The 72,089-nt window shown below is 41.1% G+C and overlaps 1 protein-coding gene across 2 annotated transcripts; it reads right to left on the bottom strand.

The window, feature by feature from the left end:
• Window positions 1-25,583: 25,583 nt before the first annotated feature.
• Window positions 25,584-61,210, bottom strand: PRRG1 (proline rich and Gla domain 1). 2 transcript variants are annotated; one of them, XM_063343689.1, is made up of 5 exons: window positions 61,052-61,191; window positions 42,809-42,949; window positions 42,147-42,196; window positions 37,744-37,904; window positions 25,584-29,733 (listed from the first exon to the last, which is right to left on the bottom strand). In XM_063343689.1, the coding sequence occupies exons 3-5, from the start codon at window positions 42,154-42,156 to the stop codon at window positions 29,209-29,211; spliced, it is 696 nt and encodes a 231-aa protein (XP_063199759.1). In that variant the 5' UTR covers window positions 42,157-42,196; window positions 42,809-42,949; window positions 61,052-61,191; the 3' UTR covers window positions 25,584-29,208. The 2 variants fall into 2 exon arrangements, with proteins under 2 accessions (XP_063199759.1, XP_063199748.1); XM_063343678.1 differs by lacking the exon at window positions 42,809-42,949 and having other exon boundaries at window positions 61,052-61,210.
• Between the last annotated feature and the right edge of the window lie 10,879 nt (window positions 61,211-72,089).

Genomic DNA, 72,089 nt, shown 5'->3' with positions numbered 1-72,089 from the left:
AGATGCATATTGTATTTTGTTTAAAGAGTGCTCATCAAGTCCTCTTGATTCTACATTTAGATGCCAGTTGTCAGCTGTGTTTAATGGGGACAGAAATGAAAATGCATTTCATTTATTATACCCTTATGCTTTTTTACTGTAAATAAATGCTCATGGAACGAGGTAAAACACCCACATGACTGGGCCAGGCTAATACATGACTGAGAAGAGCCAGGAACATAGACTGCCTCTCAGGGCTGTCTTTTGGTGCACCCTGCTTTTGGAAAGAGTGGTCATGCTGGTGAAATCACTGAATGTGACTCCAAAGAGTCTTGGTCCCGCTCCCAGCCCTTCTTTTCATTTACAGAATGAACAGAGAGATGAATTGATTGTCTGTGGAAGAGCAGCTTTACCTGTTCGATAAAGCACAGGGAACTGGTGTGCCTGTTTTCAGAGCTGACATCCGTGAAGATGTCCATGAGACCATACTCAGGTCTCTTGGTACATGAGACTATAAAAGTGTAAAACTTTAATAAAGATATGAAAAGCCAATAATACTTGATTACCATGGCAGTTTAATCTTAGAAGCATTGCTTTTGAAGTGACATTTTTACTATTGTTAAACTCCGCCTGTTTTAACACATATTTTTGAATGCACGTCTTTGGTGGTATGCCTCTATAATGAAAAATTAAAGCTAACCCTAAGTTTACTCTCACATTTGTGTGAGAGACTTAGATAACTGTTTTCCCTTTGTGACATCTTCTGCTTTTGAATTGCTGGAAACATTTTTGGTAACCACACATAAGAAATAGCAGGCACTATATTTTTTTTGCACCCACAGTTAGAGGTTGAGCAACTGAATCGCAATCCATTGGAACAACTTATCCTGGTGCTGTGGACATATCTGTTGTGAGATCCGATGTCACCAGTATCCTGGCTTGGATCAGAAATAGTGTGGCCAGCAGGACTAGGGAAGTGATTGTCCCCCTGTACTCAGCACTGGTGAGGCCCCACCTCAAATACTGTGTTCAATTTTGGGCCCCTCGCTACAAGAAAGACACTGAGGTTCTGAAGTGTGTCCGCAGAACGGCAAAAAACTGGTGAGGGGTCTGCAGCACAAGTCTTATGAGGAGCGACTGAGGAAACTGTTTAGCCTGGAGAAAAGGAGGCTGAGGGGAGACCTTATCACTCTCTACAACTACCTGAAAGGAGGTTGTAGCGAGGTGGGGGTCAGTCTGTTCTCCCAAGTGACAAGTGATAGGACAAGAAGAAACAGCCTCAAGTTGCACCAGGGGAGATTTAGATTGGATATTAGGAAAAATTTCTTCACTGAAAGGGTTATCAAGCATTGGAACAGGCTGCCCAGGGAAGTAGTTGAGTCACAATCCCTGGAGGTTTTTAAAAGATACGTAAACGTAGTGCTGAGGGACATGGTTTAGTGGTGGACTTGGCAGTGTTAGGTTTATAGTTAGACTTGAGGATCTTAAAGGTCTTTTCCAACATAAATTATTCTATGATTCTATGATTCTGTTGCAGCAGTCTAATGTAATGATTAGGCTCAAGGCGAATCCTCACTTGAGGCTCATTTGGCAAGTCCATTTCTTCCTATGTATAAATCTCAAGTCAGAAAAAAATATTTTAGATGACCCTTATGGTGTCTATTTATAGTGCTGTCAGGCTCTGGCTGGGGTCATGCTCAGTTCAGTTGTCCTTCTGCCCACAAGATTTCAGTTCTCCCAGGCACCTGAAATGCCACCCAGCCTTCACTTTCCTGTCCTTGAAGCCACACAGCTTGAACTGCTGCTTCACCTGATGCTTCTGCTCTTCAGAGATGTGACCATTCATAAAGTGTAGGGACAGGCACTGCCAAAGGTCCCTGCAGTGCTTATCATGTCAAACACCAAGAATAACTTAAATTTAGTTTCCACAATGAAAGGTGCTGCTCCTGGCAGATAAGGCTGGCCATGACATTAGTTGTCTGTTATCTATCATAGACACAACAAAAACTTGCAAAAAATTATCAGGCCTGCGTGCACTTTTTTCATTTTATCTGGTAGCCCCTGCTGAACAGAGCCCTCAGAGGCTGCTAGTTAATATTTCCTGAGTCGCATAAGTGATGTTTGAGACCATTCTCTTTGTATGTGACATCAGAAAAAGACCTTAGCTTCATACTATAATTGAATGATGTTTATCTTTCCAGTCATTACTGATTTTGTTTAGACAAGGGGGCAGTGGGCACTTTTGGCTCTGCTTCATATTGGGTACTGAATGGCAACTTCTGCATTGATGCCATTTACTTCAGAAATCATATTTCATCATCAGTTGTCCAAAGAATGGAAAGAAGACTGTAAGGCTGTCAAATTCATCTCAAAGCTGTACTATTGGCCAGGATATGCAGAAAAACAAGGGAAAATGCCCTTAGAAAAAAATATGCTGCTGTGCGTTGCTCTTTCATCTACCATTTTTCCCTGCTCTCCTGTATTTTTGATTTGTTTTCCGAGTGCCTAAACAGTAGGTTTCAGGCCCCTGCTTGCAGCTTCCTAGATTGTGCTGCAGTGCACATAATAAAGATTGAACATTTGCGACTGGAATAAAAGTTACCTAATCAGGTGGCTAGGATACAGATTCACAAATCAGAGAAACTCATCTCTGTTCTTGCCTTAGCTAATGTTCTACCGTGTGCCTTCGGTGGCTGTGGCAATTTCTCAGATATAGAGTAGGGAGAGAAGAATGTATTTTTCACCCTAAGGAGAAGAGCTGTTCAGGTGAAAAATAATCTGAAATCTTACTGTGATTTAATTATATATTAATTTCCCATGATAAAGAAAAATGTTATCTCTAAATTAAAAGTGAAATATTATTGAGACATATAAAAGTGAAATTTTATTTTTACAATTCAAACTAGAACTTATTTGAATGCCTCTGGACTTTGGTACTGAGCTTTTTCAAATAAGATAAATAAATCTACCTCTTTCAGTTGCATATTTAACCTTTGTAACTGCATTGAGTGATGACTGAAGCAACGAAAGAGTGATTTGTCACACTTATTTGCAAACTCTCTTTTTATTTGTTTATTGCAAGGAATGCAAAGATTGAGAATTAGAACTATAAATAAAATTTTATTTGTCATGTTTGTCACACACACACATATGCACACTGGCCTGTTTTAATTTCTGGTGTTCTGAATAACCACAAGCAACAAACAGTTTGGAAAATCAGAAAAAGGTAAACATAAGAACCAAGATAAAATCATATAAGCATCTTTATAATTATTTAACCACTATAGAATAATTCCTTTAGACATTGTTTCTTCACATCCTCAGAGAGTGCAACACAGTTTTTCTGCTCACAGGCATAAGCCTAACCATCGTCATTCTTTTTATTCTGTATAAGGGAGATGAGTTAATATTTCTTCCAGATGGAGAATTCTGCATCATATGCAGAAAGTTGTCGAGAACGATCAAATCAAACAGCAGTATAAAATATATAGCATAACCCACCTGAAAAATTGAAGAGAAAATTTCTGCTACATTCCTATTCTCTTTTAATTGAAACCTAGTTGAGATTTTCTAACCACTCATGTTTTTCAAATGATTGATTTTTCACTGCAGTGGCCGAACAATGAAAATATTGCAAATCAACCCAACCTCCATAGTATTTTATGCCACTGAAAAATGACATGTGATTTGCTTTCAGACACTTTTCATAACTTGACTAAGAGAGCTGAGTCAGATTTGGATCAATAGCTGCTCTCAAAGGACTGTTTACTCCCCACCTTTGATTGTACGACCTTATGAAGCAAGGGCAAGCATCATCATTGCTGCCTGTTCCTGGTGAAGTTTATTATTTGCTAGAATTAGGGACAAAACATACCTAGAGCATGGTCACTGCAGCACTGACCTGCTGACAGAACCAGTTTGAGTCATTGTGTCTCTTAATTTTTAAGTATTTAACATAAAATTGTCAGCTTCAGAGAGAGTTTTCAAGGCCAAGTATTGCAGCATACAGGGAAGCGCACACATCTACCTCCTTCAGTTCCTTTCTCACTCGCCGCTAACCGTACAGCTCAAATTAAGGCCAGCTCCAAATTATCTGCCATGTGAATTGTGCCAAGTGAACTCAAAATGCCTTTTCAGTTCATAAAACATTCATTCAGTCCCAGCTGGGACTGTAAAATATGAATGTTTGTTTATAATGTTGATAACATACGCTTACATACATATTAAGGTAATAGTAGAGCTATAAGATAAAGTATAGCTCTGCTGGAGGCCGATTTGACACTACAATCATCTGTCTAATCCAAATGATCACCGTTATGAAAATGATGTGAATATTCACCCTGCCATAAAGTCCTGCCCTCTCCCTTCGTATCCATCTCCCATGTGGGAAATGTAAGTTCCTCAGCATTACCTTCTCCTGGCGTTCGATTTGCCATATTGGACAAGTGTTTGTGGTAGGATCAATGCAATGCAATTCAGAGCGAAAATGCTAATGGAACGAAGAGCTTTGGAGTCTCCCAGAATATATATCTGGTATACTAGTTTAGAGAACTGGAGACAGCTGAGACATACAACTTTAAACAGAGAAGCTTAATGTGTAGTAGAGTATTTTAGGACGTATTTGAGAAATTTTGTCTGTATTACTCCTGGGTTTTCTCTATCCTTTTGATTTACAGATAAGGATTAATGCAAATCTTTACCCTTACAGAGATTAAGATATTCACCTCCCAAAACACTGTTAACGTATTCTGAAAAATATTTAAAATATAACTTTTCAGTAGAAAATAATATACACACATATCTACCTGTACTAGGTGTGTTTAAATTAGTGTAATGACATAATGCATAGGTTTATTTGCAAAATTTGGGATGAACGTGTCATCTTTACAGAGTCCAAATGACTGCTAATAAAATGCTCAGAATGCCTCGTGCTAAGAAGCCTTAAGAGAGAAGAGCTGGGATGAGTTTGCCTTGTAGCCCTAGTGGTGTGACATGAACAACAATGACACAAAACCACAATTTGAGTTGGAGCTGTACCCATCACTTTTAAAGAGAAAGAATGCAGTGTGCTTTGTGAGGTGCTAAACTTTACTATTTGGTCTTCATTGGCATCTGATTTATGCAGTTCAACAACCTGCTGTTTGTCTTTAAATCAGAAAAAGTCCCACTCCGGATGAACCCAGCACTCACCACATGAGTGATAACAGGGATACCTACCTGCTGCTTTAAAAATTGTGTTATATATTCTACTGGTGTTACATTTGGATCATCTCAAATACAAGCTGCTTTCTACTGTAGTTATCTCTCTGTATTGAAGATAAAGAACTGAGGAAGGGCTCTATCCTATTTGAATCAAATAAAAAAAAAAGCGTTTAACAACTAGTCTGTCTTGTGTTGCCTCTGTTGCTGATAAAGGCTATTTTAGTCACAACCAGAGAAGGATGGGTTTTTTTTTTCATTAACTAGGAATACGAACTGGTTTGATTAAGAACTTTGGATATATCTGAAATGAAATGTCATGCCATAGAAAAGTTCGCACAAGGAGTAACAGTCACATAGTAGTCATGAGAGTCTGAATATTTCCACCTTTTCTTTCTAAAGAGACGAGAGAGAAAGTTAAGGGCAGATACTGGACATGCTGAGTTCAAATGTATGGCCCACTGTCATTGCGAGAACCAAATTTAGGTCCCAGTCAGGGAGCAGATGCCTGCCTGGCAGAGAAACTCTGAAGAGGTTGGAAAAATAAAGCATTTTTCTATGGGAAAGGGCAAGGTGGCTACAGCTGTCAGATGCACTTTCAATGAACTGATGAAGCGCTCTATGTTCTTAAGTTTCAGTAAGTACTGCAGGATCATGCTTAAAGCATCCCCCTATGTGTCACAGGCATATATATGTCACAATTTATATATAGTGTCAAGACCCCAGTCCGCTGGCCTTCATTCAGATCTAGTAGACTCCTTTGTGTTTCATCCTAGGCAAGATCAGTCATGCTCTCACCCCAAGAGTTTTCCAGCCACAGTGCTGTGAGATGCAGGGACTTGGGGTTTAGATGAAGCCACTCTTCCCAAAATCCCTTTACTGGAAGTCTGGGACTTTCTATCTTTCCAAGTTGTAAGAAAATTGTGCATGGGACATCCCTGATCATAGAAAATTTCGTGAAGATACTGTCTTGAACTGTTTGTACAGACTTGAACTGTCTGTAAGAGTGGTAACATGACCCCTAATTTGAGTGGTAGAGGGGTAGGCTGCAGAAAACTGGTCTGAGACATCACGCCCCAGATACACAGGTTTGCTGCTTCTCAACAAAGGGAAAATTTCTGGTACTTCCCTTGTTGCTTGTAGAATTAGCATTGGCCGTCATTGCCTAGATATGAAAGGAAAGGCCGGCACACTTTCCAGACAGTCCACGTCTCTAAAGCACTGATGCATAAACAAGAACTTCCGTGGACAGGAAACCCAATTTTATAAGAGTGAACAAATCCACGCACTGTATTCAAGCCTTGAGGCATCTATTACGCATCGCCTCAGTCAAAGTTTTGTTTTGAAAGCGTACTTCCTCCAGCCATTTAAAAGTTCACGCTGCTACAAGTGGGAATACAGTCAGACAGGGGACTATCAAAGTGGATGACACTGAGAGTCTACGGGTAGGTAATACAAAGGGAATGATTTTTCTGAGGCAAAAGAGTCAATTTCCTTCTTTCTGAGATGAGGAGGGCTGGTTGTCTAGCCCCTAAGCTAGAAGAGAAGCCAGTTGCTGCAGAAGTTGAAACTGGTGAGAAGAGTGTCCAGGAAAATGATGAGGAAGGTGAGTAAGTAGCACCAAAGACACCAGACTGCTGTCTGTCTCCATGAATTGCATGGTCCAACATTTCAGCCTCTGAAATGGTTGCTTTCAATGTAGAAAGACACCTGGCTGATTAGTTGTTGAAAGGAATTGATAATGAAGACTGATAGTGTGGGAAGAGAGTAAGGCTGCACCCTTCAGTATGCCTCCAAAGCTATTCTGTAGAATATGAAGGTACGAGAGGATGGTAGGTATAAACAAGTGGCCTCCAGCAGCAGTGATGTCCAGCTGAATGTTGGTATCTCAAGATTGGACTGATAGGCCGTCATGGAGGATGACTGGATTCTGGACTGACCATACTAAAAAAACATAGTGAGCATTGTTGCTTATGCTTAGTGTTTCTAGATATTCTTAGAGATCAAATGTTAGCCTTTGACTTCTTGAACGACTCAGAGTCCCACCTTTTGGGGGACCGAAGATCTCCAGGCTCTCAAGAAGATCCAGATCCTCTGCTGCCTGCTGCTTTTCCCTTGGCAGTCCCTATGCATACATTTTACCAAGACTGAAGAGAGAAAGCATTGACTGGCAGTGACCACGGCACCAAGTTTCACTCGTAAAGCACTCATGAAGGCAACAGCTTGAATAAGGAAAAGATTAACAGCTTTACCTTGAGACAGATCACCAACAACTGCTGTCATTTAGAGAAAGAAGATATGTGTATAAGGGGTGAAAAGAACTCTGTACTTGATGATTATAAATAAAAATATTTGCTATGTACAACCTTTTACTTACTGTATCATCTCTGTCCAGACTTCTCATATAAGCATTATTGGACAGCTGAGTCTTTTGCAAGTCTCCTGCTGTCACTACAAGTCCAGGGTAAGGTGAATTTAAAAGAAAACAAATTTCACACGCAGGGTGCTGCAATCACTGGCTCACATTTTGACTTAGGTGCTGCACAAGGTCCTCCGGATCAAGAAGACTATCTCCACCATGTTTGGATTGACTGATTGATCTACTTGAAATAGTGAACATGGATATAAAATGAATGTTGCATCAAGCTTAAGTCCTAGCATAGGGCAATTTGATGGGACCTACTATTTCATCACATAAGAGCCAAGGAACCCCTATAACTGCGTACCTTGGATGAATCTTCAAGGAAACCCATTCCCACCAAGGCAGGGCAGTAATAAGAAGGTCTGTTGCAGGAAGATGGCCCTACGTGAGAGTGTGCACTTTCAGGCTCCGGGTGCTGAGAAAATGTGACCTGAACAGCCTGCCTACACTATCTACCAAACAGGCTGCAAAAGGAGCTACTGCTAGAAGGATGAGTGTGAAGAAGAGGAAGGTATATATCATACAGCCACCATTCCCTAAGCCATCTCAAAGGAACCTGAGGCTTATGCCAGTGCATTTAGTTAGGGTGTTTTTTGGTCATTGGTGCAAGATTTGGAGAGAACTGGAGGGAGATAGCCTGGATGTGAGGAGCAATTTGTACGGTGTCTCAGGGAGTGGAAAGTCTCTGGGAAAAAGCCTGGTCTAAGGCAAGGGCCCAAGTTTGCCTACCTGACTGTGCCTCAGAGCCACATGTGGGACTATAAGAGAGTCCTTTTGTTCAGCTGTCTGGCAGCCAGATCTTGTTCTGTCAGGCATAAGTAGTTGAGAATAAAACTGGTGGCTTTGAAAAAAAAAACTTTAAAAAAGAATAATCTAGATTCTCTTGAGAGATATAAAATCCTCATTCGGTGCTTGCTGATAAGACTCAGGGCTGAGGAAGTGCCTGAGAAGTGCCCTGAAATCCAGAGAAGGAGATGCTTTGGTGTGTGAAAGAGAAGCCATGTATTTTCTCTCCTCTTTCATTTTCATCACATGATATAGACCAGCCATGCCAGTTTGGAGGCACTGATAAGAAAAAGGAGCTCACTCAAACCTCTTCATATGCTCCAAAGATAAGGAGAGATCTCACATCTTGAAGGTGTCAATAGTGGTAGAGAAGCCACTTTCCTGATCTGCTTTGCAAGTGATTGATGCCTTCTTTCTACCCCTGGAGTTATGGTTGGTAGAAATGCTGCAGTGTTGGGTCCCTCGTGTTTCTCTGTAAGCCAGTGCTGAAGTTCCAGGAAATCATACGCTTCCCAGGAACATACTTTTCTCAGAGGCAATATAGTCGTATATAGCATATCTGCCGGAAAGGGAAATCTCTCTCCTGTCATCTGACCTCTACTGTATGTTTCTGAGGAGTCCACAGACAAAGAAAAAAGTCCAATTGTTAAATGAAAGAAAGTAAGGATGAAAACAAGCTCAAGAAAGAGTAAGGTCTGTGTGACAGCAGTATGCAAAAAAAGCAAAAAAAGAAAAAGAAAAGAAACCTCATTCGGCTGGTAGATAGGCAGTGATGAGTGTGCTCATCTCATAATTATTATGCGACTAAGCAGGAGGTACATCATTATGGATGTTGTTACAGCTAAAAATCTTGTCTTGCATGTTTGGATATATGCACACCGCAGTTTGCATGCTCATATGGACAATCCCTTGAAGGGAAAACACAATCTGCTATAATGCCTATCTGCTAGACAAAATGTGCATGATTAGTTCCATATGGCTTTTCTTTCTGAAACAGTAGAGCTCCAAAGTGAGGAAAGATTTCAAACAGAGGTGATGATGTATTTCAAAATCTCAGTTCAATAATGCATATAGGGGGGAAATTGGCCTTCAGTGGGATTTAAACACACATTTGTGTGCTTTGCTGAATAGCGGTGTCCTTAAACATCTGCTTAAACACATGTACATAGTAAGACGTGATCTTCTTTTGGTGGGCTTTGAATCAACTCCCAAGTGATTTGCTGAATGAGGATTCAAGAGAAGGTATCTGCAATCTACAGACAACGAGGATCTGTTTTCTAGTGTAACATTTTCCTTTATTGCCGAGCTGCATTCTTAAGTAGAAATGTGATAATGCTATTCCTCCTCACACAGTCACATTCCGGAGATATGCCACATAATGGAAGGAGGTGTCTGGTCTTATGTGCTTCGTCCTACAGTTACAGGGGAGAGAGTCTTTTGGAGGACAAATCACAAAATCCAGAGGTTGCACTGCATTTTAACATAACTCACTGCTGATGGCAGTCCCTGACCTTTACTTTCAGCTTCTAAAAGATTCCAGTGAACTTTCTTTCTCCATACACCGTACAAGGGAAATGAGGCAGGCTAGCCTCCTAGAATTTAGATGCCTAAGTTTCTTGCCTAAATATAAGTGCCGTTGGTAAGCAACATAAATAACCCTTTTCACACAGAATATTTTAGGGGAGATGGGCTCTAAAATCACTCTTTGTCATAAATGCAAGAAAGAAAACAAAGCAGTCTGTCCAGTGTGGCTGTTTGCTTCCAACAGCCAAGAGCACTTCAGTGGGTGGTCAGCAATGGGCTGTAGGAGGTGGCATCTCTGTCGTACCCCTCCTGCCACTGCCATCCGCAAGGGTGACACAGTGGGGTGACAGCCACACTCCATCGAAGACAGAGAAATCAGGCATGCATGTGGGAAGGCCCAAAAGCCAAATCACTGAGCACAGGGGAGTTTTAAACTAGTCAATCAGAAACACCAAGATAGCTGTGAGTCTGAAACCTTGTCGCTGATGTTTCCCCAGAGAAACAGGGATTCAGAGCCCTGAAACCACTCTCTGCAGCGTCTTGTCTGCTACCTTCCGTAGCCAGGGATGAGGAAACGTGCCCAGGAGGCGAGAGCTAAATCCCAGACCAGCATCACCCTTGCAGATGTTTGAACCAATGGCTCTGCATTACAGGAAAACATGTTATCTGCCAGCTTATGGGCCATTTTGTACACGGGTGATCCTCACCTCTCTTACTGAGCTCAGACCGCTCTGCAGTCAAAAGTGCTGGATTTGTGAGAGCAGACAGCAAGGGTGCCCATGGGGGACTGGGTCAGTGCCCTTGGGTATATGCCCGTAGCTTGGGGAGGGGTGCTCTGTAGTTCCTCAGGCTACTAAGAAAATTGCGACATAGTGCTCATAAAAATTTAGAGAAAATGCTCTAGAGTAGGAGCCAGAGTCCTGCCCTCAGGAAACACACAGCCCACTGAGCTCCAGGTGATGGCTGCTCTCTGCTGGTGCCGTGATCCTTCCCTTCTCAGATATACAATAGCCCAAGTGTAATAGGGACCATTCTCACCCCAAATTTGCAGTGCCTGACATTTAAGGCAATTTTTCTCAGCTCAGGGAGGTGGAGGCTCAAACTTTCGTGGGATTAGAAGTGCGTAGGACGCAGGTTTTCTGTTTCCTGCAGCAGTGCTCTAGGTTATTGGGCAGAAGTAGGGTATCATGTTTTGTGATAAAGTCATCTTAACTGAACTCAGGGATAGTTCAGGCTTGTGAAATGAGTTCTGAACAGCAGGTCAGGTGCCAAACAGTCTCATAAATATAGCTGCTCAGCTCAGCCAAGCCAAGGCCATGTATAGCGTGCCCGTAGGCTCTCAGGGAAGGTGTTCTCTGGGGATGTAGGTGTCCCATGTGCATAAACCAAGGGAGGCAGCGTTTCCCTCAGCTAGTCACAGCAGGGTAGGACAAGATCTTATCTTGATTCCTTCCCCTCTGGGAGCTTTCAGGCTGTGCCTCCTCCTCCACCCTCAACGTGATTGCTGGTAGCGCAGGCTGCATGTGAAGTCCTCGCTGAATGCAGTTTTATTTAGGAACTTCTATTTCACACACAGAAATAAATGGCTCGTAACAAGAAGTTGAACCGCTGACATTTTTCCTCTCCCTCAGGCAGAGAAAGGAACTCCCTGTCAGCTTCCTGCGTGCCAGCAGACACCTCTGAACAGGGCTTTTTGCAATGTGCATTTTTTTGCTTATAGACTCTTAAATTCTGCCTAAGCACCACTTTGCATACATAAATCTCTTTTTGGAGCTGCGAATTAATCCGCGTGCCTCACTTTGTCATCTGCAAAACGGAGAATTTCCTTACCTGACAAGAAAAGTGAGAGGATAAATATTTCAGAGACCATGAAGCACTCAGACAACTCTCTCAGTGCCGGTGACAAAAGTACCTTGGCTAGACAGGAAAACGCTGCTTTAAAATTCCCAGAAGAAGAGCACAGAATAGAGATGAGATATAACAATGTGGGAGGCAATTGCAGCAATCTTTGTGATAGATGGCATCGCTCACAGTAAAGCAAAAGGGACGTGTGTGTAGACTTCCATCTCTGCTACGCTGTCTTCGTTTCTGATGTGCGCTTCATCTGCGCCCTGTGCCACGAAGTAACGTTGTTCATCCTCCTGCTTTTTAATTACCGTTTGCTACATCAAGTCCTGCGGAAAGAGAATCGGGAAGAGGAGCTGAACCGGAGTCAGACTGCTTATTGTTTGCACGTTCGTCTTCGCGATTCCAGTAGGGACCTAACCTCGGAGCTGTTTTTGACAGAAATGCAGAAACAGAAGATTTAGGGGGAAATTGGCTTATCTGACTAAATATTTGCCACGTGGAAGTCTCCGACTGCTTTCTCTCGGGCGGATGAAAACCCGTGAGGCTGAGGGAGAGGAGTTGGCAGCTCCGGCCCCTTCGGCTGCCGCTTCCAGACTGGCCCCGCGAGAGGGCAATAGAGCAACATCCATTGCACTTCCCTGCCGTAATGAAAAAAAAATTCAAAAAAGGCTCAGGCTCGCGAACGAAGGATTTCATTCTACAATATATGTATGGTCTTTACAGAAAGAGCATTTACTCTTGCAAAGTGTTTCTATTTTGCTTATAGCAGTGACAGATAATCAGTATGCATTAAATTTCTTTCATCTCACAGAAGCTAATATGACCCTCTGCTGCTATCCAATCTAGGACAACAAAATATCAGAAGAAAACTCTGTTTTCATATCTCAGACCTCTATAAGACAACTAAACTGGAGGCTCAGTGCTACAAGTCATCCACAGGGGGTAGGCCCTTTATCAGTCGTTTTAATTGGACTAACAGTATGAATAAAATTCTGTAGGTTCATGTCCTTACTTTCATTGACCCTTATGCAATTAAATACCTTATTTTGTGCCTTGCCCTCAGGTCTGTAACCTCCCTTGTTTAGCTGACAAATTTCTGTATCACCTCCTAACCTGGTTGATGCGAATAAGCTTTTCAAAAGTGCCACTGGCAGCAAATCACTGCTCCTACTGCAGTCTATAAAAGGTTTATCTCCCACTCGACTGGAAACTGCTAATCATATGCTAAACATTTTTTGATAATGCCATCCAGAAATGTTGGGGTTTTTTCCACATATTTCATATTCTGTCTTATATTCCAAAAGGCCATGCGTATTTTGCAGCTGTCTTATCAGATGCAGCTGAAATATTTTCCTTCTGAGTGATTCAGTTCTAGGTGCGTGATTTGTCTTCACTTCGCGTTACACAGAAGTTACATGCCAGCTCCAGGCTCTGGCAGTGATTTGGAGTGTCACCAGCTATTAGGAAGGAGAACACAGAGTTGTTAACCAGATGTTGAGAGGTAAATGAGAGAGGAACCACATCAGAAATTCGATGACTAATGTGGTTGGAAGAAGGGCACACATTCTTACAAGAAACCACTTAAAATGAATAAATAAGTAAGGTGAGATAAAAGACCGTACAGGCTATGACTGCATCATTTGCAGCAGGATGAGTGGCTGATGATGAGGACAGGAAGGCAGGGAGACCTAGCAGGACCAACTCCTCCAGAGCAAACCGGCCGGTCAGCCGGCAGCCCAGCACGCCGCCGTGGGCAGGTGGCAACAGGGACCAGGGAGCGGGTTGTGTCAGGCCCACGGCCACAAAAGGGTCAACATTTTTAGCATGGCATAGGCATTACTATGCATGCTTCTCCCATGTATCATGCTATTTAATTGCTGTAAACCACCGGGCAGCTCTGTGGAATGGAGGAAGTAACTAGTTTGGTGAGTTGGTGACATGGTTGCTCACATAGGTGGTCCCCTGCACATGCCGTGTTAGACGCTTGCACTAAGCCATCATTATTTGTCAGGGTGTGCCGCCGCTGCCCTCCCAGGGCAGGAGTGAAGGTGGTGGAGAGCAGAGAGTCACTTATGCCACAGAGACTGTGGCAGCGCTGAGGGGGCTGGTCTCAGCAGGTTGGAGAGAAACCCTGCTCTCGGGGAATTGCCTGGAGGACGCAAGTACTTCTGTATCAACGAGGACAGGTCAATCTCTACTGATCCTGTGCCCTGCTGTGAGAAGTGGCTATGCTGTCATAATGAAAAAATAAAAATTAATTTACTCTCATTTTTGTTTTGTCTTTTCTTTCACGGATGGGCGGGGAGCACCGCTACCTCTGCACTTCTCTTGCCCACGGCTTTTCTGCTGGCCAGAGAGGCACCGTACACTCTCAGAGAAGCCTGATGTGGTATCTTTCCCCACAAGGTGTATTGGAAGGGTTCTTTAACAAGCCTGTAGTTTCCCAATTTACTTCAGGACAGACACCAGGAAGTTCTGCTTGGAAAAAGGTGGGGTGGGAGCAGTGCAGCATAAAGCTGGAGACACCCAAGGGCAGGGGGCACCCAGCAGCTGCTGCTGGCCCCACACGCTGAGGACACACGATGCTGCCAGGGCAAAGAAAGAGGAAATATTTCTGATCAGAATACTCAGCAAATTAAAACATGAGTAAAAATAGCGGTGCATCAGGACTGCACCCAGGCATGCCAAAGCAGCAAAGGGCACACAGGGGCCAGGCTGGGAGGCTGCCGTCCTTCTGTCTGCCCTGTCACACCTGTGTGGAGGAGGCAGAAGGCAACAGGTGGCACCAAAAGGAGGATCCTGCTGGTTACAGGGATAAAACCATTGCCCAGGCCTGGGCCGGGGCGCTTGGGGCCCTGCAGCCCCTCTGGTGGGGAAAGCCGGTGAGGAAGAGCATCGGGGTCCTCTGCCCTGGGCTGGGAGCAGGCCCTGCTGCCCCAGCTTCACCTGCTGGGCCCCCGTATCCCCGGCTGTGTCTGGTGGTCCTCGGGTCTGCGGTGGTCCCCGCTCCCCACCTCCTTCCCGGCTCTACCTGACATCTACCCTGTTGCTGGGACAGCCTGAAGACCGGTATGACCCCTTTATAAGTTCATTCTTTTTCATGAAAACAATGGCCTTCTCCAGACTATTTTTCACCAAGTTTTCACTGCAATAGCAAACCGCTGGCTGGAAAATTTCCTTTACATCAACAAGATTTTCTTACTGGAAAAGGACGTTACTATCCAGGAAAGTTGTTTTTCTGGCCCATAGAACAAAATGCCAGCCAGCAACAAAAAAAGAGAAAAGGAGGAAAAAAAAAGATGGAAACTGTAAAAAGCTCTATAACTTTTTAAATGTGGAGCTTTACTCGAGTTATATATTTGACCATAAATTGCAATAGGCTTTTAAGCGGAAATAAACTTGAGTAGACTTTAAAGAAATTATACCTGAGACACATATGTAAATAGAGCTACACCATTTTTATTAAAGCACCATAAAGAAGAAAATACCGATTTAGCGTGACATGCAGTACGTAACCAATTCATAAATCTCCAGTTAAATTTGTACACTGTGAGGGATGTGTACGTGTAGAGGTTGGATTCTGGATGATCCCCACTACTTAACCGGGGAAAAGAAAAAACAACAGAAGAGTGGTGAAGCCTGAAGAGTTTTGTCAGCTCAGCCACTTCCAAAGTCACATCCCACCCACGTACAGTCCCTTTCTCACAAGGACAAGCTGCTGTGCAAAGCCACTCAAACATGCTGGTCACAAAGCATGAACAAAGAGGATCAGCTTCTGATTTAAGAAGCAGATAAGATATAAATGAAGCCAGCTTGAAACTTTAGCCCAAATGAAGAACTTTACAGGCCAGGGCTGGTTCTGCCTTGTGGCAGGGAGCAGGAGCAGACAACACACGGAAGCAGCCTGCGTGAATGGTGGTATCCAAAGTTTGCGGCTTTTCTGCCTTTTTTTTTTTTCCTGCTTTTTTTCCTGTTTGTTGCACCACAGAGGGCACAGATATGCTACTTTAGCTGAATTATTTTAGTCTGTAGCTAAGATACACTTCTTTAAATCAGCTAGCTTTCAAGATGCCTCTTCTCACTACCCGGTTAAATAAATGCGTGTTCTTAGTAGCTAAACATAAGCAAAGAGGTTCATATTTTTATCTCTCATTTGATTACCACCTTTGCTACGAGAGTTCCAATAAATATTCTACAGCATCCAGATGAATGGCTTGTTACAGAACTGGGGTATCAGCCATTACTAATTAACCACAGTTTCATTCTTTATATTTTGCCCTGCTCAAATAATTTAACTGGCTGAATCAGTTTAAGATTAGGGAAATTTGCAGGCCATTTAGAGCTTTTGCAGTCAAGTTCATGACAATTTCCTTTCCCCACAGCCGTAACTGTTTCCCTGAGTACCTGCGTACTTATTTTTTGCTTGGGATGTTTACCTATTACATGGGGAAGGTCAGTAATTTCAGCTGAGACAGATTGGCAGAGTTAAGCTCAACGGGAGCCTGACCCCAGGTTCCATAACCAATAGATTAGATAATAGAAGTTTATTACTTTTCAGAAGAAATGACAAAACTAAACATTAACAGACAGATTGACTTTCCTGTGGGGTCACTGTTCATTAAATTTCCCACTGCTTTTACAATCTGAACCACTACAGTCATTTAGCTTTTAGCTCAAGTCCTTAAAGCGAGAAGATTGTTTCTTTATTATCTTGCGACCATTCTTCATTTTAATGGCATTTTTCAAGCTCTCAACTTAAAACTGGTGAACACTATAAAAAATGAAAACTCTGCCTTCTGCGGCTTAAACACAAACAAACCCAGCTGCTTCCCTTCTTCTCGTTTAAAATCCGTCAGGCACCGGTTTGTGCCAGGCAGATAACTACGTGGCCTAATGGAGACCGCTGGGTAACAATGAAAACCTCCTTCGCAGAAGTTGATGGTAAACTCACAGCAATTATCTATGAAGGTCCCGCTCTGCAGAGCAGCAGGCTGTAGGGCAGGCTGTAGGAAAGTGTGTACTCGCCACGTTTTGGCACTCAGTCCTGAGGAACCAGGACTAGGAACTGGGGACGGGTAGTTGAACAGAGGAGGACATGCCAGAGAAGGGTTTTGCCACTGGGAGCGTGCTCAGGTGCCCCAAGGCAATCATAGTGCTGTAGCTGGAGCAGAAACTAGTGGCTTCAAGAACCCTGACATCTTTTGTCTTCTCCTTTCCTCCTCTAAATGTCAATATACGGACTTTGAACCGATGCCATTACAGAAGGTCATCCAGGTACATTACAGAGGACAGTTGTGGGAAAGGGAACACAGAGAAAACATAAGAAACTGTGGAGAAACTCCTCGCAAGAGGTCCCACTCACCAAAGAAGAAAGATGGTTTTTATTTATTAGGTAGATATGCCATAACATTTATAACCTTGCAAGAAAAATACATTTATTACACATCTTAATCACATACCATATCTACAGAATTTAATAGCTACACGGACAGTATTTTATGGTCTCTTCTTTAAGGTCACGGGATATTTAAAAATACAAAGGCCACAATATCGAATGTTTGAAGAGTGGTCAGAATAAGAGAACCCTCTTATCTTACATCACTGATTTCCCAAGGAAAACACTTTTTCTGCACATACTACATGATTTGCAGTAATCTAGTTCCCTCATTTTCTGATAACACAGGGCTCAGGTCATAGATTTTTCATTGTTTTGACGGAAGATTGAATAAAACTGTTTCATGCTTGCCTCCTGCTAACAGACCGTGACCCTTTAACTTCGTTTCCTACCACTGACTGATCATGGAGCAATGCAACCTGACTGCCTTCCTTCCTGCCCACTCCAAAAATGAAAAGGTGATGAAAGCGATAGACAAGATAGGGAGAGGCGAACATCTGTTGAATCAGTGTTGTAGGACTTAAAGGTGGTTTTTTTGAGCCCTTAACCCAGTAGACCATAGCAGCTAAGGATGCCTAAACCAAGAAACACTTGGGAGAACTTTGCACCTGAGCAACAGTGGGAGAAGGAGGATGTGCAACATCTTAGGCTGTTCCTAACACTGCAAGCTCCAATTGTTTTTCTTTTCTAAATCCAGATTTATTGTTTGGGGCCATCACCAAAACGTTCTTTGTTTTTCCACCATGGAACAGGTGGCATAAATGTGCCTTGCAATGTTATTGCTATGTTATAATTTCATCGGGTCATGCTCAAACCAACAGGTTCAACTCAGCCTACAATAAAACTTCCATTCTGCTGCAGTGCCTATGGATGCATTGAATAAAATAGGTGTTAAAAAAGTTTCAAGTTGCTAAATCAATATTTCATTATTTGTTTCATATTGTTTTATTAGCGACAGAAACAAAGCTCAACAACAGATAAAAGCTTGGAAAGATGTAATGAGAATGGACTTGGGCACAACATTTTTAATCTGTTCATTTCTTAATCCAAGTTTAATACATCTTTTCCAACATGATGAGATTAGACAAAATTGCTCAACTCTGTTCTTTGTAAATTTAGTGAAACTACCAGCAGAAAGAATATTTCTCAAGGTTATACACAAGTGAAAGAAAACTTCTATTATAAATTTTCCTTGGCATAGGCTAGAATGAAAAAGAAAGACTAATCTGTGAAGAGGTATTCTGAAGAGAGTTCAGTTCAAGAGAAACCTGAATAAAGGGGAAGTACCTGAAATACAGCAAGATTTAATTCTGCTCAGTTCTTTATCAGTGCTTTTCAACTGCAGCAAGTCAGCCGTTCAACACATTTAATCATTTAAGGCCAGAAGCAGGTACAGGAACTTGCTACTCTAACCTCAGAGGTATTCCCACGCCCAGGGTAGAGTGGAGTTGATACGTGAATACGTAAACATATTTAGAAATCCAACTTCAACCACTCTGTTGATTTCTTAAGGCCAAACTCTATTGTTGTTACAGACAGAGCCTTAAAAAGGAAATGACAAGGAGACGTGTTGATGACAGAAATTATTTTCTTCTACAAGAAAAAACATTGCAAATCTCTTGGCTTTAGGGGACACTTTATCTACTTGCCCTATAGAGATAGCCTTATACACACCACCAAAGGAGCAAAGAGGTGATTTTAAAAATCCTAAGGAATGAAAGCACCTATCCGGTTAGACAATCCCTACACGTTTGCTGGAATAACCTTAGCATTCCTGCACGCCTCCCTCCCCGCTGCCTCGCTGCACGCCAACCAGCCTCCCATTAGCCCTCTCTCCAGGTTGACTCTGTCACACAGATACCACGAATGCCTGCACTGGCCGATCCAGTTTAGCACACCAGTATCTCTGGTTGAGGGTGGTTTGGTGGTTTGTACTGCGTGACTGCTCCACTATTCCCATTTTGATGATTTCCTCACTGTGGATTCACCGGGTATCTTGATATCAGCCACGGCATGAACGCAGGCCAAGTCAAAGCAGAGAAGACTGTGTCAACTAGATCCAAATATAGACAATAAAGTTAGAAAGGTATCAGAGATACGTGTACATGAACATAACCAAGGGATTTGGAGGACTTCTAGCACGCCTGTACTCTTACTAGTGTAATTGCTTCAATTGACCTGGCTTCTTCCTTTTCTCTCTTCCTTTTTTATTTATTTTTTAAGAAAAATACAAGACCATTATTTAATCACATCGCTTTCCTTAGATTTGACATTAAAAGAGACCTTTTAACATTTCTGAGTGCCCTTCCAATAATTAGACTGGCAAACCCACCCAGTAGCATTCTATTAAAATTAATTAACTCACCTGCCAGCAGTTTAAATAACAAAGTGAAGAAAACAATTTGTATCAGGCACTGGACAGTGAGGGCAGGAACATTTCAAAAGCACACTCACATAATTTCTTTATACTGCCTTCAAAGCCTTGTTAAAAAATGCAGCTTTTACAACATGTCCTCAAGAAATTAAAATTAAAGCCACACGATTTTGAGAGAGAGAGAGGCAACTCCATGGACCTGGAAGGCTTTTGATGGTCATCCAGCTTCCTTTGCAGCACAAATCCAGCCACGATGTTGCTCCCTGTAGTTGCATGTGTTTGGCACAAGGAGAGAAGTGATCTCTCAAGTAGAGAGGTCCATCGCAGCGCAGGGGTTTGTAAAGCAGAACGGCTCCCTCAGGCCAAAGGGCAACCAGCATAGGTCTCACGGCCCTGCAGATATCTCTCTCTCTTGTAGCTTGAGCAATTGTTTCCACATTAGCTTTGGTCATGCGCAGCATGTTGCAAGAGGCTGGAGTTGAAGCAAAAAAGGCCTCTAACCGGTGACAGCATCTGCTTCTTACTTTATGCGTTACTTTATGGTCAAATGCAGCTAGCAGGCCAGGCAGAGCGGCTGCTACCACAGGGCATGCACCACAGCAGCCTGCGCTCCAGGACCACGTCCTGTTGATGAGCTCTCCATCAGTGCTGGATGCTCTTCTTCAGGAGGGGGAAAGGACAGCATCTCTGCCACCTCTCTCACTTAGCGACACCTCCATCACATCTATGCCGAATGTTAGCCAGCCTCAGATCAACATAGATAGTGGTTGTGATGGTGACATTCACTGTCATCGCAGCCTGAGGAGGTGGGACACTGGAACAGGCTGCCCAGAGAAGCTGTGGATGCCCCATCCCTGGAAGTGTTCAAGGCCAGGCTGGATGGGGCTTTGAGCAGCCTGGCCTAGTGGGAGGTGTCCCTGCCCAGGGCAGGGGGGTTGGAACTAGATGATCGTTAAGCTCTCTTCCAACTCCAACCATTCTATGATTCTATGAGTCTATGATTTGAGAAAGCAGAGGGGAATGCCATGAAGAGAAGAGGGATAGCAGGGTATTGTCTTGCAGCATATCATCTGTGAAATCTTGTGGAAGAGGAGCATTTGTTCACAACAATCTCTCTTCAACAACAGCAATCTCTTTAAAAGAAAGGATTATTGAATTGTTGCTGACTATCAGCAAGCCAATCATTTGTCATTGTCACCAGCACAGAGGAGATGCCAGATGAAAGGTCTACAAGCTGCGTCTTACTCTGAAAACCTGTGTCCGACAGCAAAATGAACTCCACAGGTCTCTCTCTCTGTCCTTTGCAAGTCCCGGCACACAAGAGCTGCTGTAAAAGGACATTCCAGAGGGAAGCGAATGTTTTGGTGATAGGGGATAGCGCTACTCAGCTGCCTGGGAAGGAATCTGGCATATGCCCTGCCCCTGAAACAGCAGTCTGAGAATGGGGCTTATACCTTTAATGTCGCTCTTGGAGAAGCCTTTTCAACAGTACAGCACAAAATTTGGTGTAGGGAGTACTGGTGAAGGGAGGTGGTTTTGCCAGCCTCATCACGATAAACATGATAAACATGTTTTTACACAGCAATGTGGAAATCTCTGGACAAATGAGCAATGTGGGATGATCTTTTTTCAGCCAAGTTGCTAGAAGACATCACCGTAGTCAATCATATAACCATCAACTACTGCTGCTCAGGAATTTTTTTTAATAAACTCTGCTATACTGAAGACTTAATACAGTGAAGCTAAAATTGCTCATGGGACCATGCCAGTTTTGACAAAAACAAGCAAGAAAACCAGCACTGGCAAGGACTTTTCAGGTTCCGGATGGAATTTGTGATCCAAAAAGTGTCATGGGAAGGTTGGTGTCACCAGCACACAAAAAACTAAGAGCAGCAGCTCAAACCCACAAATCCTTTAACAGAAAACTACTGGTCTGCTTTCCAGCAACCCATGAGAAGTTAAATAAGTGAATTAAGACTATAGTAAGTAGTTTAAATTCACTCTACGCAGAAATCTGCATATACTGAAGGAAATGTCAAGGCATTTCGAAGTTTGAAAAAGGTGAGGACTGCTAGCCCAGTCTAATGTGCAAAAAAGCCTAATGCCCTGCAATAGAGGAAGCCCAAGTTCAAATCCTCGCTGCAGGGCCGTGGCTGAATGGCAAGGTTGGGGCAAGAACCAGCCTTCCTCGTGGGCTGGGGATGCTTGCCCACAGTCCCGAGACAGGGAGTATTTCGGCACTGGTATCATGATTTTGTGAACAGTCTTCAGGCTGCCAATGTTGTGCTGATGCAGGACAGTAAATGCGGAAATCTGAAAGCATTGCGCGGGACAGAAAACCCTTTTCTTAAACACTTCTCCTGACAACGGAGGAGACGGTAGCGTTTCCACAGAGCCAAGCTGCCTGTGTGGAAAGGCTGAAAGGTAATGAAGGTGCCAGCACAAATAGGTAAGAAAAGGGAAACTGAGCTCCAAATAACACTTTATAAGGCTGAAAAATATTACAGAAGAGAATATAACATTAGAAATTATTTCCAACGCTGCATTTCTTTTAAAGAATCTGCACAATAAAAATACCAACTTTTGCACACTTTGATATAAAAGCATCTGAAAGATTTTAGGAAGGAACGAACAAGGAAGTATTATTATTCTGCAGTGTTATTAAACAAAATGCAAAAATCAGCAAGTTGGTTAAGAGAAAAAAAACGCCAGAAACAGGGAAAAAAAAAAGGCATCTCACTTTTTACCACTACTAGACATATCTGACTAAATGTGCTAGGCATCCTTTCATTTTGCAACAGTTATTAAACTGTTAAAAAAAAATCTGGAGCTCGGACGGAGAGTGAAATAGCTACATAAATGTTAATACCAATTCCTACGGCCAGTAACAACTCCAAGTAGGGCTTGGGTTGCCTTGCCAGCGCAGGCTCCGTAGAGGAGCGCTTCACAGGCTATTCCGAGGGCACAGGGAAGTTATTCCAGGCACAGCTGGCAGAGCCGAGCTGACCTGGAACAGAGCCATTCCCTGGAGACCATTAGGGGCACGTAGATGTTAAAGCAACGTTTTGTTCTCTGCTGCAACCCCCCCTCAAATTTTGGTGAGCACCCACCCACAGGCGGAGAACAGACCCTGACAACATAACAATACGCTTATTGTGGGCAGAACCCACAGAAGGACGAGCATACAATCAACTGGGTTGTGCTAATCGTCAGGCCGCCGGTCCTTCTGGCAGCCCACGAGTCTCAGCTCCTGCCCGCAGACCACACGCAGCCGCGCCACAGACCCTCTGCCAGACCCTCTCGGATGCAGTAGAGTCGGTCTCAGGTTTGGGGGCAGCATCTCCTCTGCGTGGAAGGCAGCTGTTTTCATTTTCAAGTTGGTTATTTACCTTCAACCTTCCCCGCTCATCAGGTGCTTTCCCAGAGGAATTCGCTTACTGCTGCTTACACTACTAGCAAATGAATGTGCAAGTGTGCCCGGCCTTTATTACACTTTTACAAGCACGCTTGAAGTCGCAGGTGAGTTGGAAACGATCCAAAACACTGTTTCACGTGGCTGTTGGATGGAAGAAGTCCATTTATCGACACCAAGCTAATGTTCAGAAACACAGGCCCTTCAGACTGCAGGAGAAAAGGGGATACTGAGGTATGACTATTGGGAGACACAGCAGACATCAGCATGGAACTTTTGGGTTTCATTTAAAACTCTGGCGAGGTGGGTACATGTGAAAAATATACTCTGACCAACTCTCGTGCATGAGGTTTTCTTCCAGAGGGCAGATATATTTCATCTTCGTCCACCTCTAAGGTAAAAACTATGATTACAATAGAACCACAAACAGAAAAGCAAGCAATACAAAAATGAAAGGAAGAAATAAAAACCAACAGCAATTCTAAGAGCAAACGGAAATAAATGACTTGTGATAAGACAGTTTAGGCGTACCAGCTGGGACAAACTTTTGAGCTGGTTCCTTTGTCCTTGCTTTTCCCTGACAGTATCACTTTTCACCGAAAATCCTGGCAGGAAACATTGTCTTCAGTGGTTTTAATCTTGGAAACGATCCACGTGTGGTGGCTGTGTTAAGACTGGGAGTTAAAAGGCCACAGCTGACAACAGCCTGTGCCTCACCGCATGTCCCAGCAGACTGATGCCTGCCTCTGGCAGAGTGGGTGCTGTGCCACTGCCACCGGCGACAGTTGAGTGAGAAAATAAAAAAAAATTAAATTGGGAGCCTCTGACCTACGGAATCTGGTCCAGGGTCTGTTCTGTGGGAAAATACATCCTACACCACGGCCAGGGAGACAGTCTGGTACAGATTACTCCTTAAGCAGAGATTTTAATTGCTGGAAGTATCAAAATAAATTTTCAGAGTACTTGTTTCCTTCTTGCTTTAAGCCCCTCAACTCACGCTGGGAACCACGCCGGTACGTACAAAGTTTCCAACTGGAGAAGGAAAGGGCAGGGCATACTAAAAGGCTCTGTTTTGAGTCTTAGATTTTGTTGTTTCTGAGACAGGGTAAAACAGCACAGCAGTGTGTTTTTATTGCACGATACACTGAGACAGGACAAGGAAAGAAAACGCTGTTCCCAATATTCCAGCAAACACTGTTGCAGAGAGCTAAACCATAAGCAAATGCTGCGTAACATACACAATCAAGAGACAACAGGCCAGGCCTTTCTTGCACCGACTTGTTATTTAGCATTCAATAACTCACTGCCAAATCAAAAACACAATTACTGAGATCCCACTGCAGAAGAAAAGCGTAGTTCAACTTTCTGGCAAAGCTCAAAGTTCAATTACCCTGTAGCAAATCAATCAAATGTGTGTGCAGCAAGCAATGAAATAGTACAGATGTCACCTCACTGCTTTCAGCTGAACATGTTTTTTCTTTTTAAAAATCAGCAAGTAGCACTAGGAAATATTTACAAAGTTCACATTATGCAGAAGATAAAAGGGAATCTATCAGTGTGATTTAGAGTGGCAGAGAACAGCGTTCAGGGCATGCAAAACAATAAATAATGAACATTCACCACTAGTGACCTGGCGGGACGATTTTTTTTATAGACACCGAGATTCACGATACCAGTTTAACGTTGTATCTGCCACGTTCCAATAGCTAGAAGCCAGGCATGCAGAGGCAATCATGCATTGAACCATGTGCAAACACATTTGCCAGCGCTGATGGATGGATGGTCAGGACACCGAGCGTGTACGCGCACAGCAAACACCACTTACCAAACACGGAGCGTTCTGTTTGGATGGCGTTGGTCTCAGCTACACAAATAAAAGCTTACCCAGGGGAGCAAGGTGCCACACCACACACTTGACACCTTAGGAAGTCACACACGCTTTGTTGCTTCAGCTCTTTGGGCGCTTCTGACCAGTACAAAACCGCACTCGCGTTCATGAAACTCTAAGATACGTACCTCCTATGGGGCTTCACTAACAGCTCCAGAGTCCAGCCGTGCAGTAACCCAGCGAAAAATACCAGGCACGCATTGTGCCATTTACGGGCAGCTGAGTGAGAAAGGATGACACGAAGTTTGCCTTGACTGGAACGGAAATCTTTAGTTTCCGGTAGGGATCATTAGGCAAGGGTTTGGGGTTTTTTCCCCGCCTTGTTCGCTATTAATGCGTCATTCACAGAGCTGATGCAAAATCTTGACATCACTTTTTTTTCAAATGGCTGAAGTCGACTTCGAAATTAAGGCCCCTGACTTAAACATTTTTTCTTACAGTGTACTGTTTCATTTTGTTGTAATAATTTCTGCTCTCCCTCTGCCTGTTACTTAGCTGTAGCTACAAGTGCTTTTTTTTAAAAAATGGAAAATAAACAAATTCACAAATCTGATTAAAAATGAGCCCGAATCTTGAAAGAATATCAAGTCTACTTGAAAATAAAATTGTATTTATATTTTAAGTTGTCAAAAGAAAACAACTGATTCACTGCAAATGATCAAGTACATAAAACACTGGAAATTAAAAGAGCATCACTGAACTACACAAATTTAATTCTCACTGCAGTTGTGTAGGATTGATATTTTGAAACATGAGGCATCTTAAAAAAATTTATTTAGCATATCCAAAAACAAATGTTACAAAAAATTTTCTATAAACATAGGCAAAAATGTTTAAATAGGATAATTTAATGTAAACCAAACCCCTTTAAAATATGCAATACTGTAATCAGAGGTTATTTACATCCAAGTGAAGACAGAACAACCTCCACTAATGCTAAATATCATCTAAGCAAATAATTAATTTCCATAATTTCTTAAAACAGCTACACATATTTAAGTTAGTTTTAGTAGATAAATCATCTCAATCCTAATACAAGATGAAATTCAATGTTACATTCAGAAGTGGGAAAGGCAGTATCCTGACTATTCACGTCATCAGTCAAGATAGTACTGCATTCAGATTCGCAAAACCTTTAGAGGTACAACTGTAAATTTGTAGTATTTATTGCACGACAATGCAATTACACAATAGGTAAAACTACTAAGTGATTTGCAAAAAAAAGCTGTATAAAAACCCAGTACAAACAAAATTTTATTTTTCAGATTAGAAAAGCCAGACACAATACTAAGCTATTCCCACATTTCACAAAACAGAATAAAGTATTTTGTAATTCAACATTACTACAACATGGAGAAAGCTATTAATGTCTTAGAGGAAATACATTTGGATAACTGTCGCACGCAAGTTTTGTTTAATTATGAAATTTATTCACCAAGGCATAAGTTTATGGCCCACAATGGCATTCATGCTCACGTACATGGAAAAGGCATAGCCCAATAAATCCAACTCATAGATCATTTTAGATATTTGGTTGTGGCTTTTTTGGAAAGACAAGCATCATTTTTGCATTGCACATAAAAGTATCTACAGGACACAGCAAGAAATTCAACTTAGGAGCCAGAAACATAAAGCTATTAAAAGTGGCAGTGGAATATAGAATAAGAAAAAAAAAAAAAAAAAAGGAAAAGAAAAAAAAAAGAAAAGCCAGCTCATCTCTAAACTAGACTGCCCATGTTCAGTGGATGATGACAGCTGCTGAATGACCTGATGTGAAATGGGTGATCTCCATGCATTTCCTACAGGAAAGTCTTATATCCAAACAAAAGAATTTTCTGCTAAAACTGCCAGCTGTGCAGGCAGGCACGGGAGATGCCAATATGGCACGGACATTGAAATACCAGCTCTTTTTGAGGTGGTTCCTGCATGTTGAGATGAGGCACTTTGTTTTGGTAATGTCTGCCTAAAGCAGTACAAAACTCTTGCTCAGTATAAAAGGAGCTTTATCTTCTACAAGTGGCAACTCAGGACACACAAGAGCTAAAACCACTTCAAAAGAAAAGGTCAGGCGGTCCAAAAACAAGACCCAGGCAATTCTTACTGCAAGTGTCCAAAACACATTGTATTTATCTGCCCAATATCTATTATAAATAATAAATGTAAGGAAGAGTTACATTTTTGACAACAGTTTGGCCTGGAATTCATCCATTAACTCTCAATACAACTTGCTTTAGCAACCGAAGATCCCCGGTAGACAACTTAGGCAACCTACTCTTTGCCAAAAGTAAGAACATAAAATTAATTATAAAATCCTTACTTCATTTGTCAGTACATTATATCAAATTCTTACAGAAGTGTGCATATGCACACCCATGTATGACCATAGATTTCTTTTCAGCAGCTTGGTGTAAAATTCGTTAGGGAAAAGATGGGCCAAGCCCCCACGAGATTGTAGACACCAGCACACACCTCAGACGTCAACAGCAATTTCAAATGGGTGGCATTGGCATTTCATTCGGGGTCTTTGGAACCAGATGCAGTTTGGGTTTCTGTAGTAAGAAAGCCAACATAATACAGTAGTCCTTCAGGGTTAAATACATTTAATTGGTGCTAATTGATTAGTAGAACACAGAACAATACTGACGCTAATGGCACACTGCCTTGGTGTAGGGGGAAAGAAAACTGAGATGAATATTCACAAGCTAAACTGAGCGATGAACTTTTAAATCAAGCTGGGAAAAAAGAATCACCACACTACAGTTTGCACTAGCTTAACTATCATCAGTGTCTAAACCAGTTGGTTGAAATTCTGCACAAGCCTCTATTCTACCTTGTACCAAGTCCGACAGAAATCCAGCCTCAAAAAGTCACTCCAGAGTAATGCTTGGGGGTGCATCTGCTTTGTTTTCTTAGTAATCCAACTCGGTGGGTCTTCACAGTTCTGCCCTACCTCAGCTGGACTCTGCAGCTCACTGCTGGAGCCAGGAGAGCCAGGTTAGCCACACAACTTCTGGAGCCAGCCTGGGCTACCACGCTTCCCAGCATCTCTTACTCTGATGAGCACCTATAACCTAAGAGCTGTGAAAAAAAAGGCTTGTGTACACTGAGAACGGACTGTGCTTTAAAAATTCATGTCACAGATAAAAGCACTAAGAGTGTTCTTCGAAACAATGAAAAATGTAAATAGCTTTATTTGATTATAACATATTGTTAACTTTTGCAACAGAAGCACCTTGTTGGAACAGGTAAGTGATAAAAATAATTGTTGTTGAAAAAAGGTATCTATATTCTCTGCAAAGGATCTCCATCGTCACCAATACAAGGTGCACACACAGTACATTTAAGTACGTAAGAGGCAAAAAAATATCAGGTTTTGAGGAAGAGGTTTTTATTTCATAGTTGGGGGAAAAAAAAAAAGTCACACACGCTGAATGCTTTCCCTTTTTTTCCCCCCTTTTAAAAGGAAAGTAATATCTTTGGGTTTATGCGTTTATGGGTAATATCCTGGTCCCAGTGAAGACTATGGTTGGAAGACTATGATCAGGATTTTATCCACTCTTGAGTATTTCAGTATTTCGTTATTTACCATTGCATGAACTTTTGAGTTCTAAAGTTAACACATGCACACTTCTCACCTCTAGAATACACAAGTAAAAACAGAGAGGAAAATAGAGAGAAAAGGCAGAACATAGACCAAAAAAAAATATACACTATTAAATTCACAAGTTAGTATCTTGAGTTGTTAGGTTCTAAACATTTACAGAATTTTGAGTTGTAATAGCAAAAGTTTTAGAATACACCTCTTCTGCTAGGACTCTGAAATTATTGCTATTAAGCCAGAATACTCTAACGAGGTACTGGTTTGAACACAAAGGCATACTGCTCTCAGCCTTCCAAGGGCCCAGGACAGGGTGCAGACTGTAACAAAAATCCAAGTGAGAGAAAGGAACCAACCAGACAAGAGGCAATACTGCAAAAATCAGTCCCCTTTAGTGTAAATAACTATCTAAAATGTTGCTTAAGGATTCCCTATTTCGGACAATTCTGACGGTCTGCAGTAAGAAAGGGGAGGGGGATTCCACCAGTCTTGTGGGGAATGCGGACAACGTTCAGAATAAAACAAGTGACATCCCTCAAAGCAGAGGTACTTTTGAAAAGTATGACAGAGCACCACATTTGTACCTGCACTACACTCTCAATACAGATTCCTTATGACCTGCTGTAGTGAAAAAAATACCAAACCCAAAGAACAAGTCAATCTAAAACAAAAGTGAAGTTCATTGTACAAGTCCATTTAAATTACAGAAATGCATAATAAGCCAAGATAAAGTGCTACAAAATTATTAGTAATTTTTAAAATGTCCATAGCATTCTTCTGGCTTTACTTAGCACTGGTGACAACAGGAGTTAGTTCAATTGCACTGGCTGAACTGGAATTCACAATGTCTTCATATTGCGGGGGTGGATCTAAATGTTGTTCAGTTTCACTTCTTCTCATACTGCTTTCACCAGTGGCTTCCTCATATGAAGGAGGAGGATCACAGTTTGAGAGCCTTGTGGATATTGAGTCTGACTGTCCATCTGTATAGCTCAGACCTCCTGGAGAAAGCCCACTGACTTCATACATTTCCTCCTGCGGGGAATGAACAATGCTGAGAGGTGGCGGAAGTGGACCTCTGCCGTCAGCCACAGCGCCATCACCCATCGCTTCGTGGGCTCCCCTATGCGCGTACACCGACTGTCTACGCATTTTCTTTTTGAAGAGGCATCTCCATATGACAAAAATGACAATGAGGATAACAAAAAGGCCAATGATTAATGGAAATGCAAGGTAAAATGAATACCAGCTATGTCCTGTGTTACTTTCTCCCTGAAGTCCATTTTTGTAGACTTTCCAGAACTCCTTCTAGAAGAGCAAGACAGGATAAGTCAGAAACTATAAGACAGTTAAAAAAAAAATATATATAAACACTGTCATCAAGTTGTTTTAAATGAATGAGAAAAAAAAAGGCATTTCAAATACTGATGATTAAATTAAGAACTGGTATGGATAAGCACACACAATAAACTTTTCAATTTTTTTCTGATGTGGTTAGTAATACAAAAAGGGTTTTGTTTTTTAAAACCAACTCCTCACTGCTTTTAAGATTCCTGTGACTGCACTCAATGTTTACAAACCTGCAGCACAGACAGGACTAGGTAAATAACAATAGAATGGTTCGGGTTAGAAGGGACCTTGAAGATCATCTAGTTCCAACCCCCCTGCCCTGGGCAGGGACACCTCCCACTAGACCACGCTGCTCAAAGCCCCATCCAGCCTGGCCTTGAACACTTCCAGGGATGGGGCATCCACAGCTTCCCTGGGCAACCTGTTCCAGTGCCTCACCACCCTCACAGGAAAGAATTTCTTCTGAATATCCAATCCAAATCTCCCCTCTTTCAGTTTGGGGCCGTTATCCCTCGTCCTATCATTACACTCCCTGATAAAAGAGTCCCTCTCCCCATCCTTCCTGATCCTTCCTGTAGGCCCCCTTCAGGTACTGGAAGGCTGCTATAAGGTCTCCCCGGAGCCTTCTTTTCTCCAGGCTGAACAACCCCAACTCTCTCAGCCTGTCCTCATAGCAGAGGTGCTCCAGCCCTCTGATTATCGAATAAAAAAATAAAAGTTTAATCAGCATGCACATCAGCCACCTGGTGGATCAAAGCTTTTCAGCACCACTGAAGGTAAAAGTTAGGGTTTTGTTTGTTCGTTTTAAAATTGTAATAATATACTCATACAAATTGACAGGGAAACACTGTTTTGGAATGACAGACAACTTTGGCAAAGCACAACTGTGTTGTACTGTCATCTCATAATTTAGACTTTGCCCACCCTCTGGCTCATAAAGCAATTGTTGTCAGCTTATTTTGAGTTGACTCAGGCGCTCTATTTATAGCTAAAAATAACTTCATCAGTATGAGAATATTCCACAGCTTATTATATTCATGAAATTTTGACAAAACAGCTACAGATAAATGGAACAGAAAGTGAAAAGTGAAAATATGAGCAAGGGAAAACAAAGATGAAGGGGGACACCAGTGCTTGAAAGTAATCTTTGCCATATTAATATGCACAAGCAGGAATACAAAGATCATGTCACCATCCAATTTTCCCTGCAGCGAACGCTAGGAAAAGCTAGTACAAAGAAAAGCATCCCCTGCCTCAAAAAGGTTGTCATCCTCACCTTTAAGGTCTCTCCTACTAAGAAACTCTTCCACTGTGTTTTATAGCCATGTGTAATTTAAGAATAATGAAAAAAAGCCTTGAAATCCATGCCAGAAACTCTAAATTCTTTAGTTTCCTTTAAAAATGCAGATACCCGAGCCACTCATATTCATATCATCATTTATTTTAAATGATAATACATATCTCACATGCAAGTATTTATAAAACTACTCACGAGGTAAACTTGATATGGTCATTGCTTGGTTATTAGTAAATTATGTATTTAGGTTTCAGACTGACTGACTTTGTGCATGCACAAATCAGATATATCAATTTTTTCAGTTCAGAAGTGCTGCCCCATGATCAGCATTAAACAGATAATGCCACCAAACTGGTCTCAGAGGCAGCTTGAGTCCAGAAGCAGCACGGCCCCTCTAATGCGGAGGCTAAGCTTGCCCTGCGCAAAGTCAGGACCAAGACACCATGGACAAAACACATGCTCACAATGCTTCTGGATCAGAATTTACTAAGGTTAAGAGCAATGCCATGCGCATGAAACAACTGTCTATCATGTAGTAGTTTTGTTTTTTAAAAGATAAATTGTTCTATCCCTGTACTCAGTGCAAATTAAAAAAAAAAAAAAGCCTTACTCAATTCTTACAGCAAACCAGGATCAGGTGTTTTTTCTAAATTCCAAGGCTTGACATCGAAGCTGGTCACCACAGTGCCCCTTTTTGCTGTGAGCCCAGGTCCAAATCCTCTAAGCTAAGTCAGGTAGCACTGACTTCAAACAAAGTAAGCAAGTCTTGGAAGATGGACTAACCTCTCTAAATGTTTTTCTACGAGGGCCTTTCTTGATACATTGTTCGACAGAGAATCCCAGATCAACTGTGCTGACTTTAGAAAAAACATTTAAGTGGAAAAACTAACATTAAAAAAATGAAATTAGCTGTACAACTGAGGACTTTTGGGATCTCTGCATGATAAAAATCGACAAAACTAAACACCCCACCTCTCCCCATCGGATCATCAGGCAATTAGGAAGGTCTGTTACCTATTACCTTTCCATCTGGTTTGAATACAACTAACTAAATTCAGTAGTGGAATAAATATTCTCAACTGAAAAAGCAGAAAAAGATTAATTACCATTAATTGCTCTTATTTGTACTAGAACCAAGCTTCCCACTTCACTGTTCTGCTGCCTCAACAGCAGCAAAGGAATAAAATGGTACAATTTATACTTTCAAGGCCAAAGTTGCAAAGATTTACTGAAAGTCATCGAATACACTGTGCAAGGATGTGTCATTTTAAAGACCGTGGAAGAGAAAGGTAGTTTTGATGAAAAAGAAGAAATCGCCCTTTTCCTTTAGCAATATATTTTGTGTTGCAGACTGCAGAGGAAATATACCCTCTCCAATGTAAGGTAGTAGGTTGTGACTGATTTTAGTAATGTTTCTGTGTTACTTCTAATTCAGCTCTATCTGCTGGAGAAAACGTCTCTGTACCTTCTTCAGAAAGCTGAAATACCAGCATCTCTCCTTGTCACTCTACAACGTGGCAAAGCAGCAGAAAAGCTGTTTTCCCAGAGTGGCAGGCAATTAGTTCAGAATAGGGTGTGTGGCTGTGAGGGATGTTCGAGTTGATGGTGTGACTGGACAAGTGGGTATAAAGAGCTTAAGGTTTAAACTGCCTCAGGGACGAAAGTAGTTTAGCATCCACTTTCATTTGCATGCAAAGAAAAGGAAATTCCAAGACAGTTTAGACACATGCTCCACTGTCAAAAGTTACAGTGCTTCACATCTAAGGCTATCTTACAGGCACAGAGGAATAAAGTTCTGCACACAGGTGAAAAATATAAAGAAACACTTGTTTAGTCACGTAAAAAAAAAAAGCTTTCTTTAAATTTTCCTCTTTGGGTGAAAAAAAAAGTAAACAAAAAACCAAAGCCACAAAAAAACACCAACCAAAAAATCGCTAGTGTACTAAACCCAAGGTTTCCAGCTTGCATTTTTGCAAGCCAAATCTCAAAGACTGTTAGCTCCAGACTGAGGGAACTGACAGGAACTGGAGGAAAATAATACTTCAGGTTCGAGTTTTGCAGCTGCCAAGCAGCTCACCCTCTGCCCTGCCATCCTGCAGCTATGCTGCACTGTAAAGTAAAGGCACAAGAGGACAAGCCACCTGGTCAAAGTCAAATGATGCCCAACAAACCCATGGAGAACTTGTATGAATTTGCATGGTGTGAGGATTTGTACAAACTGCTATGAAAAAAACCAAGAGGGGGAAATACTGCAAACCTAGGAAGTAGCTGTAGAAACTGATACAGAAAGTTAAAGAGTAATTTAAAAATTGGAGAACTCACAGCACAAACATCCCTTCCATAGTTGCTGGTCTCTTAAACCAACAACAAAAAGGACTTTCTACTTGAAAAAATTATTAACTTGTGATTTATGAAAACACACTCCAGTAATCATTTACCCTTGAGCACTGTACAGCTGGGAATACCAGGTGTACATGCCTTAAAAGGCTGAAAAACTAAGTTAACGAAACCACAGAATCAGATAACTGCAACGGAAAAGACTTAGAAATACATCTAACATATATTCCTGCCAAGAACTACTTTTCTGAATGTCCCTTACTGCTTTGGCAAATCCAGTTTGAAATAATCAAAAGGAATTCTCAAGGGCATCCTACACAAAGACAGTTACGGTCAATTTGCCAGAATTTTGTTTCCCTTTTATCTCTAATACTTCTCAGAACAGAGTCAGCATCAGTCAACTGGATCTGAATGCTGAATCAAATAAAGGATACACGTGAAAGTTCAGAGAGTCGCACCCTGTTGAGAATATCAGCTGAGGCCTTTACTATATTTGGCAGCATCATCAGCCTCAAAGGACTCTTGGTCAACTGTCTGACTTGTTTTAGAGGTGGACTAATAATATGCCGTTGGTATTCAGTAGGTAGAGGATATGGACAAAGCAGTAATGGGAAGTGATCTGGTCTGCCCTTAATTTCAGGTGGCAGGAAAAGATTCACCTCTTCTCTTCTGGGTATTTATGCATCATCCATAATTAGACACAGACTGATGCTAGAAATCTTATTTGATCACATCATTTTAGATCTGGTGCTGACAAGTTTACAGTTGCTTGCTAAACTTTTAGTGTTTTGTTTGTTTTGCTAGAATAGAGCTATACAGAGAACCTTACAGTTTCTGTAATACTTAATATTTGTGAGAAATTTGTAACACAAATAAAGATCTGTGACTTCTAGCTTTTAAAATCTTCATGGAGTATAATTTAAAAATAAAAAGCGTTAATGGAAATAAAATCAGTGCTTCAATCACACCCAGAGACTTTGCCCAGTAACCTTTGAACAAATCTTTCAGTCTCCCAATCACCTTTGACAACTGACCAGTGGCTACAGGTACTACAAATAAACAGCTTTACTAGATCAGACCTAGGGCTCACCTAATCTGTTACCTTCTCTTCTGACAACAATCGTTAGAGATTGTCGAAAGAAGAGTTCAAAGATAAGCAGGCAGCGATACTCTCCCAGCTTCCACATATTTGTACTTCAAGAACTTCCATTAGCCAAAGCTGACCCCTTTTATTCAATGGTCCCACACTGATTTATCTTTCGTTCATTTATATTGTTGTTCTCTGAACCTATATAAGCTTTTAGCATCCAAGACATCCTGTGGCAAGGCAGTCCACAGCTCTATTATCTGTGGCGAGAAGAGATACTTCTATTTGCTTTGAACCTGCACCTTCTAGTTTCCTTTGAGGCCCTCTTAGCTCTCCTGTCAGATGGATGCCAAGCGACTGACCTCAGTTCAATCTTCATACTCTTCACAGACATCATCACATATTCCCTGACTTAAGTCTTTTCTGATCTATTGTTGTTACAGAAGTCTTTTCATATCTTTGGTCAACTGTCACAGTTCTCCAGTCCTTCCTCAGCTACTAATTTGCTTTTGAGGAGATAGGGAAATCAGAGCTATACAGGTCACACTCAAGATGCTCATATGCAATGGCATAATTATATTAATAATAATAATAATAATAATAATAATGTTATTTTGATCCCTACTTCTTTCTACAGATTCTCAGCAATCAGGTTTTTATTTTGTTTTGGTTTTGTTTGACTGCTAGGCATTAAATTCAAGCCTTCATAGATTCAAATTCAGATCTTGTTCCCCAGTTCAATTCAGAGCCAAGAATATACATAAATGAATGTTCTATTTTCCCCCACGTGTGTTACATTTGTCAACACTGAATTTCATACCCTGCTTTATCCATGAGGTCCTGCAAATTCTTCCCTCTTGGCTCTAGCCTTACTAACATAGCAGTATTATCTTTACAATTAACTTTATCATTTTAAATAATAATTCTGAACCTATCAAATTCCCCAAGGCCACACAATATTAAAGGCATTCAATATTTCCATGACAGCTACGCATGTATACTTAACACCACAATGCTAATTTCCAAGAAAAACTCATGCATCAAAAATAACTTGAGGGAACTGCTTGATATTATTTTAATATTACAAATACGGATGTTGCACACCTCCCCAGAAGACTGCAGAAAAACAAAGAACCAAATGGACAAGATAAAAGATATAAAGACAGAGATTACACAAAACAAAGTTACCATGAGATAAATAAGCTACAGACCCTATTTGAATTCCACTCTATTTATACTATGAAATCATTGCATCTTTGTTACTCTGAACATACTGTATCATGATCCCAGTCTACTGCATCCGTTTCCTTCCCCTGGGACACAGAAATTAAGTCTTACTAAGTGGCTGTAAGGATGGATACCGCTAGGGGACAATGGACTAAATAAAGCCTAAGCAAATGAGGCTGGTCCGGCACAACTGCACATTAGCAGAGCCGGGCCCATCAGCAAGCTACCAACCACAGAATGAAACAGCTAAGGGAAAAAGGATTCAGTAGTAGAAATGCATTAAAAGGTCAGGACCTTATTGGAAGCTCCTTCTCCCCTGTGACACAAAGGCTGCGGAAATGTAACTGTTTTCTACTTTACTATTTCCCTGCAAGGGAAATGCTATCTACCAATACAAATGTTCCTAAATGGGGGAAAAGAAGCCAAAGTGAGAGGCAACATGTTTAGGCTATGATTTCTCTAGTGACTTGAACTTCTTGTGCTACTTAAGCAAGAGTGATATTGTGTTACATTTTTGTACAAGTAGCACACACTATTCTTAATTGCATAATGAGCTATCATTAGGAATGGCCACAGCAAGCTGAATTTGGGTGGTAAAAAACACGTGTGTGCATGTTTAAAGATTCAGAAAGAAGCAGCTTCGAAGAGACACCGTGTGGCCTACTACTTCATTTTAATAAATCAGTTAGTTCTTATTCCAGCCTGACCCATCTCCACAGGTATGGCCTCCAAAAAAGAGATGCCAAGAACTATAAAGTTCAGTATGCCTTTACAATTTCTGATGTAGAGCTCGGCCAGTGAAGAGTGGAATGCATCACACAGAATGTGTAACTTCTGGAAATATGCAATGCTCCCTGTCCCGCATCGCCCATTAACCCGTTGGCATTGCAAGCACCATTTCCCTGTGCAAAACCACACAAGGGATAGAAGCTTTTTTTGAATGTAAGTTTTCCGAGTCACATTTTCTAGCATCTGTTTTTCACTTTAGATTTACCCTCAAATTCAGCCATGTCTGTCTTGAATTAAAAAATAAATAAATAAATAAATGTTGACTGTATGTCATTAAATAGTTCAGATGCCACCATCAAAAACCTGTGTGTGTTTTTATTTGGTGGGAAGCAATATAAGATATGTTAGGTATGATGTGCAGCTATTGTTTGCAGAGCCATTAGCCCACAAGCTTCTTTTAATTAGAGAAGCCAACCGACTTATGCAACAACTCTGTGTGGGCAGTATCTGCTTCATTCCCGTCAAGTTAATGTATCACTGCCCTTGCATAACACACGGTAGCACTGAAATTATTGTTCCTTCCATGTTTTAGATCACTGCCGCTTAACAATACTCTCTGGGGGCTTGCAGATTTTAGCTTGAAGGCCACTAGTCTTTCCCTACTTTTAGATTATTAGTCTGGACACTGAACGCTTTGACCAGCTACACCAGCATCTGGGATTCAAAGGTGTATTTTAAATGGCAAGCTTTTTGAGCTGCTCACTCATTTCATATAAACGTATTCAATAAACAAGTTATTCCACAAGCAGTGAGATAAGTGCAGACTTGTGCCCTCTGCTTCTGTATATTCCCTGTAACAGTCCCAATCCCACCATTTCTCCCAAGCAAGACAAATGATACCCAGGTCAGGCTTAAGTGTGTGGTGACAGGAGAACCAGGACACAGGCTATTTGGGTAAATAGTGCTGCAAAACAGACTGTCTTGTCCACCTTTTCTCAAGTGGGCCTATTAATTCATACTCCTTTTCTGCCCAGCTGCTAGTTTTCATGAGATTTAAGAGCATAATTATCTTTGAGACTTTTGCCCCTTTCAAATTCAGTTTAATTGGGATGAAGGGTTCAAAAGTTATTGCTGTGCAGTCTATCCATCTCCACTGTACAACTTATTTGCTTAAAGAAAGAGGCCAAACAGAAAAACTAATGTTATGTTGGGAAACACAGAAGCATTCAGTACACCCAAAAATTTAATACCAATATACTCCACCCATCTTTAAATACACATCAAAACATACCGTTTTTTCCTCATTTTCAAATGCTTCTCTTGCTTCTTCATAGCTACAGATTTCTTCTCTGCATTCATGTTCTATGTCACCTTGCTTTAGTTCTTCCAAAAATGTGTTGGCTCTCGGGTATCTTTTTAACACAGAATTGGCTTTGTCCTCTGTTAAGAACACTGAGAAAGAGGAGAGACAACAAAGGTCACTTTTAAAATAGATATCCAAAACCTCATGCTAAAACTGCTCAAAGAAAATGTGCTTTTGAGAAATAAAGAGCTTTTTCAAAGTCCTCCCCTTTATTTAATATGATAAAAGGCCTTTCCTAGTTTTATTCATTATTGTAAGTAGATGGGCCTACAATTTCAGTAGTTATTGCTATAATGTCATAAATGTGATGGATCTCGATTCATCATCACAGTCATGTGTGCTTAAACAAGACCGAAGCTGGTGCTTAAGACGAGTGCTCAGAAGAGACAGGCACATGCTCAGCTCAAGCAACTTCTTAAACTAAGATGAAACAGAACAAACAAATCCTGCCCGTGAACAGCCGAAAAGATATTTGCAACTGCCGGAGGGCATCACGGCCAGAATGCTCTGAAGTTTTCGATATAAATATTTATGAATATTACCCATAATCATACACACCAGAACAGCTGCATTTATCAAAGTTTAAATCTGTAAATTTTCTTAAGCAACTCTGAAGCAGACTTGCTGCCTTCACTCCAGAAATGTCAACCCCAAAAACAGTGACCCTTATGAACGTGGGGGGGAGAAGCAGCCTCTATTTTCTTGAATCATACGCAAAAACTTCACCTTATTTGATGAACCAAATAAAACGACCCCAAAAGGCAACCAACGTTCTGACACAGGTATTCTTTATTTGCTTTCCTTGGTTTTCTGCTCAAGGAAGAGGGCTGGAAGCAACCTCTTTTCTTCTGATGTTCCAGCTTTCCCTCAAACTCCCTGACCAAACCATTTTTACAGTAGGGTGCAGCAACTGGAACACTCCAAAATCCATCAGACTGAATTGCCCGGGAGGTACATCTGCAGCGAATGATGCAGAAATTCTCCAGGTACTTCAGGTCAGGAAGCAAGGACACCATGTCAGTGCAACGCTGATCTTGGGCTCTCACTGCCAGCAAGAGAAACTAATTATTCAATGCGCTGCCACACTAATACACCCGTACCACTTCCCTGACCTATGCAATCATTACTGCATTGGTTCATTTAGTCTGGGACCACTGATATGCTACGAAAACAAACTCTCACTGTCTACTGAAGGACAATGACTGGTTTAAGCAATGATTTATCTATAGTTTTATATGAATCAGTTTGCTGTACCTTTTTTTTTTTTCTTCATTATCTGATTCTGGATTTTAAAAAAGGATGGCAGCAAGTCTACAAAGAAGGTCACTATACTTGGGCTTTCTTGTAAGATAGATGGGGTGGCATTTTTCAGCAATGAGGCTACTACCATAATTAGGCTGATCTACTATAATTTCATTTTGTTTAGCCTCTGTGTATACTTTCTTGTAAATTGTTAGTCATCTTTCTTCTGCAAATGATTAAATGAAGATTTGACGATTAAGCTCCAAAACACCAGCTATTCCTATACTTTCACAGTCAAATACATGTGGTAGGTACACGCACCACACAAATTACACTATTCATGATGTTGCCAGAGGTTCAGTACATACAACTCTACAACTGCACCTACGGCAATTTTAGTTTTCTACAGCACCACTGGTGAGCACATGGGCATCTCCTATTGTGTAAGTTCACTGCCTAAATAACATAGAAATTAATATTCAAAAACACCTTCAAAAAGGACAGAAAAAAAAAAGGATGGCTTCTTTCCATTTCCTGCACAATTCTCCTGACTCCCCTCTAGGCCTGAAGAACTTAATTTCTTTAAACATGCCTCAGTGATCACATGAAGGACTCGTCCGCATCAGGAAGCCAGCATGCAGCCATGCATGGGGACAGACTGCCAGTGCTCTACCTACTTCTCACCAACTCCTCCTGTGGGCATTCCTGAAGCAGAACAAGCTGCAGCCCAGACTCTCTTAAGAATGTCCATATGTGGAGTCACTGAATGCACTATAAATCAAGTTTCCCTTCCTTCAGCAGATAAAACCTAGGGAATTTAATTTCACAGCTGGAATCCGTCCCTGAAAACAGTAATGAGACAAACTATGATAGCTTTGTACTGGATGCTGAGGGAAAAGAAATGAGGAGGAAAATGCAGGTAGCTGAAAATACCCCGATTTAAAGCTTCTGTCTCTCAGAAACAACCTACAAATCTTTGTTTCTGCATGCACCTCCCAATTTACCAAAGAAGCAAATCAAGAACAGAAGTTTAAAAGCTGGTATGTTATGAAATACTGCATTAGATACACATTGGGATGAGTTTCTAGGTAATAGTTTCATTTTCCAAAAAGCTAGGGATACATTTCTGCTTCAAAAATGCATTGATGAAGAAGAGCAAAACATTAAAATAATTCAATATTCAAGAATGGCCAGTATATGACTACATATAAAGCCCAACTTTTTTATTTAGCAATTCATATTCAGAAAGTGTCTCTCTTGTCTCACAATACAGAGAAAACAGAAATATAGAATACAGAAAATGCATACATCACAGAGACAAAAAAGCCCACTGAGGAAAGTAAACCACACCCCATATTATTTCTGAATGTATCTGATAAATAATGATCTACGATTAGTCCAGACCAGGAATGGCTTTTGACACTACAAGGCTGGAAAAAATTAAGTACATTAATTTGTTTGTTTTGATTTGACATTTTTAAAGCTCTGCCCACTCCTAGCAACTTTAAATCCTGTTGAGAAGTCAATACAAATGTAGCGAGGAAACATAAAAACATACGCTGATCAAAGCAATCTTGATGGAGATACAGATTGAAACTCAGTGATTTAATGAGAACCAGTCATTGCCTGATGAATCCTATAAAAGAGATAATGGAACCATATTGCAGAGACCTCTTTGACTTCTTAGTATTCCAGGACCATCATAATGTAGGCATTCAGTTATAATTGCATAGGAGTGTGTTAAAAAAAAACCAAAACAAAAAAACAAAACACTGTGGGTTGGGTGCCCACCTAGCCAAGCTACAACATGGCTGAATTTACTGCAGCTGTAGATCATCATGGCAGAATTGCATGTGGCAAGAATAAAGTAATAAAGCAAGATAAAACTTAATTTTTCACTTTGTTAAGGAGATTAATTAGCAAATACAAGATAAAGGAAAAAATCAAAATTATGATTGTGGCATTATGGAAGATAGACACAGAAACAAAAAATCTGAAGTCTCTTCCTCTCTCTCAATTTTTGTGGAACATAGATGAAGACATACAACTCCCAAATCTAATGCATTGAAATACATGTTTATTTCTTCAAACAGGCTTGTGCTCTGTGTGTAACTGTAATATTTGGCTTTTAGTAAGTTTTTATGCATCAGAAAGCTACCAAAAAAACATTCCAAAGTCTTAGTTTGACCTACTATTATTCAAGAGAGTAATACAGTCAGATCAATCTATTATACATTCTTAGAAAAACCTGTATGCTATCATAACAGTGAATAGATACTCTAGCAACATGAAATTAAATCAGAATCAGAAAGAGACAGGCAAGGACAGCAAAGGATAAATACATCTCAGCCTGACAGGTGAAGCTGTCACAAGCAAAGAAAACAGGCTTCAGGTCTTTAGTGATACAAGGAACAGGGAGCATCAGCGTGGGAAAAGTATTCTGGGACACAGAAGTGTTGCTGAAGCAAAGCCCAGGGCACTGGGGACACGAAAACCAGCACTATTAAGACCATTATTGAGACTTCCTTTTTCTGACTCCTTACCAACACCCAAGCAGATTGAAACCATCACCAAATACTAGAAATAAACATTTCATTTTAAATTTGATGCTGCAGCTACTGATAAATTTGAATATTTCTGTAGGTGTCCTTCATAAAACTACTTTATTTGCACAGGGAAGAAGGGAGAAAAATGTTTTGAGCATTTACAAATAGAGCTTAAAAAGTGACTTCTGCTCTGAGATTCTGGTTACTGTGACAAGCTTAGGAACGGTTGAACTAAAGTACACAAGGCTGGAAATTCAGTTTTGTGGTCTTCTTTCTGCAGCCAGCTTTCAAAGATCCGCAAATGAGTTTGTGATGATTATTATGGTCTGCATATAATATCTCTGTCAGAACAGGTACAATTCCAGTTCGTAGCGTGCACAAAGATCTGCAGCATAGTAACACCAAAATCAGTTCAACAGCAGAGGGCATTTTCTGTATGAACTGACTGGAATTTTGAGCAGATGACAGTTTTGGGGTGTGTTAATGCCCATTTCATAGGGAATAATAAAGAATGCACACACATCACTAAGTTAACAAACTTACCACTATCCATGATGATTACTGTCAAGGCAGGGAACTTGCAAGTATCAAGTCTGTAAATAAAAGAGGAAACACCCTGTTGAGTTTGTGAAGTATGATGAACTTGGAAAACTTTCTCTTGATTCCCAAATATTGTTACAAATATATGCTGGGAACTCCATGGTCAAGATTAATCATTCCGAGTTGTGCCACTACTACATGCAGACTAATTTCAGTAGTGTAGGAATGCTATCCAAAAAAAAGATAACTCTTGTGAAATGCTGAATGCTTTAACCTTTTTCAAAGCTTTCCATATTTATACTATGCAAAAATACAAATATGAAATAGAAGGTGTGTATCATTTTAAACAAACCTGCAACCTCTGTTGTTTCAATTGAACCTGAAAGGTATTACATTCTCCACTGTAATTACTTATACCTTATTTAAGACTTAAATTCACTCTGCAGAGATCATCAAGTCAACTCATTATTTTTAGTCTATGGGTCAGATTTTTTGAAATCAGAATGAACGCATGCAAATTCATTCAGAGTCTGCTACTGATTAAAAGAGGATACCTACATAAAGTTCAAGGGCAGAACAAGACTTGCAATTTGGCAAAGGAACTTGCAAGACACGAGAGGATCACAACCTGCCCTACAAGAACTTACACGTATTTTATACCTCACCTTGGAAGGAGAACAGACAAGAGATGCTCTCAGTTGAGAATTCGCCTGAAGCTCACTGCACCCACCAGGCAGACAGCCAACAAGAAATGCATCTGAAGGCAGCAACAGTGGTTTGAGGGACTGTTTTCAGTTTCTTGGAGTCTTTTTAGTATGGGAGAAGTTAAGAAAATAAAAGCTTTCAGCAAAGAATGAGAAAGGTGCAGCTCTCTAACCAAGTTGGTAGAACACCACGGAGTTAAAGGTTTTCTTTACTAATAAATTATCTACTCCTAAGGTTAGCATTAGTTCTACTTCAGAGGCCAGGTTACACATCAACATACAACACCATACTAAGGTCCTCACTCTCCTTAAAACCAAAACCTCGGACGGAAACGTCTCTGTAAAAAAAAAAAAGTGATAACCATGCACAAAAGTTGGCCATAGCTGCTGTAATAAACAAAGATGGAAAGTTAAGACTTCCAGCATGGCCCATCCAACACTGTAATTTGTCATACAAGAGCAGACTGCAGTACTTGTAAGGACTGCTGCCGAAGCGAATGGAGCTCTATAAGGACATCCCAGTCTGCTAACAAAATTGTAGGATTTGGACTACAAGACATGTGGGATGGAGGAGTAAAATGATTTTAAAGCAAGTTCATCAAATCTCTGTAAAGGCAAATAAATGTGAATAAACACCAGACATTAAAGCACTCTTAAATCTCACAACATAGTGTTTAGCTTTTCATTACCACGTATTATAGGGTAACAGAAGCAGAGGACTTTAAAAAAATTCTTCAGAATATATATAACCGCTTTAGATAGCCTGATTTATTTTCTCAGCAGACTACTCTACGCAAAGGCAAAACCACCTTTGCCACTTGCTTCTTGAATAAAATGGAAATTAGCATAATTTTCCGAGTAGTCACATTGTTACAACGCAAATATCTGTGCTGAAGACATTTCCAAGCTTTTAATAATAAACAGGTCACCAAAAAAAATTGGCTATTGGTGTAACTGTTCTCTTCACCTGATACATCATGAGTTTATCTCGCCATTTATTACCCTCCAGTTTCAGGTGGCTCCTTTTCCAACAGCCCCTCAAATAAGACTCACAGCAATAGAAGAGCAAAACCCATGAGTGCTCACTTGCTCTGCTGAGTGGACTTGGGTGTGGATTTCAACAACATTAAAAAAAAAAAAAAAAGAGCAAGACAAATGCATTCACATCCATGCTTACTGAGTCACAACCAGATGGCTGTGCCTACTGTGGCAGAAACAAGTGCACCAACGTCCCTCTCCCCCGCCACGGGATGTTCTCCACGAGGAGCAGAGTGTGACACTGCTTAGGCATGCATTGCTGCCTTGGCATCTGGCAGTAGGTACCTGGTACGTCACAATCTTTGGGAATGAACATCAGAATACACAGATTGGGGAACTGGGAAAAACACTTTTATTTTCTTCAGTGGAAACCGAGGCAAGTATATTATGAGCTAGTGACAAATTAAAGATTTGCTGAATTGGCAGCAAAACACAAATTACATTTCTCTTCACCCTTCCTTCATTACAAAAGGAACCAGTGTGTCCTTCTCTAGGAAATACCACATACAGCTTTCTAGCAGCTGTGGTGCAGAAACTTCCCTTCAACAACCTACATTAGATGCTTACAGGAATCATAAGTATTTAGAGCTCCCTGAAACTAATTATGTCCATTTTCCTACAGATGTGTGTCTTTTATGCTCTCCTGCCTTCCCCCTCCATATCTCTCTGAACTTCTTCATTTCCAAGCTCCCGCAAAACATAGCCAGCTTCCTGCCGTGATACTCAAATACCTACCAGGCAAGAGGCTGATTGTGGACACAGGCAATGGTTGCCCTGCCACTAAATGGACATCCCACTCACAGAACAGACTGTCCCACTGCAAAGGAAACGCTTGGGTCTTTGCCTTCTACTTAACCGTCTGTCCTGGTTTGAGGTAAAACAGAGCCAATTTTCTGTTCAGTAATTTTACTTTGTAGCTAAGCCTCTTCTAACTAACTGAACTCTCTGAAATTAATGGCGTATTTTTAAAGACTGTGTCTGCTTCCAGCATGATAAGACCTGATTTTTTCTAATTTATGCCAAGGAAGGAATACAGAGAGGCTCCTGCTTACACTTATTGTTGTTAACAGCCAAGTTCAGCTAACTTTGTTATTTGCCCCGTTGGAGGGTCAGAAGCAGAAAAGCGTAGAGGGATTGCACCCAAAACTGATCAACAGGGTATTCCATCCCATCTGCTTCGTGCTCAATATAAAAGCTGAGGGATCAAAAGCTCAGCTCTCTTTCTTCAATGGCCGGCGTCTGAGGAAAGGAGGACTCTGTCTGTTTGTCTGCCTCTGATCCCTATCTGCATTCCCGAATCCAGATGCCGAATCCAGTTCCTGTCCATCGCTGCGTCCAGTCTGGGACTTTCCCAGTGCCTGCTGATGACGTGATCGTCATCCTGGAAACTTGATACGGAAATGGGAGAAGCACCCCATTGTGACTGGCCCAGATGCTCCGTGCATCCTTGGCACAGACTACCTCAGGAGAGATGGGGGAGAGGAGCTGTTGCTCATTTCAGTGGCCAGTCTGTCCCAAACCACAGCACTGCCCCTTCCCCTGAAGGGAAGGAGCTCAATTATATTTTGGTCCTCTGCTCTCTGACAGTCCTGGCTCAAATTTACCAAATAGTTCAAAAGTTGTTTGGAAGAAGGGATCAAACACAGACATGTACATAAATCTTTTTTACCTTCCTAAACTACCTAATAAAAATGAACAGGGCTGGCAACACTACAGGAACATCTTGACTTGCTACTGACTCATTTATTCCTCTACTCAACTGTTTGCTTAGTTTCCATCTTTTAAGTCTTCATGAATCTTACTGAAGGCTAGGATGGTCCTATGGTGTCAGAGCAACATTTTTCATATAAATATATATACACACAAATGCAAGAACAAAAAAACCCCAACTCGCGGATAGTATCTTACTAGTAACACCAATGTTTACCATTTCAGGGATCCCTCTTCCAGCTATCTTCTATATATTATCCCCTTCACACCATCTAAGAGGTTATATGTCATCTTAGATTTGCCTGCGAAAAAGTGACAACATGGTGGACATCATGGATAACACTCTAGCCAAGCTGAGCATCAAATTCTGAGTTCAATGGCAAGGTGACATACCTGACCAACAAGTGATCTTTTCTGACTGCCTACCTGGCTGTCAGTATAATGGTAAAAAACCAAACAAAACTAAAACAATCGTCTACTTCTAGTAGAAAATATGACTCAATGTGAAACACAATGAGTTCTGCAGCACAAGACAGAAAAGGAGACATACCAACAAGGCCTATGCTATTCAGCAGCAGTACGGTGGTCACCACCAAAGTGCTGTAGCATCTTACTGAGGAGAAACATTTGGCATGAAAGTTTAAGAAAGTAATATTGAAGTAACGAACCAAGCTGCACATTTCTTTCCACAAGTAACCTAAATATTTTTTCCTTAATCCTGAAAGTGTCCAACCCTTGTATAGACTATATACAAGCACAAAGCACAGTATATTTTTATACACGTTTCCAAAGCCAGTAATCATATTCTAGCAGTGCAGTATATCCCTTAAACTGGGAAGCTAACTCATTTCAGCATTAAAAGTTGTTGGCTCAAGAAAATATTTCTACAAGAATTTGCTGCATTTGTTCAGATAACCATATTTGGTTGGCAGGTACACCTCTTCTGGCTACATTTCCTGACTACAAGTTCAATGAAACTTGTGTGCAGCGTGTACAATTAAAGGACAGAGGATCTGATGGAGGGCACACATGTCCAAACTGCCCTCACTATTCTCACTCACTGACTGTCATGTATTCTAGGGAAAAGGTAACATCAAGAACAAAGCAGGTCCTTAAGGGAAGGGATCACAAAGAGACGGGAAAATAAGAATAACGTAAAGCAACAGCAGCATTTTCCCCTCGCTCAAGTTTCTCACTTGCCACAATAATAGGGACTTAAAACACTGCAAGGCCATCACGCTCCTCTCACAACAATGCGCGTTATAGTACCCAGGTAGGAAAGAGGGAAGTGACTTTTTTCATTCTGCAATACAACTCTGACAGGGGATACCATGATTAATTTTAGTTTTGTAATCTGTACAATTAATGAGACCACTGGGATGCAATTTACAACCAGGTGCCACATGGAGCTATACAATTTTTTAAAGTTAAAAATATTTAGGTTCCTCTGGAGTTTTTTATGAAAGCAAGTACATTCAAGGGACACTGCTAACTAAAACACAAGTAAGTGTTCAGTCTAAAAATAAACACCCCTTTTTTTAGTCCCCAGCCCCAAACCAGGTGCAATGCAACAACTGAAACACCCCCCCGGGAGGTTTGTTCAGAAGAAAAATGAAAACATTAAATAATTACACAGGAAGACAGATGATAATTATCTGACTGCCATTTATTCAAAATGTGCTATGTGCCTACCTAAAAATCCCAGTCCCACCGCATGGGTCTTTCACATCCTTGGAAAAAAATGTTACAAAAGACCACAATTTTACTTATTATAATCTGTTTCGAAAGAACTTTTCCCAGGAAAAAGTGCACAAAAGAATTTACATGGATTCAAGTGCTGGAGAAACTTATTAATTTTTCTCTGAACAGGAAAATACATAGTTTAAGGATATGGGAGAAGCCTACATTTATTAAGTTTGGTTTGATTGCAACAGCAAGGTTTTCCAGGGAATTCAAGTGGGAATAAAGAGGGATAGAACACTTTGGAAACTACTCTATCAGACAAGGATACAAAAGATTTGTCCCACCTGACACTACACAGCACAAGGATAAGAGTGAAATAGAGAACTGAAAAGATATCTCTGCTTTGTAGATGCTATTCAATCACAGCATTATAAAACATTACCATTAATTTTGATTACCCATGGACTCGAAACCACAGATCAGATCATTAAGAGAAACCTGTACTTAGCGTTCTGCCATTACGTCTTAAACCCAATAAAATACATCATTACTCACAGAACTAGCATGCTGAGTACAACTCTCGAACACCGCCCTGTTAGCAAAGAGAAGTTCGTTCCTTATGACTGCAGCTGGACAGGACTTCAGCTGGCTGAGAGTGAAGTCTAAGCTTCTGCCTCAACTCCATTACCCCTTCTTTACTTAGTGTCTTTTGTTGTTTTAAAGCTGTGATAATATTCTGGCTGGTTATTCTCTGGTTACTCCCCGAGACCTCCAGTACAAAGGGGGAGTTGCTATAAGCTATCTCTTCCTTCCCCTCCCCTTCAAAACCAGACAAGAACACTCTCCTGATGTACCCATTTGGTGAGCAGGACAACTAAGAGAAGTAACACCTTCCCTTCGGCAAGGGAGAATTTTGGTGCGTTTCACCGTTTTAAAGTGCGTGGAGACCATCTGGGGCAGTTCCTGGAAGGCATAATTGAACGCTTAGGTAACTATCTGTAGGAAAACCAGAACTGCACAAATACTGAAGAGACCATGCTTTTCTGAGCAGCCCACATAGACACATTTCAGACACCTCAGTCTTCTGTAAGGTACTGTTAAAAGACAAGATGTTTCTTTAGTTTAGACAATATCACTATGCTTTGGGAATTCAAATTTGGAGTATTTAACTTGATAATTCATTTAAGTGTTGACACAACAATAACCAATTCCTCTCCTTTTTCAAGTGGGAATGGTGAACAATTAAATAAAGCTTTCATAGTAGGACATATTTTTATGCTGTTTTTGCTTGGACGCAAAACTAATGATACTGTGTTACTTATCCATTCCACTTTTTGCTCCCCCCCAATACCTTTTAACTAAATCTGACACTGACACTGAGATTTCTTCTTCGGTGCTACCATAAGTTTTCCACAAAAATCAATGACCCAGAAGAACAGAGAAAACCCATTAATGTTCTCACTGAAGTAAAGATGGGGTTTTCCAATTGTGGCAGTATCTCAGGAAGCAAGGCACCTTTGGCGGCTGTAAATTATTCCAAAGTACATCAATTATCTATTTTTGCCAGCAGAAAATAGGTAGTCATGCTCAGGACCAGCCACAGCCTGTACAGACCTTTGCAAGCTGGTAAGTAAAAAAAAGTTGAAGAGATGAGATTAGAGAAAGAGTGCAGCCAGTACATAAGAGGTATCAGAATACTGTGGTGATTTGGCTTACGGTGACAGGTTCATGTGTTAGAGAATGAAGGAGAACTCAGATTAATAAAGTAGGAAAGGGCAAATGGTAAAAGAAGCAGGAAAACAGCTTCATTATAGCTCTGGCGCTCATTGACCTAATTGCTGTTTAAGTGTCAGCTTCCAAATCAAACTCAAGTTGTCAGCTACTTTGATATTATCTATTCTAACTTAGGCTTGAATAGCTGGACTCTATCTGAAGCAAGTACGGTGGTCATGAATAATAACCTCTAAGCGCGTTATGTTTATCTCTATCCATGACTATATTCACATTAGCCAGGAATGCAGAACAATAGGAGTGAATCTGAAGAACAAAACAGTCGGTGCTAAGGACCCAACATTAACACAGCACACACGTTTAGAATTTTACTTTGGGGTCGCTCTAATTTGATTCCACAAGCTGAACACTGTGCGGCAGTGGGACTGCAACAAGTATGCTTTTGGAGCGTATCTTCTGGTTTACTTTCATCCAAAAGTAATTCAGTCTGAGTGCTTTGAAATGATTCTGCAATACAAACCAAAGCACAGTAACTGGTGACAATTGGGAGTTTTGCTTCCAAAGCATACTCCCAATCTGAACCTAAATGCTACTGCAGATACACTCAATGCGTACTGTGTGACTACACTCAAAACAGTAAGAAGCTGTGAGGAAGGAAGCTCTAGATAAACGATTCCTCAGCGAATAACCAAAGGTTGTTATGGAGTGACAGTGGATGTCTGGCAAAATTTCCTACAGAGCTACAAAATTACTCTGACAAACAAGTTGACAGAAACAGAGGTAACGTGAGGCTTTCCCTCAAGCAAAAAAACAAACCAAACAAAAGACAAACCCCAGAAACAAAAAAACCTCACCACAGTGAAAGAGATTTCTGAAACAGTCTATGTGCTTGTCTCTTGTCTTCAAATGTTGTGTTCTTACTATGGAAATTAAATACTGCTAATATACAGGATACCACAGGGCCCAATCTAAGAGCTAAAAACCTGAAATACCAGAGTGTCTGTTCAGAAACACCAGAAAAAAAAGAGACATATACAGCTAACCTGGGAACTAGGAGACAACCTAGCCACCCCTCACCTTCCCCAAAAAACTCCACAAACAATGAAAGCACGTTCTGCCCCTCCACACCCAAAGAGTGGAAACTTGCAATTACGGACACAAAATTAACAGTTTATGATCACCATTATCAATATTTTCAAAAAGCTTCCTCTCCAAAATGTTACCGGCTTCTAAAATAATAAAGTAACACACAAAGTCAATACACAATAAGCCAGGGAATCTACCCCATGATCCTTCTGCCTCACATTTACAGGTGGCTGAAGTTTTAACTAAGGTATTGATAAATTCTTATGTAATATTGGTAAAGTGACAGATGCTTATTGAATAGCTATCATGTATTTTTTTAAAATTTATAGTAAGATAAAACAATCAATGGACCTGCTAGCTCTTTTCAAGAAAAAAACCCACATGAACTGCATCAGAATTGCTGCAGGCTGTCTTCTTTATTGCATATTTTCTCTCACAGCGTCCCTAAACTAGAAGCAGCTTTGAATGTGTACTTTTTTTATTTTCCTCCCGTTTTGTCCCCCTGTTTTCATACAAATGAAACATTTGCATATGTTTTGTAAATTACAAACAAGCCAACTTTCATTTTGCAGTTCAGACCATCTCCTGATGCTTTACAGACAACAAACTGAGGAATATTACTCAGAAGCTCTAAACTCTAGTTGCAAACTGGATTGTATGTGGATTAAAAATTACACGCTGCTTTTATTTAAAAAAAAAAGGAAAAGAAGAAAAATGCTTTGTGTTTAAATAAGCACTGTAAAACAAACCACTTGGTTCAGAGGAGGCAGACATTCCGCTGATCTAATCATAACACACAGAGTCTGTCTGGATAAGTTGGTCCCTTGACTATGTACCTGTGACCAGAGAAGAGAAGATAAACACATTACAGCTAACCATTATTTCTCACAACATGAGAAACAGAAGGGTATCCACTGACCTAAGCTGACGTAGATGTAAATAAATCAAAGGACCTGAATTTTCTGAGTGCCTAAGTTATTGAACTTGCTGCCATAAGATGCTCTTCAAGACAAAAATAGAAATAGGTTTAGAAAACAGAACGGAAATCAATGGAGGGAGAGGTTTGGTGATTACTATAACACAATTCCGCAGATGTATCCTCTATCCAATGAACTTTCCAATTCACTGATAACCAGGACTTTACCAGGGAAGGCTCACTCTGTCCATGCTCTGCTCTAAGACTCTTTCCATAGCATCTCCTGCCAGCAGCTGGCACAACACACAATGCCAAGCTGACTTTTTGGCTGATTCGGTATAGCAGTTCTTACTTACATTCTCCAGTATGCTAAAATGGCTAAACATTTATGTTCCAACAATGGCAAAATTGCTAAACACTTAAGCTTCCAACAACCTTCATATTATTAAAACCTATTTTAGCATCTTCTACACTTTGTGGATAGACATAATTTCCTAAACATTTCAACCATTTGCTAAAGTTCAGGACACAGCAGACCTTCAGATTTTAGTATTACACAGTTTTCCAAAGAAAGTATGTATTACTATACACACACAAGAGACACCACATATATCTTTTATTGGTAACTATCTGGCTATGAAAGGAGGGAAGCAGTCCGGTGACCAGTATGGAATAAGTAACTATACCCAGCTCCTCTCCAAAGTGGATTAAAACTGGATTAGGACCAGGGGAGTAAATACCAGCACATAATAGAAATCGAGTTATAGATGACAAGTGGTCTCTCTAATTAACCCTACTCACTAGCTACAGTCTCCCATTTTTGTTCAGCTCTGGGTCTCCTATCTGCCCCCAAATCAACACATCAAAACATTCAGGATAAGCAGACAGTAGATTATTACAGTGCTGTCTGCCTTTTAAAAGCATTTATGGGTCAGGTAGAGGAGAAAAAAAAAGAAAAAGAAAAAACATTTTTAAAAGGTACTACCTTTACTTCAGATTATACCTCTCCAGACATGAGAGAGAAGGGTCAAGCAACAGCACCTGGGCACTGTCCATTCACAAGAATAGAATTTCATTGCAGGTACAGTGTTTTTGTCCACTCCGCAAAGGTCACAAGATCAAAGCTAGAAATGTACCGTTTTTCCTACTTTGAAACTCCTACAGACTCTTTCTTCCCCAACACAACCTAAAAAGCAAAACTATGACCCAAATGTCACAAATAATACCTTTATGGATTTTCCAATAACACAAACTGGCTGTACAAAATTCAGCCTCCAACTGTATCAGTCTGTATCCAATATCCAAGTCTCTTTTCACAGAAAAAAGAGACCTAACAATTCCACACATTTGAAAAGTATTATCTTCAACACACTGAAGGTTTTCTTGAAATTGTTACAATACTGTGAAGGGTAAGGAGCAATTGCTATTTTTTAAAATCAGTTTTCCTCTAAGCTACCAGTATTTTTCAAGCAGCTATTAAAAAAAACCCATAAAGACTCCAAATCTCAGAATGCGCATATTTGTAGCCAAAAGAAACTGTGATAATTTCACATTGGCATCTTTGTTTTGCATGCAATAATTTTATAACAAACATAAGCCTACTTCATAAAGTTTATTTTGCTTTTCTGTAACGAGGCAAAGGTGAGGCAAATGTTCTGTTCTGTACAGAAATTGCATTTAGAACTTGTTTGGTAGGCCAATGTCTTACACCTCATTTAATTTAGAAAAATTAGCCAGAAAACAATAAAAAGTAATTTCTTTGTGAAGTGCTAAACTAAGCTAGAGAAACATGCAAACAAAGCCTTCTCTTCCAAATATTTACGCGCTGTCAGCATGTTTTAATACAAGTTTCCACCTTGCCTGTCTTCCCCTGAAGCAAGGCACATATGACAGCATTTCAGAGCACGTTTTAATGGGATTTTCCAGTCAACCAAAAATCAAATTGCACAAAGTGACGGAAGAGTCATAAATGCATATTTCATTTTATTGAATAATATGGTGACGAGGGAAAAGATAATGAGGCAAAACTCCTTTACAGATTTTTATGAAGTTTTCTGTCACACTGGGAAACTGCATAAAGAGAGTGCACAAAAAGGTGTACACCACCAGAATCCACCAAACAGCTGCACTCCCACTCCTCAGTAAAACAGAAGGGTAAACAGCCAAACAAACCAGGAAAAAATAAAATAATTTTTTAAAATACTGCTGTTTCCCTCTCTCAACACCCACGCCCGTTTCCCCTCACATCAGCTTTACTTGAATTTCCAAATATGCTAAGCTGCACACATTATGACTGCCTTTTTTACTGCATTATGCTTATTTTTTTAAAGTAGGATTTGAACAAACCTATACACAAAAGTACTCCAGCTGATTTACACTTTTGGAGTATAATAAAACATGATGTTTTGGCTTCAGCATTGAAGAGGGGTCAAGGAATTTCTCCTTCCTTCCCATCACTGCTACCCACCCTTTACGGGGCATCAGAGCCCCCAACGTAGGCTGATGCAGTTCTGTGCTCTGCAGTACAGCTTCACACCTCTCCCACCTTCCTCCCTCTCATCTTCTACCCCTTTGCTCTTGAAGATGGCCACAGAAAGGAAGTATGAACTTCCTAGACTGCCACAGAAGCCCACCTATTGGGCAACCAGTTTTGCACCTCTCCTTAGTTACCTTGTAGTGTCAATAACATAGATTACATCTGGTTTAATAACACCAAAGTATCAATTTTTCTTTTAAATGGGTACAATTCCGTAAGAATTACTAGAAATGCAAAAACTGAAAACTTCAGCAGTATTTCTTTTCAAAGGTTGTTAACACAGTTTTCCTATTTTGAGGTTGTTTTCCTTCAGTAAAAGATCTCTGTGTCTACCCGGCATTTCCTCATGTCCTCTAGTCCAACAATTTTGGTCCTTTCCAATCAACTACTACAAAACAGTAAAAAAACCTTAAATTCATGGAAATTTTCTTAAAGAAAGCACGCTAGTATAGAGGATGGAGGCACTCTGAACATTATAAGTCGAGAAAAGACTGGAAGAAAAATTAACATCTAATTCAAATTTGTCATTTATGAAGAAATAAATACCAAGTAAAAGCTTTAAGTCACAGCTTATAACCCTACAGCATAAATCCATAGAAAATAAAGCAGTCACAAAACTACCAGTATCAGGGCATATTTATGAAGAGTTTTCTCCACTTTCCAGCACTGTGAAAACACTAAAGCAGCCCCCAAAACTAAAACAGTAATTCTACTGACGTTCTGCCTGTGAGTAGGAAGCACAAGAAAGTATATAACAAAAACAATTCAGAAGGATTTTAGCTTTAGAAATCAATTTTAAAAGATTTAAGGCAAGAAAAATTTTCCACATATTTAAGTTCCTAACACTGACATGCCAAATTAACATGTCAAATTTGTGTGCAATTAACTGTATTTGAAGATATAATTTATCTTAGTTCTGTCAAAAGCACATACAGAATTAAAATAAAGTTAATTCTTGAAAACTTTATTCACAACTGAAAGATCCTCTACAGGATCTAGCATGCCTAACATTTGTTCTTGGAAGATTTAAAGGGTGTTCCCCTCTACGCCCAAGAAGCTGTATACCTACTCCAGCACGTAGAGAATGGGAAGGAGGAAAGGAGTCTTATAATGCAAACACATCACTGATATTTTTTAAATCTGGTAATTTTTTTGTATTCATTAACACATGTAATACATTGCAGAAGTCACTGAAGAACCTTTTAAGACATGCTGCCCATTAGCAGGTGCATCTCTACCTTTTGTATTTCTGATGTAGGTCACTTCATCCCCACAAAAAATTTACAGAACCATAGAGCAGCCCAGGTTGGAAGGAACCTCAAAAGATCACCTGGTCCAACCTTTCGTGGGAATGAACGCCCAAATGAGGTTATCTAGCACCCTGTCCAATTACATCTTGGAAACCTCCAGTGATGGGGACTTCACCATGTCCCTGGGGAGGTTGTTACAGTGAATGATTATTCTCACTGTAAAACATTTATTTCTTATATTGAGATGAAAGCTTTGATCAAACCTTTGCAAAGAGTTCCTAAAGAACAGCCATAGCAAAAGTGCTTTGATACTTCTGTTTTTCTGAGACAACTGCAGATCTGATGAGCTTGTGGCTGGGCACTGCTTTACAGATTGTTGCAAGAGGCCTTTCCATAAAAGATGGGTTTGTTCACCTTTCTTCTCACTTTCTGAGTTTGACCCCAAGATCTGTTCACCAGGTTCTTGGCCCTCTTGAGGAACTTCCTTGTATCTTCCCCCTTGAGCAGTTTGCTGCTGTTCTTCAAAGACGTCCCCAGAGAAAGATACTGTACCACTGCTGCTTCACTGATCGTTTTGAAACCAGCACTTAAATTAATCCCAGCTAAAGCTGATGAGTAGGTAGCCCCTCCACCCCACCCAGCCACGTAGTCGCACTCCCTCCCTTGAGCCAATACAAGGTTTGGCTGGTAGCCCCCAAAGCTAGCCAGAGGTAGCCCAGTGGAAAGCCTTTTGGGTGCATGTGTGTCAGTATGCTTGTTTTTGCTTGGCTGGTTTCATTTTAAAGCAAGTCATCTCCCCGGTTCAGTTGACTGCACAGCATTAAGAGTGCTAGTGCCAGCACAAGGGACACAGTCAAAATGCAAAACCTAGCAAGGATGGAGGGGAAAAGCAAGAATTCTTGTTTTCAGGCAGCAGGACAAGCTTAGATCAGTTAAGCTGCTTACAAAGCCACACTCAGTTCTCCAGATTAAGCCATGCCTTTATTTTGCTGCTGCCCACAGCTCTGATAACAAAAAGTAGCAAACAGAAAAAAGTACAGTGAGTCCATTTCATTTTTGATACTCAGAAGTGCTCAGCAGTACTGAAATAAAATGTCACGGACTGTGCTAATTTCAGCTGCCACAGGGGAAATCTATAGGAAGACAGGCAAGAGAGTTGGCTAATAATTCTGCTGTTGAGACCTCATTCAACCCTTCCCCATAGCCATGAGAATGAAGACTAGGGACAGAAAGATGAACATAAAGTTGCTTCTCCTCCCAGCTTTATTCAGCAAATAGTTGGAAGAGTAATACTCTGCAAATAAAAGCGGAAGAATATACACAAGGTCAGCAAATAGCACACTGAGAAACCTGGAGGTACAGGCAGGTGCAAAAGTTCACGTCTGATGAAAACTCTATTTCTGAATTTTCATGGTAGCATTCCCATAAACTGCCTCACACCAGCAAGCTAACAAATTCACACTTTTTGAGCCAAAAAGGAATCATTCTTCAATGCTGAGTAGTAAACATTTAGAAATACAGCTAATTATAATAAATATTACCCAGTTCAGACAGTTATATTGAACAGTAAATTTAGCGATGGGGATTTAATGAGGAATGGCTGTAAAGCGAATCTTGAAACCGGTCCATGGCATTCATTCTTATGTTACAGGAAAACTAAGAGCTCAGTAAAACAGGAACATCCAGAAATACAACAATATGGTATAACATCTTGGTGTAAACAACAAAAAAATACCTCATCTACCCCAGAGTTCTGGCAAACACAGAAGTTCTGCAGTTTCAGGCAATGCATACTTCATCAGGATTGAGAAGTTTTATCTATGATAAACTATTCCAATACGGCCTTTCACAGGGTCTCCCTCTGGATTTTAGTATCACTTAATCTGACCACTGTTGGAGTAATCATATTGGTGCAGACTGACCACTACGTTGAAAAACTGAAAGTATGTTGAGCATGTGATCTTAAGACATGAGATGCCAACTTTCAAAAGTCATTTCAGAAGGGACGTGAGAAGGTTGAATCAAATGTTTTAAAAGAAACACTCCATTGAGCAGATACACAGCACAATGTAAGGTATAAAATGCGAGTGATCTCAAACTTTCAAGATGCAATTCCAGGATAGTCTCTCTCTCCCCCATGTAAAGACAACTACTCTTAAAAAAAAAACATATTAAAAATTACACAAAGTAGCTTTCTTAGTTTGAAAATGGGACACATTTCTGGTGCTCCTACATTGTTCAGGAATCTTAGCCCTGGATGCTAACTCCAATACGTTGGGCTCTGCAAATAGGTTTCTTGTCTGGTTTTACAAGTGTATTTCTGAACAGATGCATAACTTTTATCCAAACTTAAAGATATTTTACATAATGATTATCATTAAAAATAAGTGATAGCCTGAGATACGCAGAAAATAGTTTTCAACAAATGCTTCCTTAGCAAGCCAAAATACATGGTATGATTTTAGGTGGTTAGTATGCAATTTATTTAACTTCCAGTATGAAGACAGGCTTTGCTTTTGAAATGTGGCTATTTTAATAATGGTATTCAGCAATGTTGATTAAAACACAGATCACTCAATAATCAGTACCATCAAAACTGTTGGCAACCAGAAAATGGGCTAAGACTATTTCTGACTTTACAAATGCATATCAAATTTTACTTAACAAGAATCAGTAAACAAAACAAAGGTAAACAAGGAAAGGCTTGGGTATTGTCAGATTAGATTTTAAAAGGTCAAGTAGTTACCAACACGTGAACTCCAAACAAAAATAGCTGGCAGGAGAACACATATTAGACATTAGGTCATTTAATCCACTCCCTTGCCAGTTCTGTATTGTTCTCTACCGCGCATTGTAAGTGCTTCTGTTTATAATGTGGAAGAGGAGAGGAAGCAAGGGATTGGGGGATGAAAGTAGATTGTCTTTGGAGGCTGAAGCAAAAACAACATTAAAGAAACACAAGCGAGACAGCATCCTGGAAACACAGCTGATAGGAATTAATGAAAAAGCAAGATGAAAAGCAGCAGAGAAATTCAGAATTAAGCTGAGAAACTGAAAGCAAAAGCTCTTAACAGGATGGTGCAAGAAAATTACTGCCTATAGGAACCTGGTATAATTTGTTGAGTAAATGGCAAGAAATGAAGCATGTAAGATTTATGGGATTAATGGAAGAGAGAAGTGGAGAGGCAAAATGGTTTAGGTGTTTCCCAGCACTCATATTAGGGGTAAGTGGTAGCAACTGCATCTCTTGTTCCCCCGCCCACCCAGCTGTATGTAAGAGCCAGGTAAGAGTCAAAAGTAAGTCATGGTGGGTTTTTTTTTAACCCAATTAATCCTGTGGTCCACCTCACCAGATGGATATGTAAACAGTTACGCTATCACAAGTGAGAGAGGTCACAGACATAGGCAGGACACAATGATGGAAAAGAGGATCACAGGCTGTTTAAACCAAAAATGGTTCACAATACTGGGGTCTAAAATTAGTTAACACTCTTCTCAACAATGTTTTATCCCTGATTTTGCCACAGAACTCATTCATGACTACATAAATTACTTAAAAAATGCTCTTTCAATGTAGACACTAACTACATGCATTTTATTTTAGGGGTGCTTCTCCCAAAATGCGAGTGCTTGACTTGCAAAAGCAGCATAGGCTTAGACCAGATATTCAATTTATTACCGGATATTAAATTTTTTTGCACCTGTGCACTTAATATATACCAGGACACTGAACTCAACACACCGAAAACAAATCAGATCCTACCTGGACCAGATTTGATCTCCATTGTTTTATCTTTCATTCTTCATGTGGAGGAGGAGGATGTTTATTTCCTTGTCTTATGAGAATTTTGTCAATTAAGGGGGATATTTGTTGAGAATTGAGATATTAAAGTGACAAGCACTGCAGAAGACACAAGGAAATTTATAATTCCATAGAATTTGAATGCAGATTTGAGTCATGTTCAGAGAATAAGTCTTGATGTCACACAACCAAAGTAATGAGAGTAAGACCAAAATACTTCATCTCTTAAACACCTTGAGTACAACAGGATTTTTTATGCAACAAACAGTATGTTATTACTTAATAGAAAACTAGTTCAATCTAGATGTATGAAGAGGCTGAATTAAAGCTAACTAAAAAACTTCAGTTCCCCTCTTTTTCATTTGTGAGTGCTTCTAGAAACTACAATATTAGTATAGTTAATCTAACTGTAACTATCCACTTCTAACAAAAGAAAAGTGATGCCACCATGTTATAATCTCAACACCTATATGTGTTATAACGAGATGTGATGCTTTGCCGTTTGAGCCTTCCAGCATTAGTTGGATGCAAATTTCTAGATGAATTTACGTGAGAAAGGGATAATCCCTGTTTTGTCTGGGGATTTCCTGATATTTGCTAATTCCGAGAAAACAGAGATAGTCAGGAATCCCAGGCTCTATCCTAATCTGTTTCAGAAAATAAAATCTTCCTGGCTAAGAGAAGTTAAAGTGAGATGGGTGAATACATGAGAAAGAAGTCTCACTCCCCTGTTTCCATGCAGTACTCACAGAAATTCCCCATCCCCTCTTCTGTATCTTCTAATCTCACTCTCATGGTCTAGAAAGATCTATTTTCGCAAACTCACCCTTACTGGATATGTCTACTCAAACTGCTAGTCACCTCTTGCACTTGTAAACCTCCCCCACAACCACTTTATCAGTGGCACTCCCTCTGTCCAACACAAGACCCAGAATGTGCAACATCGTAGCTGCACAATCCCTTTACACAGGTGTGTGCGTGCCTATCTTTACACATACACATATGTACTTAAAAACCCCAGTGCTTTTACATACATATGTATTCATTTACACACAAAAAACCCAAACAGCTCTTTCCCTCCCCATCGCACATGTTTGCTTGAGCTAGCATAAGCATCCCTATGGCAGCACAGAAGACCAGATGCAAGTACTAACTAGGTTAATCAGAAAAAATGTTCAAAAGATTAGTGTGAATCTGTGGGTAATGCTCTATACCACTTCACCCCACTCCGCCCCCAGCATTGGGTAGAATATGGTACAGAAGGTGGCAACGAGCAGCAAGACTGCAGAAAAAGCACAACTAGGTTTGTTTTTTTTTTTTCCAGTGAGAGCACCAGCCTATAGTAAAAAAATTTTAAAGTGTTGATTTTAATCTAGAACACCAACATCTGTATAACTGCCCCTCTTCTCTCCCCAGACTTATCTACAACAGGTCTATGAAAACTTGAGATTCTTTCAAGTGTCTTAATTTACTTAAAGCCTTCTTCCCTTTACTCACTGACTCCATTCCTGTTTTGTTTCCAACACGCCTAGCCACTGCTTGCTCTTTCACCCCTCAAGCAACCCCACGCTCAATCTCAGTTTCAACTGTGATGACACTGAGGCTCCCTGTGCCCCTCCTGTTTCCTGCGGATACGAACAAATTATTCCCTTGCCAATGTTGGGCTCGGAGAGGTCCATCAGACCCCTGGAGAATCATGCTCATACCTTCAATACACCTCCCCACGCTCAGCATCTTAAAAGCTTCAGCTGCAGCGACTGACTGCCCTGGCTACTGAGGATCTAATAGAAATGGAGTCTTGGGGTGACCCTGCCCAAAGTGGAAAAAAAAGTTTTAACAGGAACATGAAAGCTTCGGATGGTTACGGTTGTATTTTGCGGTTTTGTTTTGGTGGTGGTGGTTTTTTTTAAAAGTTAAAAATTTATTAGCTGCCTATTTTGGAGACAACCATTAACCTCTTTCAAAAGAGAAACTCCGCGGGATTTTCCTTTGTTAAACACAATCAAAGCATTTTCTTCCCTGGCTTAACTGGAAACGGCACAAACCCCTCGAGAGAAGTTTTCCGGGCGTCCCCGCCGGCCCCAGCAGCCGCCGGAGCCCGCCAAGGGGCGGAGAGCGGGCGGGGAGGAACGTTTCGCCCTCTCTCCCCTCCAAGGACCTCCCTGCCGGCCCCGACCCCAGCCCCACACGGGACCCCCGGCCCCACGGACACCCCCGGGACACTCCGCGGAGCCCTGCCCCGCCCGAGGGGGCGGCAGCGCCTCAGTCTCTGGGTGCCCCCACAGGCCCCACGGGGCGACTGCCCGCTCCGCTCCCGGAACACCCCGGCCCGGGCCAGCTCACCGCCACCGGCTGCCCTGCGCCCGGCCCAGCCCGCGGGACGTGGCCAGGAGCCCCCGCGGCGACGAGGCTCTGACCGACCGACCGACCGCCCGCGCTGCTCCGCACTCACCGCTGCCGCCCGAGGCGGGGATCCGCCGGTACACGGTGTGAGGGCGGCGGAGGTGGCCGAGCGCTGCCGGCCCCGCGGCTACCGCCGCCCCGCTGCACAGCCCCCGAACTCCCCGCTGCCGGCCCAGTGGAGGAGCAGGCGGCGGCGCCGCGCATGCGCCGCGGGCGGCTCCCCCCGTGCCGGCCGCCAGGGGCCGCGAGGGGAGGGCGGCCGTGAGGCGGGGCGAGCCCCCGGGACACTGGTCGCCCGAGGGCTTACGCGGCCCCCCGCTACAACCCCTGCCTTACCCCGCTGCCGCTCTCCTGCGCTGTGCCTTCCACCGAGGCCCTCTTCCGAGCTGGCTGCGGGGTCAGCGGCCCCCTCCCTCTGGCAACCCCTGCCGCTGCCCGCCTTTGGGGGCCTCCCCTGGGCCCGTCGCCCTGCAAGACCCCATTAACGGTCGGAAACGCGGGCCCGGCGGCCGCTGCCTCAGTGCTGCCCGTCTGAAACGACCCCCCACCAGGCGTTTCCAGACATAAAGTTTATATCAGTTTATCTGTATAGACGGACGCAGCCTTTTCTTGTGGTGGGGAAGTCGCCTTCCCCCACCTCCCCCAGCAATTGTGCCCTTTGATGGAGAGCTAAAAGTGACACAAAAAATTATGCTTTCCCCCTCCACTGTGTCCCCAGGGGTGGCTGTATGGGCTGGTAGGTCTTGTTTCACTGAGGTCTGCGCCTTTGGGTGGGCTCAGATCTCACCCCACGGTAGATGTATTTCAGGAACCCTAAAACTCTAATGTTCCACGTTAAAAATTAAGGGTAGGTTGGTTATTTGGTTGTGGGCTCTTTTGTTTGGTTGGTTTTTTTTTGTTTTGTTTTGTTTGTTTGTTTGTTTTCTGCTCAGAATTGGTGCTCGCTAACTTTTGGTCCTTCATCTGAAACCAAAGAGTTTGTAAGCTTGTTTTTCTTGGTTCGTGACTGGTACCTTCATTTTCGCCTCTATGATTTTTAATGGATGCGTACGGAAAGAGGATGAAGTTGCTCAGAAATTTCACAGCAAATTAGTAATCCCTACCTGACTTCAAAGGTGCTGTTGCCAGTGGTGCAGTGGCCTGGTTATAAATGACTTAGGAACGATTCACAAAAATAACAGCTTGGCTTGCCAGAGGAGAGATTGAAGTCTAAATGGCATGGAGCATAAAATACCATTTATTCTGTGAAAATGGAAGTGAAGCTCCCTATAAATATGCAGTGTTTTTTGAAGTTTACATTGCTGCTGCCTTCATATTCAATGTTCTGTGGCTTCAATTTTTAGTGGATTACTATGTTGTATTACCAGTACTTTTTACCTTTAATTTTATATTAACAGACACCTGACAATCGTCAGAAAAAGGAATGAGGTAATAGTACAGTCACAGAGATGTTTATGGAATAGAAAGATGAGACGCAGTTTGCAATAGTTCAGACATGTCTCAGCTTCTTTAATGGATCTTGGCCTATAATTAAAAATTAATGCTTTTGTATATGTCAATTGAGACCTGACACTGAGACCATCAGGATTTAAACAAAAGAAATTACATTAATGTATCTGACAGTACTTTGACAGAATTACCTAGAAATTCAAATCCCCTGAATCAATGGGAGACAAAATATCTCTGCTCTTTGAAAGTTTGCTGAGGCCCGGACAAGAACAAATGGCCGTCAGTAAGTCCTGTATAAATTTCATACATAGCTGAATCAATCAGGGTCACAATCAAGTTTAAGGAGAAAAAAAAAATATGGTAGTTGATTGTAGGTAATATTAGTATTATATGTAATATATCTTTCCTAGTTCACAGGAAAGACAAAATCTGCATTAAAAAAAAAAGAATGGTTCAACTGAACAGAAAGTTTAACATCACCTACATACATAGATTTTTATTTATTTAAAGCATTGATTTTTGTCAACTCAAGACAACAGGTCAAAAATCAAAGTTGAGAGGAGGAAAGGGGCTTTGAAAATGAGAAAATTGTATTACATTCTGTATAACACAACACTATTAGCAGTGTAATAGTTTTATACTTGAAAGGCTGCAGAGACACACTGTACAAGCAAGGACTGTGTATAGAGAAGAAAAAAAGAATGTCCTGAATCATTTTCGTAGATGTGTTTCATTTTGTATTACATTTGTCACAGTAAGATGTATATTTAGTGAACATGGATTCTTACATGCTTATGACAGTTTTTTACCTTTTCCACATGGAAAAGTTGTTGTAAACCTATTTGATCTCTTGAGAATTATCACCTTTATAAGTGCCACAAACTTTCAGCCGTCTGCAGAGACAAAAGAGGTTATTCCTGAGTAATTTCTAAACCTGGTTGCAGAAATTGCCTTGGGGTATGAGCAATTTTCATAAATTACAACAATCACCAGGCATTTTAGTTTGTCCTGAACACTAACCTACACTGAGATGGTTTCACTACTGGAAGAACATAAAATTGTTTTAAAGTTACTCTAAGTTGTTTCAGTTACCCCTTGTCTGCAGCCAAAGTAATACAATGTTTGCCAAGAGAACATGTTAAGGAGTGCCCAAGTGGCATGACGAAAACCATATGATTTTCAAATGCTGATAGTCTGATGTTTCAATAAATGTTTAAGTTTTACCAATTGCAATTCAAAACTGAAGATGAAAATATGAAATTTTATATGCAGTGTTGACAGACTTTTAGCTCAATTTCTCTTTTCCAGAAGAAAAGTTTCCTTTTTTATCATCCAAGAACAGTTGCATCAGTGAAAAAAACAGCATTATTGCTTATGTTGATAATACTTCTTGGGACTAGAAAAGCATCTTCAGTGCTATGAAGAAAGAATTCAGAGAAGACTCAAAGACATTTAGAACAAAAGGTACATTTTAAATCACAGTATTGTAATTGCTTTTGAAATACAGATAAATTTATATTCTATTTACAGTTTGATCTGAATCATCAGAAAGTAATTTTTGAATTGTAGACACATAATCCACTAATCTAATCATTTATTTATTGTCTAAAATGAAACTGTATTTTGTAATTCAATATACAGATAGCAATTAGGTTTAAAGACAATAAAAATAAAAGACGGCATTTTATGACTCAGCTGCAAGTTTAAAAATATTTTACTAAATAAATGATAAGAAAGGTACAAATTTTAGAAACTCTCTATATCGTAGGCTAGAATATTCTTCACAAGAATGGCCTCAAGTTTGTACTAATATAATACCACTTGAAATTTCTGTGATATGAACAAAAAATAGTGGCAAGCTCCATTAGGTTGCTTGAGAGAGTAAGATGCCTTCCTCAGGATGGTCTCATCTGACCTTTTGCATTTTCTTATAGGTGATTTGGAGCGATTTTCATGTGAAAGTCTGAATTTCTCTTCCTGCCTACCACAGGTAGGTACAGGTACCATTGATGCTCTTGTCCCTGCTGGTAAATGGTAGTGGGAATATCTAGCGGCTCATTCTGTCCCTCTCACAAGACAGCAGCAGGGGCAGTCCACTCTCCTCATCTCAGTCTCTTCCCTTCTGCTATGTGAAGCAGCAGCTCTTCTGGGTCCTCCTTCCTTTCTTTTCCCCGTAGTTATTTGTAACCTGGAAATTGTTTGGCAGATTGCTGCTGTTGTTTGAGAGGATGAAAGGGGGAAAGCAATTCCTCCTGCAGAGGTGTGGCCATAGGCTGCTGCAGCAATTTGCGGTTCAGGACGTATGTATGGCTGAGTCATGAAACTTGGATTTGACCCCTAATCCCAATGCTGCCAAGGTTGGCCCATTCTGAATCTAGGGTTTAACATTTTCTTCAATGTCTTGACACCTGATTCTAATGCCATGATGTCTAATGACAAAGCACTTTACAGAGGTCCCCATTCTCTATTATTCCCATCAACCAAGGCTTCCATCTGATTTCTTCCAAATACATAACAAACAACATGGGAAACTGTGATCCTTCTCAATGATGAGGTTAGAGTTAAGAGCTCCAGTGTCCACACACCTCTCTGAAATTTGTTTGTGGGGAACTGACCGGCTCTTCCGTGCACTTCTGAAATCCCCCCATGAGCATCTTGGAGATCTCTGGAAGTCTGGAAACAGGAGATGTGCATGCACCACGTGAAGAAAAGAGTAGAAGTCAAAGGCATATGTGTAGACAAGGCCTGAGAAGGAGCACCAAAGAAAGGGACCTGTTGCCACTACCTCCTAAAATGTCTGTGGGAGGGGCTGTTCAGCAACTTGTGTGGAAGCTCAGATTCATTAGAAGGCAGGTGAATGTGAAACAAAGTACAGCAAAAGTACAGTTCTTGTGGTGGAAAGCCATTTAAAATGCAGAAGACAGCAAAATAAAGAAAAGTAGATTTGACAAGTCTGTATCAAAGGTAGCTAATCAGGATAGGTAAAAAGAGACACAAAATCTGATTCAGAAACTGTGTTGTGGAGCAAGAAGCTTTGGCAATTGTTAAATTTGTCTTTAAGGAATGAAGGAAGCTCCCATCCAGGTACAAGCTATGTGGATGCCTGGAATTCAGCAATCTCCCTGCAGTTCAGCTGGACAATGGAGACAGGCACACATCATCGTACTTTAGGTCTCCCAAGAATCTGCCTTTCTTTGGAAGGCAGGGAGTTTTTCTGTAATAATTTATGAATGCTTGCCACAGGTTGGTTGAATATGTAGTACTCGACCATATTTTTTAACTTAATAGCAGGTGGTTGGGAAGGAACCAGGAAAGGCAATAGATGAAAAATTTCTTTATGAGGGCTAGGAAACAATATTTAACTTAATAATTATGCAGTACTTTCTTCCTTGATTCCAGATGCATTGCACAGTTTGTTTGTGAAGGCTTAGAGCCAAAAGCTCAAAAGGGCAATGAAAAAGTTAAAAAAGAGTCTGTGAACAGAGAACAAGAAATGTCACAGACATATCAGAAGAGAGCAAACTGTCATTGAGCCTTGCTGAAAGGAGTGGAGGCATAAAAGCAAATCAATCCTGAAGTAGAACTCATTGGGGAAATCTTACAGTTATGCAGACTTTCTCCTCAGAAATTAATCAATTTTTAAGGGTATAGTTTAATAAAATTTAAATTGGGAGAGGTATCTTTGTTCCAAGGTGTAATTTCCAGACAGAAAGAGACCCATTAGTACAGGTAATAGATTTGCTGTGTAGCTACTTTCCTTGGATTTTTGAAAATGAATTGAAATCCCTGCTCTTCTACTTCCTGTACATGAGGTGGGGAAACATTGTGTCCCATATCATGGAGATGTCTCACTTTATATAAATAATTAAGTATTCACCAGAACAGGAGTAATAAAGCCACCTGAAGGCCCTAACTTCCTGTTAAGCTGAATGACTCTCAGTTTTCATGAAAAAGTCTAAAACCTCAGTGTCTTCCCAACTTCTCTTGAGGTATAGAAATCATTTCGAATTTTTATGTCATATCTGCTTTCATCTCTATGAGTAAACAGTCAGTTGAATTTAAAAAGATTGTTATAGGCAATTACACAATTGCTTCTAACTCCAGGGTACCTTCTGTAAGTCCATTCCTAAATCCTGAAGAAATGAGGTACAAAAGTGAGAACCCAGTCAGACCTTTCTGGGGTGAAATAATTATCATTATCATGCAGCTCAGGAGCAGGACAAGGAGTGTGAGAAACAAGGGTTCCAGCTGAAGGGAGATGGAAGTCCAAAGCCTATCTCAGTGAAAGAACTGACAAGACTTAAAAAAATGGAAGGAAGCAGAGCTGTGGCTAGCACAATAACTATGATACTATACTGTTTTCTAGAGAAATATATTATATATATACACACCTTAAATTTAGGCAGTGTACATATACAAAGGAAGCGTGTCTTACAAAGTCTTCTTTTTTAGGTGTATAATATGATACAAGTAAAGATACTTTTAAATACATAACTTCCTTGAAACAAGCAAAGGGGAAATATATAAAGTATAACTTACTGCCAAGAATAGTGCAGGTTTATTATGAGTGCTGTCTTTCAAACTCACATATTAAGTTTCCTGTTTATGCTGTGCATTGTGTTTGCACAGTACCTTGCGCTAGAGCATTTCTCTGGATGTCACACTTTCACATAAATGTAACTGGTTTGTTATCTCTTTGTCATCAAACAAAGCAAACAAATGTAAAACCAAGAGGTTTTTAAAGTGCCATGTCAGACATAGATCTAACATCCTCATTACTCAACGTTTCCTGCTCCGTGACTTTTTCTGATCTCCTGACAAATGACAAATTTCAGCAGTGAAAGGGCTAGTCTGATAACAAGACAACAACACAAACTTTCCCTCCTCCTTTTATCCCATCATCTTGTTTTGCCATCTAGTTCTGAAACTTCTGATGGCACAAAGAAGCAATAACCTCTGTGGGGAACTGTACAATATTTTCCAGCGTATTCAGCCCTTTCTCCCCTCCAGTCCCCCTGCCTTGAGATCCCAGACTGAAGCAGTATTCCTCTCAGCCATGTAGGGCTAGATTAGCTTCTCTTTAGGGGTTAAAGTTGCCTTTTAATCAGGCGGAAGAGTTGGTCGGTAATGGCAGCATTGATGAGTGATATTCCCAAGGAGCTGAGTGCCTTGCCTCAATAACCCCTAACCCTGCTGCTGCACCGGAGCACTGCCTTGCAAAATCTTCACATCAGCAGACAGGCTTCACTAAGCAGTTGCTTGCTGCATTATGTGAATTTACACCACATTAATGAATTATACACTCTTGGGCTATTTTCATGTGCATTTAAATATCACTGTGTAATACATTAACTCGATTCAAATATTTTAGATTTTTTTATAATCCTTTATAATTCCAGTGTAGCGACATTGGAATGTTTAGTGTTCTGAATGACTGACCGCTCACATCTAAATGGCTTTGTGCTTTCAGAAATTAATTTATGATTTGCTACACTCCCTTCCCAAACACTGTCAGGATTTGATGTGTGTTCCAGTTGTACTGTGAATTGTTTAGAAAGCGCTATTTTGCATCTGTGAAGGTATTCACCTGAATCACTGCAGATCACACAAGTGTGACTGATCAAAGCCAAACATTACAAAGTAATTGCAAATGTATTTCTATTCTGTAACCTGCAGTAAGGGGAGCAGGCTGCATATAAGTCCTATACCATTGCTTTTATAGTGTATATTTTAGTTTGATTTGTGGCCTCCATGTGACCTATGAAAGTGCCATAATTATTCTTCTGATCCTGAGCATTTATATATCTTGTAATTTCTTTTGTGGTGTTGAAACAAATAAAGGGGAAAAGAAAAGGAAACAAATAAAGGGAAATACTTAAAAAACAAACTAGGTGCTTTAACTATGTAGTTCTTCCCTACACATTAGCAACCACAAAACCCCCAGTATTGTATGACATGAATCTGCAAGTTATTTAGGACAGTAGTAAACCTTGTAACTGAAGATTATGTGCCTAGATCCCTACTAGGGCAACAAAATAAGCAATGTTCTAATCAGGGCTTCTAAGTAGCTTTGTTTCTCACTGGATAAGAATGTGAGAATATTCAGACTAACATCCTGGAAGGAAAACAAATAGCTGATGAAATAATACCATTTTTAAAAGAGAGTCTGACAACTGTTAGGAAAATTCCAGTTCCCATGATATTTGTGGAAATAAGTGATTTTGGAGTCACACTGCTAGACTCTGCCCTTGAGTATGGAATGTATTTCCATACTTTCAAGAAAAGAGAAACAATAGGAAACAGATGAGTGACTTTTTATTTTATAACACCACGCAAAGCTTTTAAAAGTCCATTTGATATAAAAAATAAATAAGCAACTATGTTTAAGAGGGCTGTTCTAGCAATCTCAGCATCCCCGTAACGTCAGAAGCAACTCAGATTTCTTTTCTGTGGTTTATAGTGTCTCTCCAGAACATCTTAACAAAATAGCATCCGTGCAATGCATCTTTTTTCCTTGAAGTCTGTTATGCTGTTTCTAATATATATTTCATACACACATTTAGTGACAAGGTGAGCATACAAAAAGAGCAAATATCCCTAGTATAAAATCCAAAGTAAATTCAAATGACTGGAAATTGACTTATTTAGCACTTTGTTACTTCATGCTGTCAGAATTCCACTGACATGATCTTATAAAATGCAGCACTATATGCCTTCTGATTGTTAACAAAAGCCTAAGGAGAATTATATTTATTCTGTATGGTCCTTCAAGTACACGTCTTGAATTTCCTCACAACGCAATGGTGACAAAATCCTCTGTTGTGCTATAATTCTGCTAAATGAGAGACCTTATTAGAAGACCCTGCTTCTTTTCTGGGCAGAATAGGTCTCTTGTGATGAGTGACTGATATACCAGATGGGCGTTCTGCCATTCAGAGGGACCTTGGCAAGCTGGAGGGATGGGCCAACACAAGTCTCATGAAGTTGATCAACGGGAAATGACAAGTCCTTCCTCTGGGTAGGAATAATGCTGTACAACCGATCTCCTGGAAAGCATCTTAGCGGAAAAGGACCTGGGAGTCCTGGTGAATGCTAAGGTGACCATACCATGTGCCATGTGCCCTTGTGGCAAAGGTGGCCAACAGCATTCAGGTCTGCAGAGTGTCATCAGCAGCTGATAGAGGGAGGTGATCCTTCCCCTCTGCTCAGGCCTGGAGAGACATATCTGGAGTGCTGAGTCCAGCTCTGTTCTCCACAGTACAAGGCAGATATTGACTTACTGGAGAGTGTCTGGTGAGGGACCATGAAGACTATTGAGGGACTGGAGCATCATACAGGGAGAGGCTGAGGGAGTTGGGACTGCTCAGTCTGGAGAAGCTGACGCTCAGGGGAATCATCATCATAGAATCACAGAATCATTTAGGTTGGAAAAGACCCTTGGGATCATCGAGTCCAACCATCAACTCCACTCTACAAAGTTCTCCCTTACACCATATCCCTTAACACCACATCTAAACGACTCTTAAACACATTCAGGGATGGTGACTCCACCACCTCCCTGGGCAGCCTATTCCAGTGTCTGACCACTCTTTCTGGGAAGAATTTTTTCCTAATGTCCAGTCTAAACCTACCCTGTTGCAGCTTGAAGCCATTCCCTCTTGTTCTATCGCTAATTACCTGGGAGAAGAGACCAGCACCAACCTCTCTACAATGGCCTTTCAAGTAGCTGTAGAGAGTGATGAGGTCTCCCCTCAGCCTCCTCTTCCTCAAACTAAGCAGTCCCAGCTCCTTCAATCGCTCCTCATAAGATTTACTCTTCAGGCCCTTCACCAGCTTCATTGTCCTCCTCTGCACTCGCTCCAGCACCTCGATATGTCTCTCGTATTGAGGTGCCCAAAAGCGGACACAATACTCAAGGTGTGGCCTCACCAGTGCTGAGTACAGGGAGACAATCACCTCCCTACGTCTGCTGGTCACACTATTTCTAATACAAGCCAGGATGCCATTGGCCCTCTTGGCCACCTGGGCACACTGCTGGCTCATGTTCAGGCGCGTGTCAATTAGAACCCCCAGGTCCTTTTCTGCCAGGCAGCTCTCCAGCCACACTTCCCCAAGCCTGTAGCGATGCATGGGGTTGTTGTGGCCCAAGTGCAGGACCCGGCACTTGGCCTTGTTGAAGCACATTCCATTAGCATTGGCCCATCGGTCCCATTTATCCAAGTCTCTCTATAGAGCCTCCCTATCCTCATGCAGATCAACAGTCCCGCTTAGCTTTGTGTCATCTGCAAACTTGCTGATGATACACTCTATGTCCTTATCAAGGTCATCAATAAAGATGTTAAACAGAAATAGTCCCAACACCGAGCCCTGAGAAACACCACTTGTGACTGGCCCCCAGCTGGATTTAACTCCATTGACCACCACTCTTTGGGACCGCCCATCCAGCCAGTGCTTGATCCAGCAGATCGTATGCTCATCCAGGCCATGAGCCGCCAGTTTTTCCATGAGAATTCTATGGGGGACAGTGTCAAATGCTTTTCGAAAGTCTAGGTAGACAATGTCCACAGCCTTTCCCTCATCCAATAATCAGGTCATCTTGTCATAGAAGGAGATCAGGTTCATCAGGCAGGACTTGCCTTTCCTAAACCCATGCTGACTCGGCCTGATCCCCTGCGTGTCCATTATATGACTCGTAATGGCACTCAAGATGATCTGCTCCATGACCTTCCCTGCTACCGAGGTCAGACTGACAGGCTTATAGTTACCTGGATCCTCTTTTCTGCCTTTCTTATAGATGGGCGCTACATTTGCTACCCTCCAGTCCATTGGGACCTCCTCAGTTAGCCATGACTTCAGGTAGATAATGGAAAGTAGCTTGGCGAGCACATCTGCCAACTCTTTCAGCACTCTTGGATGTAACCCATCCAGTCCCATAGACTTGTGCGCATCCAAGCGGTGTAGCAGGTCACTGATCACTTCCTCTTTAATTGTGATGACCTCGTTCAGCTTCCCGTCCCTGTCTCCTAGCTCATGAGGCTGGGTGCCCAGGGAACAGCTGGTTCCACTGCTAAAGTCTGAGGCAAAGTAGGCGTTGAGCACTACAAAAGGTGTTGAGCCTTTGCCTCAACCTTTGTGACTATGTTTCCCTCTGCATCCAATAAGGGAGGGAGATTTTCCCTAATCCTCCTTTTGTTGTTAATGAATTTATAGAAACATTTTTTGTTATCCTTAACAGCTGTAGCTAGGTTGAGCTCTAGCTGCGCTTTGGCTCTCCTAATTTTCTCCCTGCATAGCTTCACTATATCCCTATAGTCTTCATGACAGACCTACCCCCTCTTCCAAAGGTCAGCATCATAGAATGTGTTGGGTTGAAAGGGACCTTTAAAGGTCGTCTAGTCCAACCCCCCTGCAGTAAGCAGGGACATCTTTAACTAGATCAAAATCTAGAATCTTATCCATGCGTATGAATACCTGATGGGATGTTTATCCCATAGAAGACAAAGCCAGACTCTTGTCAGAGGTACCTAGTGAGAGGACAAGAGGCAATGGAAAAATTGAAATATTGAAATAGGACATTCCATTTAAATATAATAATTTGGTTTTTTTGTTTGTTTTGTTTTGTTTTGTTTGTTTGCTAT

This window comes from Chroicocephalus ridibundus, chromosome 1 (genome assembly GCF_963924245.1).
Source record: "Chroicocephalus ridibundus chromosome 1, bChrRid1.1, whole genome shotgun sequence".
Classification (NCBI taxonomy): Eukaryota; Metazoa; Chordata; class Aves; order Charadriiformes; family Laridae; genus Chroicocephalus; species Chroicocephalus ridibundus.
This window is presented reverse-complemented; position numbering and strand designations above follow the sequence as displayed.

Bases quoted from the DNA above. Each gene is read 5' to 3' on its own strand.
- PRRG1 (XM_063343678.1), bottom strand. From the start codon at position 61,206: ATGCGCGGCGCCGCCGCCTGCTCCTCCACTGGGCCGGCAGCGGGGAGT. The intron at 42,197-61,051 runs GTGAGTGCGGAG...TTTTATTTACAG, and splicing joins CCCCGCCTCGGGCGGCAGCG to ACTTGATACTTGCAAGTTCC. The intron at 29,734-37,743 runs GTATGTTTTGAT...TTGCTCTTCTAG, and splicing joins TTGAAAATGAGGAAAAAACG to AAGGAGTTCTGGAAAGTCTA.